The sequence below is a fragment of the Euprymna scolopes genome, chromosome 36, assembly GCF_053919585.1.
Source record: "Euprymna scolopes isolate OS-2025 chromosome 36, ASM5391958v1, whole genome shotgun sequence".
NCBI lineage: Eukaryota > Metazoa > Mollusca > Cephalopoda > Sepiida > Sepiolidae > Euprymna > Euprymna scolopes.
In genome coordinates this window covers 18,555,818-18,615,402 of record NC_136517.1, presented here as the reverse complement: position 1 = coordinate 18,615,402, position 59,585 = coordinate 18,555,818, and the positions used below count along the sequence as shown (strand labels likewise).

At 33.8% G+C, this 59,585-nt stretch overlaps 2 protein-coding genes and 1 pseudogene across 3 annotated transcripts; 1 reads left to right on the top strand and 2 right to left on the bottom strand.

Annotated features, from left to right (window-relative positions):
• Window positions 1-1,292: 1,292 nt before the first annotated feature.
• On the bottom strand, window positions 1,293-23,716 carry LOC145260378 (uncharacterized). 2 transcript variants are annotated; one of them, XM_080118324.1, is made up of 2 exons: window positions 22,679-23,716; window positions 1,293-1,655 (listed from the first exon to the last, which is right to left on the bottom strand). In XM_080118324.1, the coding sequence occupies exons 1-2, from the start codon at window positions 22,757-22,759 to the stop codon at window positions 1,308-1,310; spliced, it is 429 nt and encodes a 142-aa protein (XP_079974450.1). In that variant the 5' UTR covers window positions 22,760-23,716; the 3' UTR covers window positions 1,293-1,307. The 2 variants fall into 2 exon arrangements, with proteins under 2 accessions (XP_079974450.1, XP_079974451.1); XM_080118325.1 differs by lacking the exon at window positions 22,679-23,716 and adding an exon at window positions 14,278-14,392.
• Window positions 23,659-52,674, top strand: LOC145260377 (NADH dehydrogenase [ubiquinone] 1 alpha subcomplex assembly factor 3-like). The gene is made up of 6 exons (XM_080118323.1): window positions 23,659-23,768; window positions 24,041-24,181; window positions 39,518-39,701; window positions 44,618-44,684; window positions 45,570-45,670; window positions 52,311-52,674. The coding sequence occupies exons 2-6, from the start codon at window positions 24,126-24,128 to the stop codon at window positions 52,656-52,658; spliced, it is 756 nt and encodes a 251-aa protein (XP_079974449.1). The 5' UTR covers window positions 23,659-23,768; window positions 24,041-24,125; the 3' UTR covers window positions 52,659-52,674.
• A 1,761-nt stretch (window positions 52,675-54,435) lies between these two features.
• LOC145260911 (5S ribosomal RNA) lies at window positions 54,436-54,552 on the bottom strand (annotated as a pseudogene).
• Between the last annotated feature and the right edge of the window lie 5,033 nt (window positions 54,553-59,585).

Genomic DNA, 59,585 nt, shown 5'->3' with positions numbered 1-59,585 from the left:
ATAGGAAGCATCCGTATCAGAAATTGCCTAAACTAACGGATCGGATTGAAGAAAAGAAAATGAAATATCTAAATGACCGGGAACGTTGAATTAGAATCTTTTCTGCGTTTATGAAATTCACTTTTATAATTGCAGATGGAATCAAATCTCATAAAACTAGCTATGTCTGTCTATATTTTTCAAACTTTATCCCTTACCCCAATCATGACATGAGGTCGCAGAGCAGTGCAAGCTGAGTCAAATAATTACATTTTTTTTTTGACCATTTTTTTTTTTTTTTACTTTATTTTTTTTTTTTTTTATGGGTCTTTACCCGGAGGGAGGGGGGAATAGCTACTAAGAGGTCAAAATTGTAAGAAATTGGAACTTTACAGGTGTAAGTCGACTTGAAGTTCCCTTGTATGCATGCGCACATATATATATATATGCACACACATTAACATTGGTTCATTTTTAGCTATTTCATATCCAACTGACAATAGCTCAAATGGTAATAACTAAAGGCTGGAGCGCTATATGTTTTTGTTCCAGTTTTAATTGATGGTACCCAAGTCATCTTTTTTTAATATTTTTATTTATTTATTTTACTTTAGAAATCACTACTATATATTGAGTACAATATAATAATAAATATGAAATCTGCATAGATTAAAATTTATTTAAGCATATTTTACGACCGGGCAACACTAAATGCCCTGCTAGTACTCTATAAAACTTTATATCTTCTGAATATAAGCTCAATTCATACCATCAGTGACAATCATGTTAAAAAGATGAAGGGAACGCTTAAGAAGTATGTTAACACGGGTATTACTACTTAGCATAATATAAAAAAAAAAAAAAAAAAAAAAAATTAACAAGATATAGACTTAGACACCATTGCCATAATTTTAGGATTATTTTGTACCTGTGTAACCCACTGAGTCACAGCTATTACATTTACTATTTTGATTTCATTTGAAAATTTAGAAACTGATTTATCTGTTCAAAGATTTTCCGGTTGTAGTCAACTAATGTACTTCGTAACTTTTTTTTTTGTAAATATCAAAAATTATTAAAAACATTTAAACAATTTCTAAATCTGACGTTTCTGAATTTTTGAGATGAAGATTGGTTATTTGTATTATTAGTCATCAGACTACTGTTCTCATCTACACCTCATCAGATACACCTGAAAAAGGTCGGAGGTTATATCGACCGAAACGTGAAAATCACACTCAAGATGAGAACAGCAGTCCGACAATGAATAATTATACAATTTCTAAATCCAAGAAAAAAAAAAAAAATGGCCGTTTTATTTTTAGTTTTTATTTATTCTGATCTGACGGCGGTTTTTCTTTTTGCCGAAGATATTCATTCGGATCATGTTTATCGCTTTCATCATGAATGACACGACGTTTATTTGAATACCACTGTTTCCACAGATTTTCATTGTTCTCTCCGTACAATTTCTCAGTAAGTCTTTTCTCTTCTTCCGTGTCCTTCTCAACGTCAAAAATTCCCAATTGAAATTCCATCATGTCTTTTGTCACAATGCCATCTGTTCTCGTAGCTCCCCGGCTGCCTTGTATGCTGGCATATTCTGGTGGGATCAGTGCAGCAGCTACACAGCGGTGTTCAGCATTCAAAAAGTTGAATGTGGAACAGGCATGTTCCTAAAAAGACAAAATGAGGCAAAGAAAAAAAAAAAAAAGAAAGATTAATGCTTTTAAGAACAAGCCAAGCATGTAGGTCTCCCACCACAAGTTTACTTTCACCATGACTAATGTTTGTGCAAAATTTTTAAAAAACCCATTATTGAGAAAAGGGCACACAAATGAATGGACAAACGATTTTGGGGTAATTTTACCCCCATAGTACTCCTCTAGGTGGGGAGGTAACCAAAGTTATCCCTGAAAAATTGTTCTGGCAAAAATTTACTTTCACCATGACTAATGATTGTGCAAAATTTAAAAAAAAAAAAAAAAAAAAAAAACCCAAGACGTGGTTATTGAGAAAAGTGCAAAACTAGGCCCAATCCTTCTTTTGTGAAAGCGACAAAAAAAAAAAAAAAAATCAACTTTCAGATAAATTATTCATCTGAATAATTGTCCAGAATTAACCCTATATTGAAAACCAAAATAAAGAAAAGTGAGTTATAGTCAGCTAACATACTTTCTAACTTCCGGTGTGGCTGCTACTGAAAAAAAGTGACAAGGCAAATCAGTGGTTCCTTCACTTTTATTGTTCTTCAGTATTTTTCATTGTAAAACAATTTATTGAAATAAAATACAAGAAAAGGACATTATTGAAAACTATACAATAAAAATTAACAAAATTATAGATAAAAATAACACAATTAGTCTTTATTTGAACTTTAAATAACAAAATTTAAAAAATAAGTTTTTATTTTAAATTTTATAAGAAATACAGGGAGAAACACGTGTTTGTACAACACAAAAATGTTTATTTTTCAACAATTTAGTACAAATGATATCAAACAAAATAATAAAATAAAATTTTCACATTAAAAAAATTTAGTTTCTCTCATTTTTATGTATTTTAGTAAAGAAAATAAACAGTTATTAAACATTTCCTAAAATAGATAGCGAAACAATTATTTGGACAGCCTTCTTTTTTCATTATTAAACATTAAATTTTCATTTTTTTACATTCCAGATCATTCTAGAAGGTACTAGTTTGATTTTCAGTGAACTTCTAGTCATTTTCTGCTCAAATCTCTCTCAGAAAACATTGCAACATGGCCAAGCAAAAGGAATTCGAACAGTCCACAAAGGACCGTATTATTTCAGCACATAAAGAGAATAAACGCTACTGATGTATAGCACAAACTTTGAATGTTCCTGTTAGTACTGTAGGCAGTGGCGGCTCATGCCTGAAATTAGTGGGGGTGCTGCTTCAAAAATTTTACGTATTTTTTTAATATCGTGTAAAGGAATTCGAATATATAAATAAATATTTAATCAAATAATAAACAAGCATTCAAATAAATATTCAATTATATAACAAAGACAAATAATCAATCAGAAATGGATAATACGCAAAAACTTTTTATTAAAAGGATTTTTTTTTAATTATGTACACTTTACAGAATAAAAATAATATATATATTTATTCCTTTTAAACTTTTCAGATTAAATAAAAGTTTGCGTTTTTTTTTTCAAACAAACGAAAAACATTTTAAAAAATAACTTACTTTTTATAAAAACAAAAAAGAAAAACTTTGAAATTTTCCTGCCTCCCTACGAGGGTTAATTTAGGAGTTTACTATTTGAAAATAGCGTTTTATTTAATAGTTTTATTTACAAAATTTATTTTTAAAGATGTATTTATAACAAAACGTATTTGTAAATAAAATGGAAAATAAAAAAGTTTACATTTCTATATAGTGAGCAAACAAACAAAAATATTTAAAGATACAAAATTTTATTTACAAATCTTTTAACAACTTGCTTTTTATATAAAAAGAACAGACTTGGCTATTTACTGACCTTCCCATGCCGGTAAAGATCGACATAAAGTTGAGATTCATTATAAGAAAATAGGATGTCATATATAAGCATTATAAAACATCGAATTTTAATGTAGCTTTCTTCCCAAAAAAAACAAAAAAATTAAAATTGTCTCAGTCCAGAAGGATTTCTAATTACTTTTTTTAATGCGTATTATCTGACCCATCTACTAACAAATCCAATGTAAAGTTTAAAAATGCATAATTATAAAAAACTGTTTTGTTTTTTTACTTACAAACACATTTTAATTAAAAAATCTTGTGTAAAAAATCCATTTTTCAAAGTGTAAAACTTCTAACATTGTCCTTGTCGGAGGCAAATAAATGCTAATTTTTTTATATCTAAAACATACACGTTAAAAAGATTTCTAACTAAAATGTATTTTCAACATAAACTGTTTCTTCGCGTTTTTGCTTCTAGAAAAAAATATAAACAGTTTTTTTTTGTAAAGTTTAGTTGTTGCAAAATAAATAGCATTTAAAGAAACAAACAAAAAGGCAGGTAGATGGAAAAGTAACTTTATTTTTATGGTAAGATTTATTTATTGTATATTTGGTTTTTACCCTTGGCCGCGTGTTAGCTTCACTGCTAAATTCCCGAATACTTTTAATAAATAAAAATAAACAGTTTCTGCATATTATATATTTCCGTCTGCTACCGACTTAAATCGCAACGCTAAAAGTGTGCGTATTTAAAAAAAAATAAAATAGCACAATATTTTATGTACAAGAACACGTTATGGGCAGATTTTAATAATAATTTTTAAAAATATAAGTAAACCTACTTTTTTTTTTTCAATAACAATGTTATCATATCTATACAGGCGCAGGCGCACACTCTCAGCAAACCACGAATTTCACGACACGGAACTGCGCTGATCGACAGTTCTTCAAAGAGGCTTTCATCGGCTGCCTAAAGCGTCTAATCCGCGCATGCGTACAAGAGAATTTCATTAAGAAAGTGTAACTGTGGATTTCACAGCGCCAAGCAAGTTTTATTTTTGTTATTATATGCATTTGGAGATACCGACATTAAAGTTAATGATTTTATAATGTACACATAGAAAAAAAAAATAAATAAATAAAATAATAAACAAACGTATTATTTTTAATTTTATCATTAATATTGTGTAGAAATAACTTGGGGGTGCTGCTGCAGTGCTACACTGCAGTCCCACAGCCCCATGCACGAGCCGCCACTGACTGTAGGGTACATTGTAAAGAAGTGGAAAGAGTCAGGTACAACAAAAATAAAACATGCTAAGGTTGGGAGCTCCTCAGAAAATTTCAGAAAGGTGCCAGCAAAAAATCTTCTGAATTGTTTGAAATGATCCTTTTGTGACCCATGAAGAGCTGCAAAAAAAAAAAAAATCTCAGCAGCATGGGCACCAGTGTCTGCAAGATGACCACAAGTAACGAACTGCACAGAGAAAGTCTCAAGCCTCGCAGACCTCACAAGACTCGTTTATTGACGAGAGTTCGCTTTAGACTAGAATCTGCCAAAAAGTATATCAATGAGGATACAACTTTTTTTGATAATGTGATACAATCAGGTGAGACCAAAATTGAGCTATTTGGCAATAATGATGCAAGTCATATCTGATATGTAGACGGTTCTGCATACGACATGAAGAACACTATCTCTAATATACAAAGAGGTTCGGGTTTACTATAACCTTTATATGCAAGCATAAATCATGTAGAATTTCTGCATGAATATAATTACACATAATAGGTAACTAAAGATGATCACCCCATAAGAAAACCGAAAAAACTAATAGGGAATTAATTAAAATGAATGTTTAAAAGAATATGCAAATTAGCTAGATCTTTTGCAGATGAATGCAATTCCACGATCCATATATAAGAAAGTTTTCTTTTCTAGAAGTTTTTTTGATATGAATATCAATATCCCAAATTTTAAGTACAGTTTGTCGATTTTTAGATCGAAAAAAAAAAAAAGAAAAGAAAAAGTGTTCCTACTATTCAACTAGTTTGCAAAGATGGAGTGTGATTTTATTAAACAACAACAAAATAAAATATATGCCATCCAAGAAAATTGCATATGTACGGCACAATCACGTTGGCATACCGGTTCTCGCCAGATCACCGAAGTTAAACAACGTTGAGCCTGGCCAGTGTACCAGATGGGTGACAATTTGGGAAGGCTAGGCGCAGTATGTATCTTCTGAGAAGGTTGGGCGTGGGGCCAGCACCCTCACCCTGTAAAAAAAGAAATTCTCGCTACAAAAACATCTACAAAAGTTGTAGATGGCATATGCCCCACCCCAGGGGCTAAAGGGCTATGGATGAATGGATGGAGAAAATAGTCGACCTATTAAAAAGTCTAGTATCAATAAAAAAGGGGGGGGGGACACAGGAAAAACAAAAACAAAAAAGCAAAAATGGATTAAAAAAAATCACCAATCAACTTATCGAATTGGTGATTTTATATTCCTCTCTCTTCATTGTTAACGGATACTTCATTTATATATTTACAAAATATCGATTAGATATTCAATATCGATTAGACATGAAGAGACTTTAATTTAAAAAAGAAATTCCATGTTTTTGATGTTGCACCTTTTTCCACTTTCTTTCATCGTTGAATGTTTGCGTTAAAGAAAAAGAATGGTTTTCAGATCGCAAAGTTCACCGCATAAGCACACGTAACAAAAACCTGTCCTGTTCCCCTTTTCGACGCTATCACAAACAAGCTTTCTGCAACCAACACCCGATTGCAAAGTGCACGGTACTGACGTCGAGCAGACAAAAAAAAAAAAAATAAAATCGTTATCTAACTGAAGAAATGCTGGCTTTTCACATTGTCAAACCCGATTATGTTTCAATTTGCATAAAACACGTTTTTGTCTCGTGTCGGTGAGGTTTCGAGTTCAAGACTTTCTTTTAAGCGAACGACACCCGCGTTAATCATGCGCACAACTATTTTCTCTACACTACCCTCTGATCTCATGCAAGGCAGGGAGGTAGTATCTGACTTTATCGGGTATTCCTTAGCAATAGTGGGGCAACACACAGCCAGCCCAGGCTACACAGCCAGCACTCGCTTAACAGTGACGACACTTTATATAATACAACCGAATCGCATTTCTTGTTCTTTATTTAAAAGTAAAGACTTTTACGAGGAAAAAAAAAAAAAAACGAATGGTATTTTAATGCGACAACCTTTTCTAGAAAATCCAACCAAATTCCATTTTAACTTCATTCAAAGGTGGCATTTTTTTTTGTTCTTTTTTTAGAAAATCCAACCAAATCGAATTTTTAATTTTTTTATTTAAGAACGACAACATTTTTTTTTCCAGTAAATACAACCGAATTTATTGTCTTGTGTCGGTCAGGTTTCGAGTTTAAGACTTTCTCTTTCTTTTCTTAAGCGAAATGACACCCACGCTAATCATGCACGCAACAATTTTCCCTACAGATTGCAGCACTGAAACAAGAACAAGAACTAACGGAAGCCTTGGTAAACACCGTTAGCGAATTACCAGTTACGCTGGAAGAAATTTAAAAAGCAGCTAAAACCGACGAGTACGCAACCAACATAATAAAACAAGTAAAAGGAAACGAGACGCATAAAAAAAGTATCACCATTTCAATTTGTGACGAGATATTAATGTATGCACAGAGAGAAGTAATACCATTCAACGAAAGAAAGTTTTAAAAGAATTTCATTTAGGTCATCCGGGTATATCCAAAATGAAATCACTAATGAGAAGTTTTGCCTACACGCCGTAAATGGATAAAGACATTCGGGATTTGGTAAGGCGTTGTAAAGGGTGTCAATTATCACCACCAGTAAAAACTCAGTCCTTGCCAAAGACGGATATCCCTTTGGTTATGCATTGATATGGACTACGGCATAATCATCTTGACACATGGGTTCCCACTGGATCACCGAAGTTAAGCAACGTTGAACCTGGTCAGCACTAAATGGGTGACCATTTGGGACTTCCAGGTGCTGTATGTGCTCTCCGCTTATCTCGGCATTGTTTCCAGTCGTCCTGGTCTTCTCCTTGCCACTGAACTCAAACAGTGCTGATTCAGGAGAGGTGTGGTTGGCGATTGCGCAACCCTTGCCTCACAATTACACACACTACTGCCCCTAAGGGGTATCCTTTGTCTTTCAAGACTGACCGGAAGCATGTGGGATATGGACTACGCAGAACCATTAAATTGGTATCATTATTTAGTGATCGTGGATAGCAACTCTAAATGGCCGGAGATTTTCCAATATAAACACCCAGCAGCTGCAAATACGACAAGAGCGCTAAACGAAGTATTTAATCGACTGAGAATACAGAATATCATAGTAAGTGACAATGGAACGATGTTCACCGGGAGTGAATTTAAAGTTTATTGTGATTCCGTAGCGATCGAACTTGTAAAACCGACGTATAACGGACAGAAAGGTTTGTCGATAGATTCAAATTTAGAATTTAGAATTGCACGCCTGTGGAACTGTCTTCCGTTTTCATGCTTTCCAACTGACTACAATCTGATTGTTTTCAAGTCCAACGTAAACAAGTTCTTGATGAGCCATTCCACTTAAGTTAACAAATTTCCCGAATTTCCATTACTAACGATTACTATATTGTCCAATTAACTACTGTACACTCTTAACCCTTATCCTCGAGTGGTTTCTGGGCCTTGATGTGAACTTATCGCCTGTCGAGATCATGTATGCAAGGAAAATACGTTCAATATTCTACAGGTGGTTGCCGAATAGAAGAAATATACGAAAATGAAGACTAACGACAAATCGTATAAAGAAGGGGATGAAGTCGTCTTTAAGGCTGGAAAAATGGTTTTGGTAAGATGGTATTGTAACTATAAGTGAATTGAAAGTTTATTATGATTCGTTAGCGATCGAACACATAACCACACTGATGTACAACCCTCGATCTGACGGACAGGCAGAGAGGGTTGTTGATACATTTAAACGAGCATTAAAAAAAGCGAACAGATTTGATACTGAACAGAAAAATATACAAGCTTTTCTGATGGCTTACAGAATAATGCCAAATCAGACTATCAAGAGAAATTCATCGCCTACCGACATCATGTATGCAAGGAAAACACGTTCAATATTTGCCAAATAGAAAGAAGACCTATACGAAAAGAAAGATGAACTATAAATCGTATAAAGAAGGGATAAAGTCTTTTTTAAGAAGTATCAGACTGGAAAATGTTTTTGGGAGGATGGTATTGTAACTAGAGGAATCGGGAGAGCAAAGTGTAGTATCTGTTCTTCAGATGCTGCACTTCAATTTCTTGTTCTCTTTTGGTGGAGGAGAAATCCTTCACGACTGAGACAATTTTTATTTTTGTACCTTTTCTCCACGTTAAAAAACGACCCTGGTGTCTAACTCTGTAGTAAATAGGTACATAATTCGAGGAGCAAAGTTTGTTTGTAAGAAACATAGTGATCAATTGAGAACCTGATACAGAGAAATTGTTCACAGTGATAAAGAAATACCAACGGAGGTATTGTATGAATCTTTTCAAATAAAATCACCCATGAACACGGTGATACCGATGAAGGAAAAAAAAAAAAAAAACGAAACAAACAATCCGAGCATGCGTCCTCCCTTCACGAGTAAAAACAATTACTTTCACTAGAACTAATGTTTGTGAAAGATTTAAAAAAAATCCAAGGTGTGATTATTGAGAAAAATGCAGACAGATGAACGGAGGTGAATGACTAGGTCCAATCCCTCCTTCGTCGCAGGGACCAAGAAACTACTGTTCTTCTAAATGTGAAAGTACACGGACTGAGGAGAGAAATAGTAGAATAAAAAGGAAGAAGGCTAAACGCCTACGTCTTGATCCCACAAGACACAAATACTGAAAGCAAAATTGGGTGAAGAATTTAGCTCGGGGGAGGGGGTGATATAGTGGGAGATCCTGACACCCCCTTAGAATGAATTACTCAGACTATAAAAGACGCTAAAAAGCGGTAATCAAGCGGGGAGCAAGTAAGTATTGATACAACGGCATTCAAGATACGGTCGAGTGGCAATGTCTTGTTACATTGTATCTTTGTACAATAAACTTGTTATAACTTAACTCTGTGTGTTGAGTTTCATTTCATATTAATTATATTCCTCCAGAGATATAGTTACATTCCAAGATCCAAGGTTTTGCTTATTTTACAAATCAGTTCTTTCAAAACTTCAGTATATTTTACATTTTTATCTTACATATACTCATCAGGAAAAAACGGAAATTTTCCCAAAAAGAAATAAACACAACCATTGGAGGAGGGGGATTTAAAACTGATGAGTGCAAATAAATATGCAGTTTGTTATACAAATTAGTGTTTGCTGTATTGCTCTCGGTTGACATTGTTTGCAAGTGTGTCCGCAAATTCGAAGAGACAAATACGAGATGCATTCAATAAGTTTCCAGACTTTTTTCGTACGGGCACTCTTATTTATAGTACACACATGAAACTCTAGTCTCTTTCGAAGTAATCTCCTCCAGCTGCAATGCACTTGTACCGTTTCAACAACTTCTGGAAAGCCCCATGGAAGTTCTCTTGTGTGAGCATGTCAATGACCCTCATCACAACCTCGTTCATCTCCTCAATTTTCTCATAACGACAACCTCTAAGGTTTTTCTTGAGCTTAGGTCATAACCAAAAGTCACAGGGAGCAAGGTCTGGACTATAGGGAGGGTGAGGAATTGTCTTGATGCCCATCTTGCTTAAATAGTCTGTGACAAAGATGAAGTTGTAGACTGGTGTATTTGCACAACACTGCCACATCTTCAGTTCCTCGTGAATAATTGTGTGTACAGTTCCCACACTGACATCATAACAGTGCACTTATTGTCTATATAGACACACGACGGTCCTTATCCATGAAATTCTTTATTTGGCCAATCAACTCTGCTGTTCTGACTTTCTTACTCCTCCCACACCTCTCATCATCCCTCATAGACTCCCTGCCTTCTTTGAATCTTTTATGCTACTCAAAAACTGATGCTCGATTCATGCAAGACGGTCCAAAAGCAACCTGAAGCATTCCATACGCTTCTGTCGCATTTTTTCCAAGTTTAAAACAGAATTTTATTGCACATCGTTCTTCTAAAGTATCCCCACGTCCAGATATTCATCAGCTGTAACAATCAGGCTTTAGTAGGATGCATTCCAATTCCTGCTGTAGAGTTGTTATTTGAACGTGAAATCAAAAATTGGTCAGTCATATTATAAGATGTATAGCATAACATACTGAATTTTCAAGAGTCTACGTCAATTTTAAATGCCTGTACAAAAAAAAAGTCTGGAAACTTATTGAAGGCACCTTGTATAAGTGTATGTATTGTTGTTCGTTAAGCTGTTCCTCAATTTTTTAGGCCAATGGTGCACTATGGTTGAAGCCAAATGTGCGAATGAGTCTGCACGGCTGTTAAAACGCAATATCTATAAGTAGGACTGCATATTAAAGAGGCCAGTTGAAATGAGTATGTGCTGTCGCCGGAGCGGAGCATCATTTGAGATGAGTCTCTTAGTGGAGTTAATCAACACTTTCCGAATAATTAATACGTATAAATGTAGTTATACTGGTTTGAACTGGCGCAACATCTTTCGGCGCTTGTCCAAAATCCCCACTCTGTATGAAAAAAAAGAAAGAAAGAAAGCAAGAACAATATGTATCATGCACACATCCGTGATGGAAAAATATCGTACACCAAAAATCACGTAAATTGATCAAGTAGTTTTATTTTTTATAACGAACACCATTCTTAAGCTAATTTGAGTTTTTTCAACGCTCCTTCCCCATGTTAAGAAAGGCTTTCTAAAATGTCCGTTTTTGGAGTTATCTCCCTTGTTCCTGCAGATTGTTTTCAAGGTGAGATCGCAAGATCGTTGCTCGTAGTTTAGCCATAAAAGTTAATTTTTTTAAAACTACTTGATTAATCAACTTTTCTTAGCTGAAATCGAGGCTAGAATTTGGGACCCATCTTTAAACTTACCCCGACGGATTGTTTTATCATGTTTATAATTAACTTTCTTTCTTTTGGGAACCTTTTAATATTTCCAGAAGAAGGACAATTTTTTGAGGGAGGAGGGCATTTTCTTCCAAATTCACGTCAAATTATACCGTTAATACTACAAGGAAGTGTGTAAAATTTTAAACTTTTTTTTGTGTGCTTTTTCGCTATAAGGACAAAATTCTAAAATCGAAATTTTGAATTTCAAGTGAAACCAATGGTATTTACTTAATTGTATGGCCTGGGTATTTATAAGAGAAGGATTAGGGGAGGAAAGGCTGCCATAGAGGCCACAACCAAGAATACCTGAAATGAATAACGTTGGAAGCGTGTAGATTCTGACTCCATATAAAGACAGACGAATATTGAAGGTTGAGAACCGATTTTATTTACTACCAACAATTTGTATTAGGAGAGGTAAAGTGTTCGTAGGATGGAATGTGATTTAACAAAGGAGATGAATGTTCGTAAAATGTTTGTAGGTATGTATGAATTGACAGGAATGAATGTTTGTAAACTGTTTGTAGGTATGTATGAATTGACAAGGAATGAATGTTCGTAAAATGTTTGTGGGTATGTATGAATTGACAAGGAATGAATGTTCGTAAACTGTTTGTAGGTATGTATGAATTGACAGGAATGAATGTTTGTAAACTGTTTGTAGGTATGTATGAATTGACAAGGAATGAATGTTCGTAAACTGTTTGTAGGTATGTATGAATTGACAGGAATGAATGTTTGTAAACTGTTTGTAGGTATGTATGAATTGACAAGGAATGAATGTTCGTAAAATGTTTGTGGGTATGTATGAATTGACAAGGAATGAATGTTCGTAAAATGTAACTTATCTTTTAGACGATGGAGAGGGTCAGGGTAGGCCGGTCATCCTGCTGTCGGTGATGCATGTCCTGGCTTGTAACTGGAAAGCGAGGGACTTCTTTCATCAGCTCTAGCAGCCCAGCGTCTTCGTCGTCTTTCTCCTCCTCTCCCTTCTTTGGTTTGTGTGAATTAGGCATCGTTTCGAATTGAAGGCGTTTGGCCCATAACATGAGAGCGTAGTCGGCTTCAGTTCACGGGTGCCTTATTTCTTTTTCTTCTTTTTCTCTTTAGGTCGGGTGGGAGAATGTCCGTGCGTTCACTTACGCAGCAGGGCGAAAATCTTCTGTTCCCCCCTCCTGGTTCCCTCAAATACCTCGTTTTTATAGTGGCAAACTGGCTCCCAGCGACTGTGATATTTGAGGTGTTTATTTTAGGCGCGGAGCTCTGCCATTGGTTGATAATTATTTTGTGGTTATCTTATTTTTTCTTCCCAAGCGGAAGCGATGCGTGGAGCCATGTGCAAACGACGATATTTTATTTTGTCTCTCATGGTGGATGCGTTAACATCTGGTTGCCAATTCTCATCATGTTCCCACAATTCTTATGTCGCAATAATGAACATATCCAAAAATTACAACAAAAAAACAAACAAAAAAAAGACAAAAAAAACGAAGGTAGAAAATTACTAATGGAAACAGTTTTTAAAGAAAATTAGCAAAAAGTGGAAGTAGACTACCAAACTCCTCCGCCAGTTTCGGCTTTCACTGAAAGTTTTGCTAGAAAAATAATCAGAATAATTTGTAGCGTAACAAGGGAGGTAATTATTTTCTGAAAACTTAAAATCCTTGGTCAAGGATTAGAGTGTAGTATCCGTTCTGATGCTAAACTCAAGCTAATTTGTCCTTAGTCAACGGAGGGGGGAACCTTTGCATACTAAGACAATTTTATTTTTGCCTACTTGCAGAGTGCATCTTTTTTTAGGGGGGGGGGAGATGATTTCTCCCCACATTAAAAACGACATTGTGTCACATTTAGTTTTTGTAGGGAAGCAAATAAATACCTACTTCCTTTGTTTTTTACGTCACATATAACAAACAAATATGGCGGAGTTTGTTTTTTTTGGATAAAGCTTAAAAATCTTGTTTTATTTAATAATACAGTAATATTTTACTGTTTGCAATGACAAGTAGATAACATTGCTTTTAGTTGAAATTGACACAAGAAGATACCATCGTTTTTTTCTAACGAAAATTAATTTTCGCAACTGCAGAATTTCGCTCTGAAAACAAAGAAGCATCTCATCGATTACAAACGTAACTTGTAGATTTAAAAAAAAAAAAAAAAAATTGAAAAAAATTATCTTTTATGACTTTTATCGTCGCGGATCAATTTTCAATGATAACTTTCTACTAAATTGAACACCCACTTTGTGGCCATCTCTCTCACGTGACCAGTGAATATTCCCGTCTAAAAAGGGGTTACGGTAAATTTTTACTTTCTTTCCAAAAACATTAAAAAAAGAAAAAAAGTGCAACAAAATAAATAAATAATTTTTCGTTTCATTTCGTTTTCGAGTCTTCGGTTCGTTTTTTAAGTTTGATGAGCACGATTTTTTTAGTGGTGATTTGGCCAGGGTATTCCGATAGCAGTATCAGAATTTTGGGGGAATTTTCAGCCGAGTCGCCATTTTGAATAGACACCTATCTTTCTTTCAGATTTTAATAATATGAAAACGTAATTTAAACCCGTAAATTTTATTTCAATAAAACGAGCAAAGACCAAATTTTAATATCATAAAAGCTTTAATAGAGAAATAAACAATTTTATTTATTTTTCCTTCGATTTCTTCACTTAACATTACACGGATTGTCGAACAATAACATTACTTGAATCTTACGATAATTATTTTAACGGCAAAATAAAGAACTTACCTGGTTAATGAGTAAGATATGCTTTCTTTTAATCTTCCTGTATGAGAATTTATTCATATTTATGTATTATAATCCATGTATTTTTTTAATGGAAGGATTTTTCCAACACATATCGCGACACCGCGTGTCTTTCAAGAAAGTTGTAAAGACACCGGATGTTAAAAATTATCACTTTCTTATCTACGGAAGCCTATAAGTGTAAAAAAACACTATCTCGATATTGGATTATATTCCTTCAAATTTTCCACTTTTAAAGGTTTTCGGAGGCGCTGAAAACAGAAATAACCATTTATATATACGGCAAACGAAACTAGTAGTTTCCAAGATAAAAAATTTTACAAATGGTCACAAAGTGGGGGTCACTTTTCTATAATGATGTGACGTCAAATGGGCACCCACTTTATGGCCACATTGTAATGAACAGATTTGGCCGTAATTTTAAAGGAATTTTCGAGGGTGGCTTCATATTGACCCTATATGAATAAAGGGTGGAATTCTTCATATTTACCCTATATGATTAAACAAATATTTAATGTAATAATAACAATAATAACAAACCAAAACACGTCTTCCTTATAATATAAGTTTTTTATTCCGTTTTGTATAAAATAAACGAAGGTTTATGTATATATCAAAAACATAAACAGAACACTTTAGGATTGACATTTCCTATTTTCCAATGTAAGTAAGATTTTAATCAAATAATTTCTTATAAATTCTTCAAAGATGTGAGAAATTAAGCAGAAAGACAAAGAAATTCGATTTGAATTTATTGAAATAAAAAAGAAATTGAGTTTATTTTAAATTCAGGGGAAAAAAATTAAGATAAGTTTGCAAATGTCTTTAAAACAAGAAAATAAATAAAATTTTCCAGCGTACATTTTGAAATCAGAATAAAAGTTTATATAATTTTATTTAAAACAAAATAAGAAAATATAAATTCTCTTTAGACAGATTTAAATTCCAGAATAAAAAGTTTTTCAATATTTTTTTTTTTTTTTTTACAAGAAAATAAATTTTTCCAGCAGACACTTTGAATTCAGAATAAAAGGTTTGGATTCAATTTTTTTTTAAACAATAAAAAAAGAAAATCTAAATTTCCTTGGACAGATTTATAAAACATGATAGAAATTTTGCAATAATTTTTTTTTTTACAAGAAAATAAATTTTTCCAGCAGACAGTTTGACTTGTAAAGGGAGATAACTTGTCCTTTTTTTTATTTTGGCGCCTTTACGCTATCGTACATGAAAACTGGGATTTTTCATTTTTGGATTTACACGGATTACGAAATGACGAAGATATGCAATGTTATTTTTTTTTTTTAATATCTTAAAGAAATACCTGAATTTTTTATTTATTATACTATAAATCTGCATTATCGGGTTTCGTCTTTTTTTTTTTTTATATCGAAAAAAAGGAAACCAGGAATTAAATATAAAAATATACACTGACCGAACATTAATGACTGGAAAATTCTAAACAAAACTTAAGCTTCCACGTAAAAAAAAAAACCAAAAAAAAACACATGGTTATCGAAAAAGAAGGATTTACATTTTGGACTTTACCGGTAAATTTACAGATAAGTGATATTTTTTTGCTGTTTTAAATTTGAGTATTTTATTTATTCATGTTTTATCTTCAATTTGTGATATATAAAACGTGTCGACCAAAATTAATTATTAAAATTCTCATAGACATTTCAAAATGGGGGGGGGGTAAATTTATAAAACAACGTTTGTCTAAAATATTATATTCAGTTTATCGGAAAGAGCATAAAATTTTACATCCACCCTGAAAAAAACGTAACAATTGAACGAATAGGAAAATTTGATAGATTTTTAAAGTTTAAAAATTGAAAAATATTCATCTCATAAAAATCAATTGATTTCATTACGTAACAAAATGGCTCCCAGAGCGCATGCACGCACTTTGTAAACACTGTTTTTTAAACAATGAAAAATAATATTTCTATTATTTTTTAAACAACTTAAATAGTTTATTTTGGAAGCATATTCTATAAAGAAAATAAATAACCCACTTTAGAAAGAGAAATTACGAGTTTTCTATATTTTATTCGCAGTTTTCTGTTAGGGGTGTCAAAAATTCCCCCAAAATTCTGATACTGCTAGTATTCCGATAGTTACATTTACCCATTTTCGATCCAAATAAATAAACAGGGGTAATGTTGACCGAAATCATAATTCGTTCTTTCTAAAATAATATCGGGGGGAAATACGTATTTTCTGGTAAATGCGTACCTGAACTAAAACTAACTAAATAAAAAAATAATAGGTCAATGTCAAGTTTCTTTCCAACTCCCCCAAAAACTTTAAAATGACGACTTTTCTGGGTTTTCGGTGGTGCTGTAAACGAATATCACATTTAAATTTGGGGCAGATAAGTAGTTTTCATGATATGAAGAAATTACTTTTTTAAAAAGTGGTGTATCACTTTCCTATATAAATTTAACGTACAATGAGAACCTATGGCCTCTGCATTTATAAAAAAAAAATAGGGGTAGGAAAGGATGCCATAGAGGTCACAACAAAGAATACATGAAATGAACAACGTTGGAAGTGTGTAGATTCTGACTCCATATAATTAAAGACGGACAAATATTGAAGGTTGAGAAACGATTTTATTTACTACTAACCGTTTGTATTAGAAGAGGCAAAGTGTTTGTAGGATGGAATGTGATTTAACGAAGAATGGATTGTCCGATGAAGATATTTGACAGTTTGTATGACGGTGAAATGTTTGTAGAATGTTTGCAGGTATGTAAGATTTAACAAGGAATGAATGTTCGTAAAATGTTTGTAGGTATGTATGAATTGACAAAGAATGAATGTTCGTAAACTGTTTGTAGGTATGTATGAATTGACAAGGAATGAATGTTCATAAAATGTAACTTATCTTTTAGATGATAGAGATGGTTAGGGTAGGCCGGTCATCCTGCTGTCGGTGATGCGTGTCCTGGCTTGTAACTGGAAAGCAGGTGACTTTTTCATCAGCAGCTAGCAGCCCGTTTGTATGAATTAGGCAGTGTTTAGAATTGAAGGCGTTTGGCCCATAACATGAGAGCGTAATCGGCTTCAGTTCACTGGTGCCTATTTCTTTTTCTTCTTCATTATGTCTCTTCAGGTTTGGTGACAGAATCCGTCCATACGTTCACTGACGCAGTGGGGCGAGTTCTCTTCTCTTCATCTCTTTAGGTCGGGTGGGAGAATCTGTCCGTGCATTCACTGACGCAGCAGGGCGAATCTCCTCTTCCCTCCTGGTTCCCTAAAAACCCTCGTTTTATAGTGGCAAACTGGCTCCCAGTGACTGTGATATTTGAAGTGTTTATTTTAGGCGTGGAGCTCTGCCATTGGTCGATAATTATTTTGTGGTTATCTTATTTTTTTCTTCCCAAGCAGAAGCGATGCGTGGAGCCATGTGCAAAAGACGATTTTTCATTTTGTCTCTCATGGTGGATGCATTAACATCCGGTTCGCTGCTAATTCTCATCATATTCCCACAAACCCACTTTCTAACCACCTAGTAATTTCTTCATATCATAAAACAAATTTAACTGTGATATTCGTTTTCAGCACTCCCAAAAACCGGCACTGTTTTTTTTTACTAAGAGATTCGTTCATTTTTTACAAGTTAGGACGCTAATAATGCTGTCAGTAAGCTTACACGAGCGGTTTACAAAAATATACTTTTGTTTTTAGTTCCGTTTTTTTTTTTGTTTTTTTTTTTTTTGTTTTTTGTTTTTTTGAGAAGGGTATTCAATTATAGAATTTGTATAGTTTTTAGCAAGTGCTTCCATAGTTTAATTAACCGTTTTTCCGTAAATAACATGCCGACACTAACCATTAAAGCAGAAGAATCGTTTAATATTTCACAAAAATTCTCTTTACATTGGGGGCGGTGGAGAGGCGGGTGGTTTTGTGCTGTTCGAGAGGGTAGGTGTATCAGAATTTGGGGGAAATTTTTGACACCCCTAACACAAAACTGCGAATAAAATATTTAAAAACATCGTAATTTCTCTGCTTAAAGTCGGTTATTTATTTTCTTTATGGAATATACTTCCAAAATAATTATTTAAAGTTGTTTAAAAAATAATAGAAATATTATTTTTTATTTTATTTAAAAAAAAAAACAGTGTTTACAAAATGCCGGCACGCCTTCGTGCAGCCATTTTTTTACGTAATGAAATCAATTGAATTTTACGAGTTAAATATTTTCAATTTTTAAACTTTAAAAATCTATCAAAATTTTCCTATAGGTTCGATTTTTACGATATTTTTAGGGTCAATATGAAATTTTATGCTCTTTCCAATAAACCGAATATAATATTTTAGATAAACGTTTTTTTTTTATTCACCCCCCCCCCATTTTGAAATGTCTATTAAAATTTAAATAATTAATTTACGCACCAAAGTTTTATATATCACAAATTGAAGATAAAAGATCAACAAATAAAATAAATAAAATATTCTAATTTAAAACAAAACAAAAAAAAAAGAAGTGTTTTTTGGAAATTTACCTGTAAAGTCCAAAGTGTAAAACCCTTTTCTTTTTTTAAGCCACGTTGATTTTTTTTAAGTGGAAGCTTATGTTCTGCTTACATTGTAAAATAAATATTGGACGCTGATGACATGTTTTCTATCTCATTCAGTGTTTTCTTTTTTTAGATTTAAAAAAAACTTCACTCGTTAAAGTAGAATTAAAATATATTAAATCAAAAATTCATGTATTTATTTGAGAAAAGGAGAAAAAAAAATTCATCGACTGGTTTGTTTTTTTTTAAGGCAAAAACTTATAAGTAAGACTTGACTAGTTTTTAACTATGGGGACACATATTTCTTCACGCACAAGGCTAGACGGCTAACTCAAACGTGTGACTTTTATGTCATTCTGTCCATCCGTATTTAAAAACAAGAACAAGCACTACTTCCGGCATTTTGCTAACACATAACAATGCTTATGTAAGGGCGGCCTTTTCAAATAGTTTTAAAAAAATTCTTTTATTTAAAAAATAATTGGAATTTAAAATATAAATATGGATAAATTCTTAACAATGAAGAATGGAAGTACTCATTGAATAGTATTTTTTATAGGTAAGTGATTTTTTTAATTTATATATACATATATTTATCGAAGCAAGTTAAAATTCGTTGATTTTCTTTAAATATTTTTTTAAAGAAAACCGATTTAAAAAAACAAATATTGCATAATTTGCTATCAACCCTGTTATTTTTTTTTTAATTTGGTCTTTGCTTCTTTAATTGAAAAGAATTAGGGTTTGAATTACATTTTTCAAGTAGTTATAAGCTGGGAAAGATAGGAGGTCGAATTATTCAATTTAGTAGTTATAAGCTGGGAAAGATAGGAGGTCGAATTATTCAATTTTTTTACCACGCATTTTTAATGTTGTTTTCTGACACATCTATCGGGAGGGTTACTAAAAAAATAGATAAGTTAACAGAGAATATAATTATATTCTGTTTCTTACGTCACATAATGAACGTAATTTAAAATAGTGGACAAATTTTATTCCTCATCAAACTTTATCGAAAACTGCTTTTCATTAATAATTATTTTCCTACCTTGGTAATCTTCAAGATCAGTGCTCGGAAAAATATCAAGCTATCACAATCAACCGTATCCACTTCTGGTAGCTTGATTATTTTCCGAGCACTGATCTTGGAGATTACCCCTACGTTATCGTTTCCATAATTGTTGGATATTTTACTATTTGCGACATGGCAATTACGTAGAATCATTTGTTTCACTTGAAATTCAATATTTTATTCGTTTTTATAATATAGAAGCATCAAATTTTATTTTCGTCTCTACATTTATATCTCCGTCGATCATAAAGGTACCCGTATATATGTTCCGCAACGTAGGACTCTTTTTCAGCTTTCTTCAACATTTACTCGTCCCTTAATATGAAAAGAGAAGCTTTTCTTTTTCATACATAGGTAATTAAAAACGTCCAACCTCTACTGACGTGACACGCGTTGCGACGAGGAGGGGCCACACTGGCCCTTTAGTCGGTCTTCTGTCTTGCTCCTGCCATTACTCAGCCTTTAAACCTTTCTCTTACCATTCCCCTGCCTCAGCCTCCCCCGCCTTCTTTCTCTCTGCCTCTTTTGACTGTAACCACTACAGCCTCCTCCTACCACGGTGTAATTTATACCTCGCACTATTCCCATCTACTACTATTCGGACTCAGATAAACGAGGAAAAAACCCAATGCTAATCCCTCCACACCAAACTTACGCATATCCAAGATAGCGATACAACGGAACTTACACTTATGACGGACACATCGGAAATAGCAGTAGGAGCTGTCATTCACCAAATTTCTGACAAAAAAATGACCCCTATTTTATTCTTCTCTGTCAAGTTAAACAAAGCGCAGATTAAATATAGCACTTTCTCGAGAGAGTTACTTGCAATTTACCTTGCAATTAAGCACTTTAAACATCTCCTCGAAGGCAGAAAATTTTCCATTTATACGGATCATAAACCTCTAACATTTGCCCTACACACACATGTCGATAAATATGGTCCACGAGAAATTCGACATCTGGACTTTATAGCCCAATATTCTACCGATATACGGTACGTAAAAGGACAAGAAAACGTTGTAGCTGACGCTTTATCTCACGCAACAATTGCTGCTTTAAATTCCACTCCACTAAGTATGGAATTAATAGCACAAGAGCAATTAACTGATACCCCGCTCCCAGCTATAATGGACAAAACTTCACTGAAGCTGAAAGAAATGCTGATACCATTCGGAACAACAAATTTCTATTGCGATGTTTCACAAAAACACCCTCGCCCTTATATTTCACCCAGCCTCAGACGACAAGATTTCCAGCACTTCCACAATTTGTCCCAACCCGGAAAACGTGCCACCGTGAAATTAATACGGGAACGTTTTGTTTGGCCAAATATGAATACGGACATCCGGAGTTGGACCAAAACTTGCATTCCTTGCCAAAAAAAACAAAGTTCACAGGCACACAAAATCACCTTCAGGAACTTTCAGTATACCAGATGCTAGGTTTACACATGTTCATATCGACTTGGTTGGACCCTTGCCCACTTCAAAAGGACATACCCACATCCTTACTATAGTCGATAGATTCAGCAGATGGCCGACAGCAATACAAGTGAAAGACATATTAGCTGCAACAATAGCCAGAGCGATTTTACAACATTGGATAGCGATTTTCGGAGTACCCTCCGTAATCACAACGGATAGGGGCTCACAGTTTCAATCAACTCTTTTTGCTGAATTCAACCATTTGTTGGGAACAAAGCACATTAAGACTACGGCTTACCATCCTTGCACAAGCAGTATGGCAGAATGATTTCATAGACAATTAAAAGCATCTTTGGCTATAAACGAAAACAAATCGGATTGGTCAGACAACTTGCCACTCATTCTCCTAGCAATTCGCAACACTGTGAAGGAAGATTTGCAGAGCACACCTGCAGAATTAGTTTTTGGATCAACACTGATTTTACCAGGACAATTCTGCAAAAACAATACAGACATTTCCCCAATGACAACTTTTGTGACGGACTTAAAACATAAAATGTCACGATTAAAATTTACTCCAACCAAAAAGCCAGACACAAACATTTTCGTCCCAGGCGATATTCACACCTGTAAATACGTTTTTATCAGGAACGACGCAGTAAAAAATCCACTATGTCCAAATTATTCCGGACCTTATTTAGTTCTCGACAGAAGTAAAAAGTATTGTACCATATTAAAAAGAGAAAAAAAAAAGACACTATTGCAATAGATAGACTTAAACCTGCATTCATAGACGAACAATTACACATTTCTCCTAGTCCAATAAAAGAACATACACACTCAGAAACGGACAAAGAAATTACAAAAAACAACACACCACAAACAACAACAAAAACTGGTCGAAAAGTTAATTGCCAAAACATTTCAAACAATACATAACTTATTTTAAAAAAAAAACAAAAAAAATATACATAAAAAAACAAAAACGAAATACGTTTCTCTTGTATATATATTTTTTTTTTTCTCCCCAGGAGGGGGAGTCTTGTTCAAACATGTTTTCCCTCACATATACACACCCACATGTACGCACGCACATATGCACATCCTCATACACACACCCACATGTACGCATGCATATACACACAGACACGTACTTATATTCACGTTTACGTATATACACTCACATTCACGTGCATACACACACACATGCTAACGTACACACATGTACGCACACATACACGCACATGTACGCACACATAGGAAACGTCATTTCCCCTTAAAGGAATTCTAAACATGCGCAGTCAGAACACTCACCCCGATATAAAAGTCAACATAACCATTCAACTTACCTCTTTCTTCCCTTTTTGCCTGGGTTCATCAACCAGGCAAGTTCGGCGTCCATAGCTCTTGGCTTGAAGACTTTTCCACATGGACGACTGCTATCATGAACGCACGGTTTTGCTGAGGCCAACACTCCCTTTTCTATTTCCCTTTCTACATGTTGACTGCCATTTCTTGTCCTCTACTTAATTCCTTTCTTTTCCACGCGCGTAGTCGTCAACGACTGAATGAACACGTATTTCACCTAAACCCCTTATTTTCGATAGAAAATAAACGACATGTTTATTTTATCCAGCAATTGAGTTTTGTTTTCTTCATTCAATTCGTTTCATTATTTTCTTTTGTAGCGAGTTAGGATATTTATATCCTGGTCCGCAACAAGGTGAATGATTCACGCCAAGTCATGTTGGGTGATATAACGTCTCACAATGACGGAGTCTCTTAGACACGTGTCAGGCTGGAGAAATCTGAAGAGAAACAGATTTGATTTTTGTGGGCGAATCATTATAGATGGGTGTTCTGAAATATTCCAGTCTGTTTGTTGTATCACTGCGCATGGAGCGCAACATAGTTCCTTTATCGCATGTGCACGAATGGGCAAATTACGACGTTGTAATCTTGCGCATTCTGATATCCATCGGTGTTGAAACAGTGATTTCTATGAAAATGTCTCTGCTGAAGATTTGTTTTATATGTAGCGATCTCTACAGAGTAAACACGAAAAGTATTGATATAGTCCCTTATAGATAAAAGGAAATATCATCAGTGGTAGTATATTATTTACATTGGAGAGAGAGAGAGAGAGGGGGGGGAGAGAGAGGGGAAGACTGGTGATAATGCCAGGATGAGAGAATTGGAAAGATTAGTTTTTTTTTCCTTCTCCTAGACTTGTTACACAATCAATGTCTGACTGAATATTATTTAATTCATAGCTGGATTATCAAGATGATGAGTGAAAGTGATATATTAGCCTCAACAGAACTCGAATCCGGGCACGTTAGTTTAAAATACTAGTTCCCAATTTCCTCATTCTGATCTTGACCTTCAATATTTACAAGGGCCGTAACTCTTCATGAATTTTTTTTTTCTCCTCACAAGGTGACATTCTAAATTCCATCGCAATTTTCGAGTGTTTATGTTTAATAAAAGCAATATTGTAGCTTGTTTCATTAATAAACGACGATTTTCGAGGCGATTATAATTCTTTAATTAATTAATAATTATTTTTTTATAGCTCAAACATTTCTTAATTTTTTTCTTCCGATATTTAACGGTTATGATAATTTTAAATCTTTACTTAATCTTTAATTCAATTTAAGCTAACTACGGCTTTTTTAAAAGGATATAATATCTCTTTCGTTTGCAAACAGTTTTCGACGTGATGTGCTTCCATAGATAAAACAAGTCAACCGTACAGAAAGGTCACATGGCGTTTTGAAGCTCGTACGAAGAGTAATGTTTCGTCGCACATTTTCTGCCCCTTTAAGGCGAGCTGCTAACTCGATTTATCGGTAAGTTGTTTTGGATTCATCTGATGGCACGAGTAGCTATTTTCTATATATTTTTCTCACAACTTTTTACTTTAAATTATTGTAAATGTTTTGTTTTGTTTGTTTTTTTATGAAAAGAAAACATGACGTATTTGAACGAGGAATTATAGTAAATCGACACCGGTTCTTATATACGCAAACGTCGCCTTTGGCGTTAAAATTTTAATTCAAACCCAAAATTACGTCCGAATCGGAATTTTGTGTTTAATAAAAAATTACGCTGCTTATTCGAATTGGCACTTAAAAGTAAAGAAAATACGCAAAAGTCTGTATATCTTCGTTCTGTAACAAGTACGTAGGTCTTTTTCATATTCCAAAAATTACATATGATAAAGTATTTTTATTGTTATTATTATTAAAGAAAATCAAATTTTACGATTTAGCAAGTTATATTGGGTGCCAATGCAGAGAGTGATCCGCGCTATTTTTTAAATCGTATTTCCACGTTTAATTAAAGTTTTATATGTTTTTTTTAATTCAATTGTAAAGTTAAAGTACAGAATAAGTACAAAACACCCTCCCCTCCCCATGTTAAGAATGGCTTTTTAAATAATAACGTTATTATTTCAGTACGGATTTCTCTCTGCGTGAGTACCTTATATTGTTTTCGTCGACCATGATGAAATCCGATGAAATAAATAAGGGAAAGATAGGCACCTCCAAAATTCACCACAGAATTACCCCCCCCTTATGTAATACGATGTAAGTTTATTATAAGTTAATATTATCAATATAACTTTTGTACCATTTAAAAGAAAGGCAAAATAAACTAGAAATATTGAAAAAAAAAAAAAAAAAAATTATCGTACGAAAATAATAAAATTGCGAGACGAATATCTTGTTTACACAAAATAACGTTCCCATTCCGAACGTGAAAACATACCCCTGTTTAATAAATCTAGCAAAAATCATTTTCGTGAAATTTTCGATACTTCTCCATTTTAGAATGACATATCATATAAAATGCAGTTTCCGTAAAATATATGAGGGTAAATATTTATATGTTTTTCGAGCTGAATAAACATGTTACATTAAATAAAAACACTAAAAACATCCAGTTAGGTAGAAAAGTAACTTATCTTGCCTTTGATAACATTTATTTGTCATATATTTGTTTTTTGACAACTTTTTCGAATCTATGTAATACAAACCCGTTTTTTGGGGTGTTTTTTTTTTTGTTTTTTGTTTTTTTTTTTATAGCGTTTCTTCTAATAAATATATATTATAATCAGTTGAATTGCCAAGAAAAAGAAACTTCTTAAAAATGAATTAATTTTTAAAAGATTAAAATGATTTTAAAATTTCATTATTTAAAAATGTTCCATTACAACATAGATTTTTGATAATTGTGTTTATTTTTTAATATTAAGTTATAATATAAACGTGACTTTTGCCAGCTATTTTATTGCCAGATTAAAACCGGTTGAAAAATATTATTGCACAAATAATAAACATTTTGTAGACCAGTGCACCATATCTATTTTGTATCTTTTTACTAAATATGGAAATCTGTAATTAACCAAATGAACAGTTTAGTAAAACCATATTTCATATTTAATATACAAATGTTTATGAAATACTAGCATTTCAGCCCGGCATTGCCCGGGTGTTTGGAGGTGTATGTTGAGCAACAAAAAAAAAAAAAGTGGTAGTAGGAAGGCAGGCTCGAACCCGTACCGTGAAGGAGGAAAAGAACGAGGGAAAAAAACGTGACGTCTTTGCTGTTACGATCACCGTCAAACCGGGAGTGACGTAGGTTTTAATCAAGGCTAAAAAATTGAAAAGAAGCGATGACTTTCGAAAATATTGGCAAAAAAAGTGACCCTTCCCTGTAAAAAAAGTGCCCAGTTGAGGGTGAAGAAATGTTTTTAACCAATTTTTCGGTATTTTTCATATGAATGGTCGAGCTTCAAACGATACTGATCTTCTGAAAATTCGTCACCTCTGTCAAAAGTTTTAGGCAGACATGCAAACATACATACATACATTTATATATTGACTAGCGGGGCTACCCGATATTGCTCGGGACTGTAGAAACAATGAGAAAATTGAATTTGATTTTGAATATATTTATTCTTAAAAGTGAAGAATTTTTAATGTCTATGTATCATTTGCTATTTCAAGCAAAAGAATATTTTACCTAGCTAGGACGGGTATTAGATGTATGAAATAATTGTATCTTACCTAGGGTAGGTAATTTACAGCATGTATATGAAATAATTTTACCTTTGCAAGGAGGGTGAATATACAACACATATTTAAAATAATTTTACCTACACTAAGACAGATAATTTAAATAGATATATGAAACAATTTCACATACTTTTTTTTACCCCCAAACGGACATTACTTTCTCCAACTTAACCCCCAAAAGAAAACTCAAGAGCACATTTAAAATTAACATAATCATATTTCTTTCTACCCACTACTACAACCATCACATCATTCCCGGATGAGTACATGAAACATTTTAACAAATATAGATCACTCCCTATAGAAACTGGCCTAGGAAACTTTCATAGAAAACCAACAATATATATGTATTAATCTAATTGTGAGATCATTAACTGTTTAATCCATATCTGGAATCAACTTCACAAATGAAGTAATTTTGAGATAGAAAATTGTTTAAGCCATTTCCGGTACAAACTTTGTATTTCACCACCCTCATTTAATCCAGAGCGACGCTGATTATTCTGCTAATATATATTTGCCCCTATCTCATTCAATTCCGGACAACGCCAGGAATTTTGCTAATATATATTTCCGTTAATCTCCTTCAATCCCCGGCGATGCTGGGGATATTGCAAATAAATTATCTCACGTATCTCATGCAAGCTTGAGTAATGCCAGATATTCTGCTTTTGTATAAGTGACGTCACCCGGGATTGTATTAGATAATACAATCCCGGGTGACGTCAAGTATTCGTCTATTCTGTATATGTACCTATATCATTTAATCCCAGGCGATGCCAGGTATTCTGTTAGCATTTATCTGCACCTGCATTATTAAATCCTATATATTTCCACCTATCTCATTCAATACGGGGCAATGCAGGGTATTCTGCTAATATATATTTCCACCTATCTCATCCAATCCCAAGCAACGCCAGGTATTTTGCTAATATATATTCTAACCTATTTCATTCAATCCCGGGAAATGCCGGATGTTCTGCTAGTATATATCTCAATCAATCCAATGAAATCCTGGGCGACGCAAGGTATTCTGTTCGTATATATTTCGATCAATCTAATTCAATCCAAGGCAACGCCAGGTATTTTGCTAATATATATTTGCATATATCTTATTGGATCCCAGGCGCCTGTGTATTCTGCTTGCATATATTTGCATGTATCGCATTCAATCCCGGAGGATTCCGGGTAATCTGTAAGTATATTTGTGGACGTATGTCGTTGAATACCATAATTATTGGATATGTTTCAAATTTCCACAATCATTTTTCATAATAAAACCCACATATATTCCCACTCTTACTAAAATAATAACTTTGATACATTTCACATGTAATCATTTTTCATAATTCTTGGATATGTTACTAATTTTGACAATTATTGTCATGATTGAACTCAGATTATCCTCCCTCTTACTAAAGTAATAACTTTGATACATTGTTTGGGCTGTTTATTTTATTACAAACACACCAATAAAATCACATTTCATCATTTTTCGTAATTCTTGGATATGTTACTAATTTCGACAATAATTTTTCTTGATTTAACCCAAAGTATAGCCCCGCTCTTACTAAAATTAGGTATCCCAAACCAAAATTTTATTTTTATCATATCTAAAAAAAAGTAATGTGGGCATGTAGAATTTTGTAAACCATTTACAAAAATACCAAATTTATTTTGGTAGGTCAATTAGCCATCAAGTTATGATCATTCAAAGTTTGTCGGAAAGTTGAAATTTGCTATCGTGGCCGAGAAGCCAAATTTCATAGTCTATAACTAAAAATGTAAGCTACTAACAAGTGAAAAATCCTTATAAATGTAATGATATCTTATAGTAGATGAAAATTAATACAAATTTAGGCAATAAATATTAGATGAAACCAACTTAAACACTAGGCAAAATCCCTCTATCAACGCGAAAACAGTGAAAATACGACACGGAAAGGCAACTTTAACTGTTCATATCAATTTCATTTTAATAGCTAATGTATTGAATCTTCTTAGTATGATTCAAAACACATTAGAGATCAAGATAATTCTTTCTTTTAATTATAAATTGATAAAACCACTCAATTGTGGACCATGTAAAAGCAGTCAAACAGGCAATTTTGTAAAAAGGGCAAAAAAGGTAAAAAAAAAATGAGTCAAAAGTATACGTTACTGAAATTGCTGTAAAAATGTAACCATTGAAGTTAGAAGCTTGAAACTTTGCAACTTTACTAATTTTGGAGTGAGGAATTCAAAAAATGGTTGCCTTGTTTCTAATAACAAAACTTTTTGCCACAGAAATACTTTTACTTTGGGAAATTTAAACTCGCCAAAAAAGCACTGACGACAATATTTAGAAATTTTTTAAACAAAAAAAAAGGCACAAATCATTTTTTTTTAAACATTGAAAAACTTTCAACTTAAAAAACAAGTAAGAAAGATATTTTAGGTCTTACTAAATTCCTTTCTTATCGATCTTCTCTCAGAATTCTTTCATAGGCTTCTGCTATGGTAGATATCTCAGGAACCCTCCAAATCCTACCATCACTTGAAACTGGCATTACCTCAAAATCCCATCTGTAGACAAATGCTGACTCTACTTGTGCAATGTCCTCTGATAAAGGCCATCGTAAATAATCTTTTCTACTTTTTGTTTGCATTAAAAATTTTACTACAGCGCTGGATGCAGATATAATATCAATGACTTGGCCAATGTAAAAGTTGGTGTCATAGTAGACAGCTACCCATTGTCCTTGATGTTCATAACTGAAGATATCCTGAGATGGATCTTCATCACAACTGCAGGAGTTATCTGAATGTTCAGCAGATTCACTTAGGGAAGACATTTTTTGTTTCTTTGGTGGAGGTGGAGATGAATCAATTGGATTTCTTTTCAAGTAGTCAAAGAGAGTAGCTTTCAGTTGAACTTTATTTCCACTGGTGTTGATTTTGACACCTAAAATAACCTTGAGGTATCTCAATTGGTCTTTGAGTGCTTCCAAACCACTTTCTGAAATTTTTTTTATCTGTTTAGACTTCACTGGACCACCATGCTTAATAACAGAGTTAATAATTCTCTCTTTCTCAGCAGCAGCTTGACGTTCTTTTTCCTTCTTTAATCGTCCATTTTGTGCAATTTTTTCTTGGACACGAAGTTTCACAAGGGCTTCTTGTTGTGCATGTTTTTGTCGCAAATGTTTTGCATGTTTTCTGGAGATGCTCAGAATGGATTGCCTCTTTGTTGATGGTATTACTTCCAACCAAGCTGTTGTCCGATTGCGCTTAAGCATATTTGAAGATGATCGATTATGTAGTGATGCATGTCGTTTTGTTTGCATGCTAAAATCTAAATCTCCAAAGGCATGCTCACCTGACAGATTTGTTAAAGGGCAGCTCTTCAAGGCATCTCTCGTCTCCTGATCTACATCTTTTCCCAAAGCACCTCCTTCTAAAAAGTCATGCAACTGGTGCTTAGTGACAATGAGGAACTGAGTATCTTGCGCAAACATTCTAAAACAAGTTCAGGGGCCGTGAGACTAATACAGAGAGACACATTGCCTTCTTCAAAGAATTCCCCATTAAATACACCTTTACAGTCAGATTTTAATAACAACTGGGGATTGTTGATCCAGCATTCTAAACTTAGAGCCATTTTCTTGATATAGTGATGGAAGTCAACATACTGAACAGTGCTGTTAACAAGTTTCCAGAAAGGTTTGGTCAAATTAATGTTCAGCAAACCAACTGCAGCAAGTAGGGAATGTAGTCTCTCATCAGAAATGTCAGCCAAAACACTCTGTAATTTCATATTGCAAGATGTTGCAAACACAGATAAAAATAATTTTATGTGCTCTTTATGGTGATATATTGCCAGGGCATTTTCAAATAGAGAATTAAACCTATTTGCCCGATAACTTGTGATTTGAGATTGGTACCCTTCTTTGCTGCAGAATGCCAGCCATTCTGTCCTGCAACCACTTTTATTGTTTATGAGTGTATGTACGGGTGACGACAAAAAAAAAAAAAAAATTAATATGCGTTCTGTCACAATTTCTGTTAATGCTGACATAAAAAGTTTTTATGTAATTATTTTCAAATTTTAGGACAAAATAATAATTTAATATATTTGCTAATATATAGCCTTGGAACTGAGTTTTTATATTTAGTCAGTTTTTTTCTACAAAGCATAAATGTTGACATGTTTTACGAATCCAAAACAAAGAAACAAAAAATTAGTAAATAAATAATGCTTATTTTAAGTAATTTATTTTAAATAATTTTTTTTTAATTCTCTTTTTTTTTTTCATAATTAAAAAAACTTATGTTTCTGAACAATAACAAAAATATACTTTATCGTCATAAGTCACTAGCCGAACGTTTTGTTTATGGAATTTAATTAAAATAATTTAACAATGCTAAAGTTTATCCAACCGAAAAAATTAAAAGTTTCCATCAGTCTCACACAACTAAAAATGTTTTGTACACGGTTTTATTAATTAATTTAATTAAAATAATTTAACAATGCTGAAGTTTATCTAACCGTAACCGAAGGAGAAAGCGATGAAAGATAATATGAAAGTTTGAAAAAAGCTATAGAAAATAAACTGGCATTATTTTTTAAATTGCAAATTTTCATTTTTTTAATGACATTCTAAATATATCAATTAAAAAAATATCTTTCTATAACTTTTAAATAATAAAGAAAAAACAAACTCACTTAAGAACTTTGGTAAGTCCATAGTTGTTTGTTTTTCCGTTCAGTCAGTCAGTACTTTGTGCTGCTGTGTGGCTACTGGCTAGCTGACAGTTGATAATTGGTCTCTCTGGCATTAAGTTGAAAATCTCTGTAGGTACCCCAACTTTTATTAGTGTGCGCTCCTTGATTTATGGGGCCATAAACATGACACCAACAGATTATTAAAGAAGAGATATTCCTCTACAAAACGATGCCTTGGAATTCTTACTATAAAATTTCTTTCATGTTTCTTTCACTGAAGTTTTCAAGTTGGATTTTTTTTTAGAAAAACCACTTATAACCTTTTAATAACCTCACCATGTTATTAAGTGACCTTTTTTCTTTAAAATGATACCATTTTTATATACTTAGAGACTCACAATATGAAGCGCAACAAATTTGAAAAACATCAACATTTTTTTTGTGTAAAAAATAAAGCGACATTTACCAAAATTAGAGGCATAACTTGAAAAATCCTGAAAAAAAAACTATTAAAGACACAAGAAAAAGAAGTATATATCTATAAAGACAAAAGATTAAATTTTATTTAAATCAAAACCATATCAAAATAACCCAAAAAACAAACGAGATATCGCAAGTTGAAGTTAAGGGAAATCTTACTTTATTTACTAGTTTTCGCACCTAAACTAGGCCAGTTTGGGATACCTACTAAAATAATAACTTTGATACATAATCTGTACTGTCTATTTCATTACGAACACACCAATCAAATAACACAAATTTCATAATTTTTCATAATTCTTGGATATGTTACTAATTTCGAACACCATTTTTCTCTTGATTTATCCCAAATAATCCCCTCCCTCTTACAAAAATCATAACTTTGAGACGTTGTGTGGCTGGTTATTTCATTACAAATACCCCAATCAAATAACTCGCATTTCATCATTTTTCATAATTATTGGATATGTTACTAATTCCAACAAGTATTTTTCTTGATTTAACCCACATAATCCCCATCCTCTTACTAAACTAATAATTTTGAGACACTGTCTTGGCTGGTTATTTCATTACAAACACACCAATAAAATAAATCACATTTCATGATTCTTGGATATATAAATTTCGACTATCATTTTTCATGATTTAACCCACATAATCCCCTTCCTCTTACTAAATTAATAACTTTGCTACATTGATCTACATAAAGCATTTTGTATTCCCAAGTAGTCACCCACTTGATAATGATCAGACTCCATGTTGCTTAACTTTAGTGATCTGCATAAATCATTTGGTAATCCCAAGTAGTCACCCATCTTAGAATGACCAATCTCATTGTTGCTTAACTTTGGTGATCTACATAAAGCATTTTGTATTCCCAAGTAGTCACCCATCTGATAATGACCAGACTCCATGTTGTTTAACTTTAGTGATCTGCATAAATCATTTGGTAATCCTAAGTAGTCACCCATCTTAGAATGACCAACCTTATTGTTGCTTAACTTTGCTTATCTACATGAAGCATTTTGGATTGCCAAGTAGTCACCCATTTGATAATGACCAGGCTCCATGTTGCTTAACTTCAGTGATCTGCATAAATCATATCTAGCTTTAGAGAAACAAATGTCACTTGAAAATAAGGAGGCATCATGCCTGGCATGCGTAGCTTTAGAGAAACAAACGTCACTCGAAAATAAGGAGGAAGTCAAGCGATTACATCCTGCCCTTCCATCTAAACAGAGGTCTGAGGTCATATTGGTACTAATACAAAAATAGAAAGTGTCTGTTCGGTTATGTTATTTGTAAACATAGCGACTGGTCCTGTCATCACTTTATATTTTTAAGCATAGTTTTTTTTTTTTGTACGCATCATTTTCACTTGTATTTTTTTGTGTAACTCACAGATTTTACTATTTTTAACCCGACAATTACTTTCTGTAAGTTAATATTTTAATTTGTATGATCCTCGCAAATTTACCGATAAGAATAGCTTATTATAGTCATTGTTTTACTTACAGACATCGCCATTACAGAGTGGTGACGTCACGTGACATGACTAAGCGTTTTTTTAATTACGTATAAATACCATTAGATCATTACATTATTACTACTTAAATACATAGGAAAAACGAAAAAAATGTCACTTTTTGGGCCCCTGCAGAAAAACGGTCAGCTGACATACTTAGAGGGGTCCTTTTGGGCCAAAATTTCGATATTTGTCGTCTGGAGTGTTGAGCTTTAATATGTTTGTTAATTTTTGTTCTGCCTGCCAAAAGTTCTTAGCGGACATACAAACACACACACACACACTCACACACATTTTGCCTTTTATATATATAGATAGATAGCTCAAATTTTTTACCCAAACCAATTAAAAAGCTTGTCCTATCTCTGGATACCCTTTATGTAAAATTTCAAATGTTTAGACCAGAAATTGTTTGAGTAATTTGGTAGAGACCACAGAGGTTAATTTTTTTTTTTTTTTTAACTTTGACTCCTATTATGACCTCTTAACATTTATTGCTTTGGGCTCAAATCAAGTTATTAAGTTAGATCCATGTCCAAGGAACTTATATCTAAAATTTCAATTATTTATACCCAAAATTGGCGGAGGAGTTTGGTAGAGTTCTCAAAGGTAAAATCATTGACTCCTTAACAGCCAAATTTCTGGCCGAAAACGGATTACAAAGATTTTCCCAAATCTCAATACCCTGTATATTAAATTTCGAGTCTGTAGACTTAAAATTGACAGAGTTATTGTGTAGGGAAATATACACAGATACAGACACGTTCACTTTTATAGATATATAGATTATTAATCATAAACTGTAAATCTTAAAACCTAACAAAATTATAACAAAGATTAATTATTAATTGCAGTTTGAAGAAGATAAACAAAGGTTTTAAAAAGTCATTAAGTCATGTCTGCTTTTTTCATACTTTGTATAGTTAACACAAGTGTGACATTACAGGATCGTGTGCTTTGTTCTTCACAATCGTTTGGCAGACCCTAAGGAGAGACAACTCAAGTCGACGTGTTAGCCTTATGTTCAATGCAGTTTAGAGTAGTAAAATCGCTAAAAAATTATAAATTTTTATTTTATTAGTTAAAACAAAAAAATATGACGCTGTTTTACAATTTGTCATTGTTTTGAGGGAGACAACTCTCTTTTAGTAAAAGATACGTTCATTTTTCATCTCGTAATTTAGGACGCTCAATCAACGATATTGTTCTTGAATCAAAACATTAAAAAAAGAAAACAGATTTTTTTTAATGTAACAAAGTTAACATTAATAATACAAAATGTCTTTACACGACTATTAAGGGAATCGTTTCTGTTTTCATATCATAATTTACGATGTTAAAACCAACGGAACAATAACAAATTGCAAAACAGAACCAGAACAGATTGGGTACTTATGCAGGGAAGGTACCGTGCATTGGTTCTGTATTTTCTTTAGTTTTCATTGCCTTCATAAGTGCCAATTTGAATCCGCACCAAAAATAATTTAAAATCAATTTTGAATTTCGTACGAAACGTGCTGAACATGTTAGTAATCCAACACTGACGGCCTAAACTGAATGCGATAAAAAAAAAAAAAAAGAAAAAAAGTGTATCGTCAATAAAAATAGTTTTATATTTTTATTGTTTTCCTTTTAATATTAGATATATGAGGACTCCTTTCGAGTTAAAATCTAGTTAATATTGCGCATGTAATTCAAAGAAAAACACGTTTTACATAATCAATATATTTACAAAATGGCGCCTTACTAGAACTATAGTGTTTGTGGAGTCATGATAGTGCTTGTTTGAAATAATAACGAAAATCGAAAAATTGAATTCCAACTAAAAGCTATCTCATGTACTTAATTGTCATGTCGAAATTAGAAACCTATAAAAAATTATGAGAAATTATGAAGTAGAAAACTAAGTATTAATGGAAATTGCTTTTGAAGAAAATGCAAGTTTTCTTTAAATAATAAACAGATTCTCCCTTGATTCATTCACATTCCAAACTATGAGTTACTTCCCTTGTATAAATCACATTTCAAAATAATAATGGCAGATTGCTGGATCGTAAAAGTGAATGTTTTATGCAATCTTATATATTAATACCTTTAGTAGTAGTACCTTTAACATGCGTACGTGTGTCACGGTTTCCGGATTATAGATTATTTGATTGAGAGATCCTATTTATTAAAAAAGAGGATTAAAAGATAGCATACTACGAACAATAAATTAGTATATAGATACGCTAATTTAATGTTTGTAGCATGTTATCACTTTCTATCTGCCTTTTTAATAAAGAGGATCTCCTGATCACCGAAGATGCAATGTAAATAAAAAAAATTAAAAAGGAAAAAATGTTGCTTTTGGGCCGTACGTGAAACAAAAAATATACCTTCTTGACCTTCTGACTAGGATTCAAGGGTAGTATCTGTTCTGTCTAAAGATGGTATAATGATATAGTGAGGTTTCTGTTAGTGCCGGGTGTCCATACAATGGAAATATGTCACAGACTCCTGTAAAGATATTGGAGATAAACCATAATAACCAGATATATTCTAACACTACATTAACCAGATTAATTAGATAAATACTTTTACAGTTTTAAGAAAATTATTACAATATCGTGGGGGGGGGGGTTCTCCATTTATGCAGAACATTCACAGAATGCCCAGCAGCAATATATTACATATGGAAAATACCACTGTGGAATTTCCACAGGTCCCACTAGTAATGTAGCAATAGGTTACCAACTTCAACATGACAATTAAGTAAATAATATTGTCTTTAGTAGAAATTCAATTTTTCGATTTTCGTTATTCTGAACAAGTACCACTGTAAATGTGTCACAGCTAAGAGTAGATATACTGAGGGGACCAAAAATCGCATTGGGTTACAAAAGTTAAGAACTCGCAATTTCTGGAAAAGGAGCATTGAACAATTCCTCCACTATTGCCTCTGAGATGGGTATATATGCTGATGACACTACACTCTATGACAGGCACGACAGGAAGACGAATGAACACATTTCTAAAGAAATGGCAGAAACACTAGAGGAAGACCTCCAATCTGTGGTGGAATGGAGACAAAAGTGGTTGGTTGCGTTCAATGCTGCCAAGACTAAACTAGTTTCATTCAATAATTACAAGAAACCCTCTCTACCAGCAACCTCTCTATAGCAATGGCCAACGACTCTTTATCTGAGAGTACATCTTTCAAACTCCTTGGCCTAACGTTCACGGGAAACATGAGTTGGAACAATTACATTGAAGGCATTGCCAGGGCCGCTGCAAGAAAGGTGGGCTCTCTCTACCGTGCTAGAAAACTACTAACACCCGAAAGTATCCTGTACCTCTATAAGGCCACCATTCGCCCATGTATGGAGTATTGCTGCCACATCTGGGCTGGTGCATCTGCTACTAGTCTCTCGCTCCTTGACAAGGTTCAAAAGAGAGTCGCAAACCTGATAGGCCCTGAACTGGCATCTAAGCTTCAGCCTCTGTCCCATCGACAAAATGTTGCATCCCTCTGCCTTTTCTACAAGTATTTTAGTGGTGAATGCTCTGACAAACTGCAATCACTTGTGCCCCCACGACGTGAGCACCCTCGACAAACCCGACAGGCTGCTAAATCCCACCCCCACACTGTAGAGATCCCTAGATGTAAAAGATCTTTTTACTCCAATAGTTTCTTCCCCAGAACCGCTAGATTCTGGAATTCCATTCCAGGTCCCTGCTTCCCCAACAGTACTGACATTCAGAAGTTCAAGTGTAATGTGAACCGACATCTTGCTGCCCAAATCCCTACATAGTACCCCAGCAGTTGTTGCCCCTGATAGTAGCCCCCTACACCAAAGTGGCAATTTGCCTTGTTTGGGGTGAAAATGTAATAAAAAAAAAATTTTTTTTTAAACTATATGCTATTTTGTCACTTGCACTGGAGCAGATAAGGCAGAACTGTTTGTCCAGCTATTCGCTTTGTATTCCACAAACAACTCCCTCTCAAATTTTTCACCATGGACAGAAACCACACTAAAAGATTTGATTATCACCCCTTCTCATGTCCAGAAAAAAAAAACAACCTTGATACTTTCAAAGCTTGTGGACCAGGTTTTATCCCAGTTGTAATAATAAAAAAAAATGCTCTGCTGAACTAGCTCTTGTCCTCTCTAAATGTTACGTAGTTGGTCTGGGCTGAACAATCATTATTGTGATCGTTATTGATGTTTGTAAAAATAGAAAAATGTATCAAGACGAAAGGTATTTTATAGGATAAAAGTATTTATGTTAGAAATGAAAAGAAATGTCAGTTTTCATAATTAGCACTAACAGGAATGTTAGCTAAATAAACACGTACGTAAATGTGACAAAGATGGATCATCCAATTTGTGTCCTTAGTCATGTGGAGTTAATAACGTAACAATATAGTTTGAAAGACATGCAGAAATGAGTTAAGAGTTGGCAGTCGAGTCAGAGAGAGAGAAAGATGGTCCATGGACCGAAATGGCTCCGAGCAGGGAAGACTGTCAAAAAATGTTGATAGTAAAAATGTAAGATAAGCATGCAGCTTTACAATGGGGAAACATTCGTAAATAAAGCTGCTGTAAATACAACCAACACTTCTGGTCATACAAATGTTTATTTGTAGTTTTCTCAGGGACCCGTCAAATCAAGATCAACCAAGATGGATAAGGTATGTTTCCCTATTGGCTGATGACTCCTCCACCTAAATTGAACTGTATTTGTCCCATATCATTGTAAAGACCATCTATCATAAATGTTATATGTGCTGTTTGTACACTCATCATTAGACGATCACATATACACTTCAAATATATATACACTCAACATCTTAGAGACAATGAAATATATCACACCTTAAACCTAAAATAGATACATTCATAAATACTTGCAAATATATAAACACTTTATATTGACTATATTACATAAACTTTATAACATAGTTATACAGGAATAAATTTTATTGTTAACTAGTGGCTGCGCTGCGTCGGCACAAACAATGTCGAGTCAAACATAAAATCGAGTACTCTTAACATCAAGCACACTCAACATCGTCTTACCATCAACACTTACCCTGTGAACTTGGAGTATGGGAAATTCCCATATGCACAAAACAAAATCACTGAAAAAAACAAAAAAATACCCTAAGGGTAAGGATAATGGGTAAACATTGGATAAAATGATGGTTAAAATTATTACGAACTTGCTAGGATTTGAATCTGGAATCTTCTGATCCGTAGTCAGACACGTTATCCATTGCAGAACAAGTTTAAAATTTGTTCAGAAAGTACTAGATGCATATTTCATATCATCAGATCTTTTGTAATAAAAAAAAAAAGGACCCAGGCTGTTCATGATTACCATACATCCAAACAAATCACATAAATGCAGGTGTGCCCCAGTGACCTCATGGAGATTATTTTCTAAGGATTATTATATAGATGCTGCATAGTGGACACGCGTAAGAAAGTTGAGAATTTTAAAATATAGAAGCGAGAAAAACGACAAAAAAAATGCTGTGTGCTGGGCACAAATGTGCAAAACTTAAGTTTGTAAGCAAAAATTCTATCAATTGGACTAAGACATCACTGATGTTATCACATTGCAAATTTATCTTTTTAAAATGAAACAACGAATCGACTGTTCGTACATGCGTGGTTAAAAAACAGTGTCAAAACCAAGGTTTTTACCTGACCCCCCCCCCCCCCCCCCCGCTTCAAATAAAACAGCATTTTTACATGAAATAATTGACGATTTTCTAATTTTTCGATATTCTATGTCTGAGAGATTGCTTTTTCTAACGGTATCTGGTTCATACCAGTTTGATGCAGATGACAAAAGTTTTTAGCAGACACACACAAAATGACTGAGATTTACGTAATGGTCTAGCATGGCTACCTGGCATTGCTTGGGTGGAGAGAGATGGTATACTAAGGATATTGAGCAACAACTTTTCTTCAATTAAAATAGCAGCTAGTGCCTGTGCGACCGTAAAAAAAAAAAAATAACTGCAGTAGCCAGGCTCGAACCTGTAATGCGAAAGAGGAAAAGGAGGTGAAAAAAATCTAACACACTAGTTGTCACGACTTATGATGTCACATGTCACAACGGGTTGAAATAATATTTTTTAAACGTACATTCAGATTGCTAGGTGTATGATTTGCAAAAATGTTGATACAAAAAGTGACCTCTTCTTGCAATAAACGGTCTAGGTGACCAGCACAGAATGAATCTTTTTGGACAATTTTTACACATTTTTCGTTTGAGAGATTAATCTTTCAAACGATTCCAATTTTGTCATGATCCGATGCGTCTGATAAAAGGTTATTTTGGTGGACATTCAAACACACACACATTTTCCCTTTTATATATTAGATTTTTTTCTCTTTAGGCAACAGGTACGTCATTTTGACGATGAATTTGCCAGCCAGAAATCAACCTTAAATTTATTAAGCAGAGAAGAAGATGCGGGAATTTTGATAGAAGCATACAGCCCCCTTGGCTTCCGTCTCAGTAACAACATCCGAATCTTTGGACCCTGTGCTATTTTTCCACGTTCTATACTTCATTGGAATGTAAGTGTCTGTTTTATTGTTTTGTTTTGTGTGTGTGTGTGTGTGTGTGTGTGTGTGTGTGTGTGTGTGTGTGTGTTATGTAGTCTCTATAAATGGTATCTGTAAATGTAATGTATGTATAAACTTCCATATTTATATTGTGTGTATCATCTATTTTATGTACTGTATATATAATTTCTATATATACATGCATGTTGCTTGTTGCCTCTGTAATGTAATATACCTTTTTGGGCCCCCGACAAAAGGAGAGTGGACCTGTAAATTCACTCTTGTCCGTTCGTCTGTCCGCACTTTTCTCAATAACTACGCCTTGGAATTTTTTTAAATTTTGCACGAACAGTAAACATGATATGAGTAAAAAAGTAACTGAACAGATTTTCCAGGAAAACTCTGGTTGACCTCCTAGGGGTGCCTTTCGGGTTAAAATGGCTAAAATTGACACTCTTGTGCTTATTAAAAAAAATTGATGCCTTAGATTTTTAAAACTTTCTGAAAAGTTGTAACTAACTGATTTTTATATAATTTTGTTTGGCTATCCTAGAGTAAAGTTTATCCTGTGCACACAGTTGTTCGCTATTTCTTTCCTACAGTTTAATAGATGTTGGGATTCTGTAAAGTATAGAATAGCAAATTTTTCATTCAGACATAATCTACATGGATGGTCTAGGTCCCTACATGTGCTTACTTGTCTTACTATTTTCCATTCGACAATCAGCGAAAGTCTGTTTTCTTTGAGTTTGCAACTGTACCTTTGTCCTAAAAATGTCCGCCCATTGGCTGATTAGAACGGGGATGGTGGAAACTAGGAAGCTGATTGGCTAACTAAAAATTCAATAGCATGTGCGTATATAAAAACGCAAGGTAACCACAACTCTGTGCATAAGCCTGATGAATTCTCATGAGAATGAAACACGGAATATTCTTTGTAGCTTAATTGCCATATATATCTTTATAACTTACTACCGTGCTCTACCTATGTATTGAGCACTGTTGAAGTAAATACTGAAAATTTACGCATAAAATTATATTTTCATATATTAATTTATGTGATTAAATGAAGTATTTGTATATATTTTTTCTTTCTAATATATAAAGACAAGTCAGGTTTAATTTGTATTATTTGAACTGTTTGGTTTGATTATTTTGTTTTATAGCATATCAACCCTTTTCGGGTTATTTAATGCTGAATCCAGTTATTTTGGAAATGATATTCATGTTGCATCCAGTTATTTTGCAGAAGCTTTTTGTATTTTCAATCGCTAGTTTGTAGTGTTTCGTTTTTGTTCCCTACCCTGCAGAACAGGAATGGGTTTTGCAATGGGAGAAGGAAAACGGTTACAGTATTAATGTTTGGTACATTTTAAGTTGGGAAACCAGTCAGGAAGTGGAGGAGATAGAAAGAGAAGGGGGGTAATGGGAAGGAGAAGATGGGTTGTTTGTTTTTGGTTTTTGTTTTGCAGAACATAATTAAGTTTTGCAAAAAGAAGTAGAAAAACAAAAAGCATCAATGTTAGGTGCATTTCGTCTCAGGAAGCCAATATCTTCAGATAGCCTGATCTGGTAGCACCAGGAATTCTTTGGACTATTGTTCTTATCTTGAGTATTATTCGCACAACGTTTTGGTTGATGTAACCTCTGACCTTCTTCAAGTGTATCTTGTTGAATTTTAAAATCTTTCTGTATTGAGCTTCAAACAAAACTCTTTATTTAATTCCATGAGTGTAGCATGTTCTTGTTCTATCAGCCATGACAGTAAAAGTTCTAAGTAATTCGCATTGTATCCTTAGGATCATCCACACTGAGGATTGAACCTTCAACCTCCAGAAGAGTGTCACTTATAATTGAATTTTACCAAGTACTTTATCCCTTGCTGACAAGGACCTGTGGCATAAAATTTGGTTGTAATAAACTGTTGAATCGTGGGATTTATATATAATGAGTGTATATAAAGTGTATCAAATTTATCATGTTGTTTTATCGGGGTTGCATATAAATGCACCTGTTTATACAATGAACGTGATTACATAATGTGTTGGATATATGATGAGTTTCTTTGCATCGTGTACATGTTTCATGATATACTTTGTAGCATGTGTGTATATAACTATAGCTGTTTATAAATATACATTACACATATATAATGTTCAACAGAAGATAACAGTTTATTAACAAATATCTTAACAACAAAGGGTCGGAACATCTGCGAAAAACATTACCTTCATTCATCTGGGGATCTTGGTTGATGAACAGGCCAAAGCTGAAATGAAATGACCAGAAGTCTTTGGTTATATTTTTGGACAGCTTTTATTTTAAATGTTTTTCTGTTGGAAGATTGCACGCATCTTTAGATTCTGCTTCCCACCCTCCGCATCCAGGGCCATTGCAGGCACTGTTTCCAACACTCCAACTCTCTCCGTCTGTCTCCTGTCTCTCTCTAACTCCTAACTCTGCTTGTATATATTCAAATTAATCTTTGCTATGATGTAATTCAACTCACATTTTTTAACACATGACTTTTGAATCACGTTTTTCTATCTGTTATTTTAAAACCTATCTTGTTTGAGTATTTTAACACTCAACTCTCAAGGCCACATTCCTGGTACTTTTATTCTATTGCTCTACTAAGCCATTCCAAATCTATAACATATTTGTCTTTGTTCATACCAACAAACAATAGTGTTCTGTTATCTAATATCTTTCATTTTTAATAATAGTCGATTTTCTTAAATCGACTATTATCAGCAAGGCTACTTGATGTTGCCCACAGCACAACTGTGATGAGCATCATTCATTTATTTTGTATGAATCAGATGATTATTGCTGGCATTTGTGTCTTTATTTTTTTTCTAGTCAGAATTCATTCTAGAAAGATATTGGGTACTTATGGAAGGAACCATGTGAAGGTTGCCAACATCCTCAAGTGAAAGTGTTTCTGTGGAACGAACTGGATTTGTACTTGGCACACCCAGGTTGCCAGTCCATGCTGTTAACAACGTAGTCACTCTCATCTCTCTGCTGTTGGGGTTGATGAAGCACCCATCTTGTTTTTAAAAGTGATGTAATTAGTTTTGTTTAACAAAAAAAGGAAACTGAACTCCAATCTATGGTCCCCCCCACTTGCTAAACTTTCATAAAAAACACTCGACTAGCTACAACCACTGTATACGATCCCCCCCACCTACTCTTTCTATCTGTGCTTAAATCTAAATGCAGATTCCATGAACAAAGCTTCTTTCCCAGAACTGCCCGGCTGTGGAACACTGTTCCACTGACCTGCTTCCCGGTTGAATACCACATGGCAACCTTCAAGTCTAATGTAAACAAGTTCTTGTTGAGCTGTCCTCATAAATAACTAAATTCTACCCATTTTACACCATTAACGATTACTAAACTACCACCTTACATTCATTAACCTTTATCCTTGAGTGGCTATCGGGCCTTGATAAGTGGTTACTCTCAAGTAGAATATATATATATATATATATATATATATATTTTTTTTTTTATTCTTTCTTTATTTTAAAAAAGAGTGACAAGTTAAAGACATCTTGTTATTTTTATTTAAAATTTTTTTTTTCTTTTAACAAACATAGAAATATCTTTGTAAGTGAACTTTAAACTCCAGACTGACTGACCTCCATATTTACACAAATCTAAGGCAATGGCAGAATTCTTAGAAAATGATATCCAGACCGAAGTGAAATGGAGCCATGAATGGATGGTAACATTTAATGCTAATAAAACTAAGTTGCTCTCTTTAAATAGTTACAAGAAGCCTGTCCAACCACCGATATCCATGACAAATAACATCCTACCTGAGAATTCTTCCTTAAAACTCCTCGGCTTAACATTCATAGGCAATATGAACTGGAACAAATACATTGAAGACATTGCAAAAGCAGCTGCAAAGAATGTGGGTTCCCTCTATTGTGCTAGAAGATTACTTGCACCTGAGAGTATTCTGTAACTCTATAAAGCCACCGTTCGCCCATGCATGGAGTATTGTTGCAACATCTGGGCTGGTGCATCTACTGCTAGTCTCTCCTCTTTTGATAGGGCCCAAAGAAGAGTCTCCAGTGTAATCGGTCCCACATTGTCAACTAAGCTCTAACCCCTGTCCCATCGCTGCAATGTTGCATCTCTGTGCCTTTTTTACAAGTATTTTAATGGAATGTGCTCTGATGAATGCATTGCACTTGTGCCACCTTGATGTATATACCCCTGACAAATCTGCTTAGCAACAAAATCACACCCCTTCACTGTTGCGATTTTTAAATGCCAGAAAGCCTTCTACTCTACTCTAATAGTTTCTTTCCTCTAACAGCTAGACATTGGAATTCCCTTCTTGCTTCCCTATCTGTATTGATATGCAGAAGTTTAAATGTAATGTAAACCAACATCTTGTTAATCTTTACTAGGTATGGCCCCAAATAGTAGCCCCTTATGTCCAAGTGGTGATATGCATTGTTAGGGGTGAACATGAGTAAAAAAAAAAAAAAAAAAAAAAAAAAAATAGGATTGTGACTGCCTATTTTTTTTATTTATTTTTCCAAATTGTTAGTTTGACATATTCTTCTGAGATTGCTGTTGTGACCTTGTAATCAAGACAAATGCGATAGTATGATTAATAAAAAGTTATGTTACATAAGTACACATCATGATTCAGGGGCCATAACTGCCACAATTGCAGAAAAAAACTGTTACTCGAGGTGGGGAGAGTCAAGCCAGTACCTTTTAAAGGAGGAATACTCTAGTCTATTAAAAATTACATGCTCAGAGTTTTCCCCAGTCAGGGCGCCTGATCAATAAATGATCAAATATTTCTGTGATCGTTAAAAAAAAAAATGTGGATTTGACTGAAATAACTCATTTTCTTTTTATGAAATTTCAAATTAATTTTAATTCTTCCTTTTCAGGTGACATCTGTTGAAGACATCAACGAAGATTCCTTATCTTTGTTCGGATTGCTTGAACCAAAACTTGGTGAGCATTTTTCCTTTTTTTATTTTTTTTTTATTTTTTTTTTTTTCAAATCTTTTTTGTTTTAAAGATGATGTTTGTTTTTGTTTTTTTTATTTGTTAGCTGAAAAAAAACAAAAGATAACACCATAGTCAGTTTGAAAAATCTGATAAAAAGTTAACTCCAGTGCCTGCAAAAATAACTGACTCCGAACTCTTAACTTCAGCAGAGATCAAGGGTTCAGTTTTAAAAGAAGGCATCTAATTCGTGACTCAATTTTAAATATAATTAAACTTTTAGTTTATAGGAGGCAATACACTGCAGATGTGTAACGAATAGACACAAACTAAATAATATAATTGATCATTTTTAATTCAAGAGGGATGCTCATCCATCAGAATGAGAAAGACTTGGAGGGATATGGGATGACACATGCTGAATTGTGGAGCAAGGGTTACGCAATTTCTAACCGCTCCTTTCCTGAGTTGGCACTGATTGATTTCAATGGCAAGAAGTCCAGGACGACCGGAAACAATGCTGAGATAAGCAGAGAGTACATACAGTACTTTGTATTCCCAAATGGTCACCCATTTTAGTAATGACCAGGCTCGAGGTGATCTAATGGGAACTGGTGAGTCAATGTAATTATGCCATATATAGAGGTTATAATTGGAGAGTATGTAAAATCTTGAATCAGAAATGTAAGAAGCAAAATGAGTTTAAAAAAAAAAAAAAAAATGTTTTAACCCATAAACCATCTGCATTGATTAATTCCCAAACATTTTTTTAAACGCATAAACACCTGTATTGATTAACTCAAAAACATTTTTTTCCATTTTGCTTATTTGAATGAAATATACTTCCTCCCACCAGAACTTAGTAACGTGTCATTTCTTGCATCTTTTCAGACCTTCTTATTTTAGGACTTGGTAGTTCCACAGCAAATATCAACATGTCTGTTATACAATATCTTCGCTCAAGGAAGATTGGGGTAGAAATTTTGCCAACTGTAAGTAGTCACTGGTGTTTCATTTATCTCTCTATATCTAAAAGTGTGGGTCTGTCTGTTTGACTGTCTGTCTCTGTGTGTAAGTTCTTTCCCTATTGACTTTGATGTTTTTGAAATTTAATACAAATGCACTTTGTCTGAGAGTGTTCTTAGATAGGTTTTGTATCAGAATGCCTCAGATAAGTATCAATAATCGAAAAAATGCAATTAAAGAAAGAACAGTTTAATTTTGACCAAAGTTAGCACTCTTATACAGCCTAACATCATATTGCATTTTAGAAGTTTTATCCCTGCACAAGCAGCAAGACCTGGCTGTTTTACTTGGAATTCAAGATTTCTTTATTATAATATAGAAGCACTTAAAGCGGATGTTTTGACTGGAAGATAAAACCTTGAGATTTTCAGGCTGACATTCTACCAACTGAGCTATTTGGACTGTCTTTTAAATCAACAATAATTAACAGAATGATTATAGCTTTCACGTTTCACGTCATAGATTTATGATTTATGCGATGCTTCAAAACCTGAATGCAAACAAAGGCCAGCAATGACCAAGATCTTTCTGATTCTCTTTTGATCTTGAGAACAACGTGGTGTGGTGGGGAAAAAGGTGGCTGGTTAATTTTAATGCAGTGAAAACTAAGTTTCTCTTCTTTCATCATAAACGCTCTGATCTCCATCATGTCCCAATTGAAATCAATAGCTCTCGTCTTTGGGAAGCTCATTGCCTCACAAGTTTCTGGGATTGACCTTCACTCCTGATCTGAAATGGAGCATGTACATCAAATCTGTTGGCAAGATAGCTGGAAAAATGGTTGGATCATTTTACTGCTCTAGCAGGCATCTCACTGCCGATGCAATCCTCTATCTGTATAAAATGGTGTACTATTGCATCTAAAACCAAGCTCCTAACTTTACATCATCAACGCTCTGTTCCTCATCTAGCATCAATTGAAATGGATGGCTCTCGTCTTGGGGAGGCTTCATGTTTTGACAAGCTCCTGGGTTTGACCTTTACTCCTGATCTGAAATGGAACACGTATATAAAGTCTGTTGCCCGGGCCGCTGGGAAAATGGTAGGATCCTTCTACCGCTCCAGATGATATCTCACTACTGATGCAATTATAACCCTAACACCCTCTCTGTCCGAGGGCCGGGCCGCATCCGTCGCTATCCTGGTTCACGGGAGCATACTTGTGATGTACTTCTGGCCGTGTTCGTCGCTCCCAGCTCACAGGACCATAGATGCAACCCAGCAGGGCTACATTCTTACTTGTCTAGTGGTCGACCCCTCAAGGGTGACCAGACTCTCACTGGTCACTGGAAAATATCTTTCTGCTGCTCAGGGCACGCGAAATGTGCATGACCCTAAGTCTGCGTGGCAACATTGTCGATTTCAGCCGTCACTCTGGCTTCGTGCTGGATCCAGTCTATCTCTTTCATCATCTGGCTTCAGGGCATATCTGAAATAAACTGCATTTTCATTCAGGCCGGCAATCGAGAAAGAAAGAAAAACTCTGGAACATTTTTATATAACGAAACAAAATAATTATTCATAAATCGTTTTACACTTGTTTATAGTCGAGTTCTTTGATCCAAGCTTCATGATGCAGGTTGTATAACTTAAGTTCCTCTAATTAATTTCCCAGCTAAGAACAAGAGCCTTTCAACTTAGCTCTTATGAGGGTCCCCCCCCCCAGGCAGGGTGAGAGCGATGTGGACGCCTCGAATGCCAGCCAGTAAAAGGGACCCTAACTCTAAAAAGCCAATCGTTTTTATCAAATCAGAAATTCCCCTTCCACCTTTCTGGAGTTATTCTTTCTTTTCTCTTAGAGCTTATCTCTACCAGACCTCAACCCCCATCTGCACTGAGGTTTTTACTTATTACCAATTAGGCATGATTAGTCACCCTAGGTCGAACAATGCCTGGCGGCGACCCCTCACCCCAAGCTGTCTTTCATATCGCTCAACAGGGTTTTAAAAACAACCTTTTCGTTGTTAACAGATATATAACAGCAAATGAGACAAAACAAATTATTATTTGTTTTTTCTCTTTCTGACAAAATCCCATATACATTTGTTTTGTCCCAATCAGACATTAACACCCCCCCTCTTCTGCCCTCTCTTCCTCTATTTGAAAAACAAGACCATCTCTTTTGACATGTAGATAATTCCAAATCTGTCTCCCTTCTTCTCTTCCTCTATTTGAAAAGCAAGATCATCTGGTGTCGCCAGGGATCTCATCATACAATTCTCTATCTCTATAAAAGCCAAGTACGTCCAAAGATGGAGTACTGCTGCCACATCTGGGCTGGAGCTTCAAAAAACAGCCTATCCTGCCTTGACAAAGTACAAAATAGACTTAGTGGGGGATGCTCTCTTCTCTTCCCTGCAACCTCTTTCCACCAGAAGAGACGTTGCGAGCCTGTCTTTGTTTTATCATTATTTTCATGGCAAGTGCTCGTCCGAACTCCAATCTCTGGTCCCTCCTCGCCAATCCTTCTAAAACCACTGTCGGTAATTTCCCCCACTCTTTATCTGTGCCTAAATCAAAACGTAGATTCTATGAACATAGCTTTTTTCTGAGAAGTGCACGCCTGTGGAATTCTCTTCCGTTTGCCTGTTTCCCACCTGACTACAACTTGGACGTCTTCAAGTCCAACATAAACAAATTCCTGATTAATCGCCCCCTTAAGTAAGACACTTTATCAAATCTCCAATACCAACTATTACTACGATATTATCCCATTGATTATTGTACACAAAATAACCCTTATCTCCGAGTGGCTTACTTGATAAGTGGTGATCCCCCATGTAAAAAAAAAAACAAGGAAAACACCTGGGAAGGAGCTGCTCAGTGGGCCCTATTCAGCCTTGATTGAGTTCAAAACCGGCTTTGAAATCTAGTAGGTGATGCCCTTTTCTCTTCCATACAATTACTTTCCCGCAGAAGAGACATTGTGAGTCAGTCTCTGCTCTATCGTTATTTTCATGGCAAGTGCTCGATTGTACTTGAACCTGTGGTTCCCCCTTGCTAAACTTTCACAAAAAACACTCGACTAGTTACAACCACTATATACGATTTCCCCCACTCTCTCTGATACTGTAAAGTGGACCTGAGGTGGACTTGAGTCACTAAGTGCTGTGAGGAGGGGGGGTGGCAATAGACAAAGGAATAGAAAACAATAGATAGGAAGTAACAAACAATGAATCTCTAGGTATTTTTAGATCGAGCTTTTTAGAGTTGACATGACAATAGAAACCTACAGATAAAACAGGGAAGGGCAGCTTCCGGTAGCCAGGGGGAGGGGGGGGAGACCTCATATACTAATGTAGAGGAGACAGTTAGTTGACAACAAGATGCCTGTCGTGGCGGATGGAAGTTGGACAGTTTTAGAGTTGACTGTGAAACAGAAATAGAGACGAACGTAACATGGATAGAACAGAGAGAAGACACACACACACACACACACACACACACACACTCACAAGTCCAACAGTCAATTATATGTGAACATTGGCGTTTGTGTTTTTCCTTTCTTTGTTCCATGATTTATTATATTTCTACTTTTGTGAAACCACGTGTGTCCCCATCGACAGTCGCCAGCGAGAAAATGACGATCCGGCCATAAGAGGAATAGTCGAACAAAAAATCCACAATACACAATGTTGGGAGTCAGCGATCTGTCGGGGCCGCGCACATCTGGTCACGTTTGTGCCTTAATCTAAATGCAGATTCCATGAACAAAGCTACTTTCCCAGAACTGCCCGTCTGTGGAACACTGTTCCACTGACCTGCTTCCCAGTTGGATATAACATGGTAGCCTTCAAATCCAATGTAAACAACTTTTTGTTGAGCCATCCCCATAAATAATCAAATTTATATTATTAACGATTACTACACTACCACCTACTTTATCAATTTACATGATTTTTGGAATACAATGTTTTCTTTCCATCACGGGTATGTACATCATACAGACTTTTCAGTTATAGTCAGGTAACGTATTTCCTAATTTCCGGCATAGCGCTATCAGAAGCTGTTACAAGGCAAATCAGTTCCTTCACTCTTTTTCTCTCCCATGTGCATGCACTTTTTTTTTACATTGTTTTTCCAATCTTTTTATAATTTCATTAACATAGATCTTTTTTTTTATTTAATGATCACTGACTAGTTATTTTGGTCTTATATTTAATAAAATTAGGGGTGTTTTTTTTTTGGTTTTTTTTTAAGAATTATTGAAAATGCTTTTTAAAATATTTAAAAACTATTTTGGGAATATTATGTCTTAGGTACGTTTTTTTTATATAATGTTTGAAAATTTATTTTGATTTCAATAATTTTTATACTTTCATAAACATATTTATTATAAAAATTAAAATAAAAAAACAACTTTTATTCTTAGAATTAAAAAAAACAAAAAACATTTTTATAATTTCATAAACATATACAACGAGGTGAAACAAGTCTTTGGACAAAACAAAAATGCTTATATTATTTAATTAGAATTCATTGAGATGAGTATTATTTATTAATTTTATTTATTGCGGACAATTATCCTCTTCTTTTTAATTGTTGTTTCACTAACTATTCCTCTGGCCTTCGTCAGGTGGTAACCGCAACGGATAGGAACTCTGAATCTCCTGACTGCATTCACTGCAATTACTGCCTTCGAGCCCATGATGCAGTTGATAGACGTTGAATCTCTACGGTTCCAGGTGAGAATTGTCTGAAGATAGCGATTTCAATCCTACCCAAAGCCGACCAGAGGCTTACTTGGCCAAAACGTGGTGAGACGACAACAACTATGGAAGGCAGTAATTTCAGTGGATGCAGTCAGGAGATTCAGAGTTCCTATCCGTCGTGGTTACCACCTGACCTGACTTCGATTATTTCAATTTTGTGTGAAGAAAAGCAGTTCCAAATCATAATGTTTCTTCCTCCATGCTTCATGGTAGAGATAGTGTTTTTCATGTCTTATGCAGAACCGTCTACATATCAGATATGACTTGCATCATTATTGCCAAATAGCTCAATTTTGGTCTCACCCGATTGTATCACATTATCAAAAAAAGTTGTATCCTCATTGATATACTTTTTGGCAGATTCTAGTCTTGATTTAAAGCGAACTCTCGTCAATAAACGAGTCTTGTGAGGTCTGCGAGGCTTGAGACTTTCTCTGTGAATTCGTTACTGGTGGTCATCTTGCAGACACTGGTGCCCATGCTGCTGAGATTTTTTTTTTTTTTTTTTGCAGCTCTTCATGGGTCACAAAAGGATCATTTCAAACAATTCAGAAGATTTTTTTTGCTGGCACCTTTCTGAACTTTTCTGAGGAGCTCCCAACCATAGCATGTTTTATTTTTGTGGTACCTGACTCTTTCCACTTCTTTACAATGTACCCTACAGTACTAACAGGAACATTCAAAGTTTGTGCTATACATCAGTAGCGTTTATTCTCTTTATGTGCTAAAATAATACGGTCCTTTATGGACTGTTCGAATTCCTTTTGCTTTGCCGTGTTGCAATGTTTTCTGAGAGAGATTTGAGCAGAAAATGACTAGAAGTTAACTGAAGATCAAACTAGTACCTTCTAGAATGATCTGGAATGTAAAAAAATGAAAATTTAATGTTTAATAATGAAAAAAGAAGGCTGTCCAAATACTTGTTTCACTATCTATTTTAGGAAATGTTTAATAACTGTTTATTTTCTTTACTAAAATGCAAAAAAATGAGAGAAACTAAATTTTTTTAATGTGAAAATTTTATTTTATTATTTTGTTTGATATCATTTGTACTAAAATTGTTGAAAAATAAACATTTTTGTGTTGTCCAAACACGTGTTTCACTTCCCTGTATTTCTTATAAAATTTAAAATAAAAACTTATTTTTTAAATTTTGTTATTTAAAGTTCAAATAAAGACTAATTGTGTTATTTTTATCTATAATTTTGTTAATTTTTATTGTATAGTTTTCAATAATGTCCTTTTCTTATATTTTATTTCAATAAATTGTTTTACAATGAAAAATACTGAAGAACAATAAAAGTGAAGGAAGCACTGATTTGCCTTGTCACTTTTTTTCAGTAGCAGTCACACCGGAAGTTAGAAAGTATGTTAGCTGACTATAACTCACTTTTCTTTATTTTGGTTTTTCAATATAAGGTCAATTCTGGACAAGCATCAATTATTCAGATGAATAATTTATCTAAAAGTTGATTTTTTTTTTTTTTTTTTTTTTTTTTTTTTTGTCACTTTCACAAAAGAAGGATTGGGCCTAGTTTTGCACTTTTCTCAATAACCACGTCTTGGGTTTTTTTTTTTTTTTTTCTTTGGTTAAATTTTACACAATCATTAGTCATGGTGAAAGTAAATTTTTGCCAGAACGAATTTTCAGGAATAACTTTGGTTACCCCCCCCCCAGAGGAGTATTATGGGGGTAAAATTACCCCAAAATCGTTTGTCTGTTCATTTGTGTGCCCTTTTCTCAATAACCACACATTGGATTTTTTTTTAAATTTTGCACAAACATTAGTGATGGTAAAAGTAAACTTGTGGTGGGAGACCTGCATGCTTGGCTTGTTCTTAAAAGCATTAATCTTTCTTTTTTTTTTTTCTTTGCCTCATTTTGTCTTTTTAGGAACATGCCTGTTCCACATTCAACTTTTTGAATGCTGAACACCGCTGTGTAGCTGCTGCACTGATCCCACCAGAATATGCCAGCATACAAGGCAGCCGGGGAGCTACGAGAACAGATGGCATTGTGACAAAAGACATGATGGAATTTCAATTGGGAATTTTTGACGTTGAGAAGGACACGGAAGAAGAGAAAAGACTTACTGAGAAATTGTACGGAGAGAACAATGAAAATCTGTGGAAACAGTGGTATTCAAATAAACGTCGTGTTATTCATGATGAAAGCGATAAACATGATCCGAATGAATATCTTCGGCAAAATGAAAAACCGCCGTCAGATCAGAATAAATAAAAACTAAAAATAACAAGTCATTTTTTTTTTTTTCTTGGATTTAGAAATTTTATGATTATTCATCGTCGGACTACTGTTCTTATCTTGAGTGTGATTTTCATGTTTCGGTCGATATAACCTCCGACCTTCTTCAGGTGTATCTGATGAGGTGTAGATGAGAACAGTAGTCCGATGAATAATAATACAAATAACCAATCCTCATCTCAAAAATTTAGAAACGTCAGATTTAGAAATTGTTTGAATGTTTTTAATAATTTTTGGTATTTACAAAAAAAAAAAAAAAAATGCTCTCTCCAGTTGCACATTTTTGATAGCATGTATGATTAAGGAACATATCATACACTACCCCCTCCTCTCTCCCCGAAAATAGGAAAGCAATACCTGGAAGGATATCATCCTCATCCTCTGAAGATTCTATTGTTGGCATTGGTTTCCCTGATATTTTTTTAGTCAGAATTCTTTCTAGAAAGACATTGGGTACTTACGGGATGGACAATGAAAATATTGTCAACATTCTAAGTGAAATTGTGTTTTTTGTGGAAACAAACTGGATTCGATCTTGGGACATCCAGATTGTCAATCTGTCATTAACCACCGTCAACTCCCAGAAGGATATTATGGCAACAGAACAGATACTACACCACCCCCTCACCATATTGAGGAATAAAAGATAATAGTTCATTTCAAACAAACATTCAAAATTTCCATTTTTATATATATATATATAAATAAAATTACACACACACACACACACACACATATGAGAGAAAGATATGATGTTGGTTCTTCTTGGTGATTGATCAAGTTTTATTTTTAAATAAGAAAATTACATTTTATGGCTAACTAACGATTGACACTAATCTGAAGGAACAAGATAATTCTACAATAATTCAAACTTCTGCAAGATTTTAGAAAACCATTCTTAACAAAAAGGAGACAGAGGTGACATTGATAAAAACTCAAATTTGTTTTAAAATTATCTTCTTTATAATATATATATATATATATATATATATATATATATATATATATATATATATATAGAGAGAGAGAGAGAGAGAGTCTTAAAAACTCTTTAACCTTGAAAACTATATAAAAATATTTTATAAAGAATTAACTTTTAATTCTTTGTTGGAAAATTTTGTCAGACAATCATTTAATTTCCTGCAATCGCTGAACAACCTGCTTTCTCATACTAACAATAGTCCTGTTTTCAGGGATCATCAGTTGTTCACCATGAAACACTGTTTTGGGGATTTAAAAACAATATATATGAATTTATGATTTAATGTTAGTATATACATATATATATTAAAAGGAACTTTGTGTGTCAGTTTGTTCCCTATGGGCATGAAAACTTTTATTAAATTTAACACGAACGTAACTTATGTGCCTGGCAGTGTTCTTAGGTTTTTCATGGGAATGTCTTTGATAAATATTGACAATCGAAAGTATTCAATGAAAGTAGGAACAGGAGATTTTAACCAAAGTTAGCCTAATATCACAAGTGCATTTGAAAAGTTTTATTACAAGCTGAGAAGCTTAGCATCTAAAATCAACAGTAGATTCTTTGATATGACAGAGGTGCATTTGAAATGTTTCTGTTTCGAGCACAATTGAACCAGGATACTTAAATTTGTCATTTCAAACTTTAATTCAGCCCCCCCCCCCAACCCTTGGAGGGGCATAAGCCATCTACAACTTTTGTAGATGTTTTTGTAGTGAGTTCTTTTTACGGGGTGAGGATGCTGGCCCGACGCCCAACCTTCCCAGAAGGTACTTACAGCACCTAGGCTTCCCAAATGGTCACCCATCTGGTACTGGCTAGGCTCAACGTTGCTTAACTTTGGTGATCTGGCGAGAACCAGTGTGTCAACATGATTGTGCCGTAATTTAATTCAAGTTATTATATATAAAAAAAATAATTTTATAAAACTGCACAGTAGGTTCTCTACAGTGCAATGTAGACTACAATGTATTGTGAATTAAGTCACTGCGAGAGGTACATGAAGCTTCCTCCAGATGCACTGGATTGGGTTCCCAATGCAATCAATCGATTTGATTGAAAATTGGTCGATTTCACCCATTTCCATGGCAATAAAAATATGGGAGTGTGAAACATTGTGGGATTGAATGATCATTCAATCCCACAAAAGTCAAGTATTATACTTCAATTCTGCTCTAAACAAAAACATTCATTTCGAACGCACTCCATCATATAAAAGAACCTACTGTTGATTTTATATGTCTGGCCTTTCTGCTTGTGTGGTAATAAAACTTCTCAAATGCACTTGTGATGGTTAGGCTGTGTGAGGTTGGTCAAAATCACCTGTTCCTTCTCTCATCAAATTATTTCGATTATCAATATTTATCATCCAATACAAAACCTATCTAAGAACACTGCCAGGCACATGAAGTATAATAGTAGAGATGTTTTTTACTTGTGTCAATGTGATTTGATGGAAGTTCCATTTTAGGAACAGTACTCTTCAGATCTGGATTCAACTTAAATTCAAATGTGCATATAAAAGCCGTTAGTGAAAACTATTCAGCAGTAAATGAAATAGATTTGAAATTAAGTTAAATTCTTTTTTTTTTTTTAATTCACTTCAAATCCTTTTTTCTTTTTCTTTTTTTTAAATTGTAGGGGTCAGTATTAATATATTGTATTTATTTGCTTCCCCACCAAAGCAAATTAGGCACAAGGCCGTTTTTAATGTGGGGTAAAAACCAGCTCTCCCAAAAGTAGGCAAAAAGCGGGCACTCTGGTTACCAAAAATAATAATTATCCCATTATAGAGGGTTTCTCCTCCATTGACTGGTACAAATTACCTTAAGTGCAGCATCTGCAGAACAGATACTACACTTCAGTATTAATATAGTTATATTTTTTTATTATTCCTGTAGTGTCTGGGTAAATCAGTTGGTTTATTTATCTAGTCAAAGGGAGATAACTCTGCCAAGACGTTGTTGTGTGTATTATTTATCTTGCTCAACTTCACTCATTCCATCGTTTTATATCTTAGTTTGCTTCAGTTTATGTTCATTATACCTTTGCATTGTATTGCCTTCTATTAATTAGATTTTAATTCTGATTAGCTACAATTCACCTCTCTTGCTCAACTATGTATTTCTCTCACTCCTCAATCTATATTCAATCACTGATAGATTTTAACATCTGGCTTTTTTTTTTTAATAGCTAATTTGCAGTGTTTGTACATACCATAAATAACTATGTAAATTAGATAGCAAGATATTCATAAAGGTAATATAAAAGTAAAACAATTCATTGTTTTTAGTTATGAGAGGAAAATCGGATTATAGTCAGCTAACGTACTTCCTAATTTCCAGCGTGGCTGCTACTGGAAGTGGTTTTACTCTCCCCTGTGCGTTTACTTTTTTTTTTTTTTTTTTTTCAAATTTAATAATTATTCAAGTTTATTTTGGTCTTATTTTAATTAAAAATTACTGAAATTATTTTTTTTTTATTTTTTTAAAGAATTATTGAAAACACTTAAAATCTTAAACTATTTTGGGAATATTATTGAAATTTTGTTATTTTGATTTCAAAAATTTTCTTTTTATACTTTCATAAACGTATTTATTATATAAATTCGAATAAACTTTTTAAATTAAAACGCATTTTTATAATTTCATAAACATGTTTTTTTTTTTATTAAAAAGTGTAAAGAAAGACTAATCATGCTAATTTATATTGTATATTTTTTCAATAATGTCATTTTATTTCAATAAATCGCTTTACAATAGAAATATTAAAGAACAATAAAAGTGAAGAAACTCGCTTCCAGTAGCAGCCACACTGGAAGTTAGGAAGTACATTAGCTGACTATAACCGGAAAATCTTTGAACAGATAAATCAGTTTCTAAATTTTCAAATAAAATAAAAATGTGACTCAGTGGGTTACAGGTACAAAATGTGACTCAGTGGGTTACAGGTACAAAATGTGACTCAGTGGGTTACACAAGTACAAAATAATCTTAAAATTATGGCAATGGTGTCTAAGTCTATATCTTGTTAATTTTTTTTTTTTTTTTTATTATGCTAAGTAGTAATACCCGTGTTAACATACTTCTTAAGTGTTCCCTTCATCTTTTTAACATGATTGTCACTGATGGTATGAATTGAGCTTATATTCAGAAGATATAAAGTTTTATAGAGTACTAGCAGGGCATTTAGTGTTGCCCGGTCGTAAAATATACTTAAATATATTTTAATCTATGCAGATTTCATATTTATTATTATATTGTACTCAATATATAGTAGTGATTTCTAAAGTAAAATAAATAAATAAAAATATTTAAAAAAAAAATGACTTGGGTACCATCAATTAAAACTGGAACAAAAACATATAGCGCTCCAGCCTTTAGTTATTACCATTTGAGCTATTGTCAGTTGGATATGAAATAGCTAAAAATGAACCAATGTTAATGTGTGTGCATATATATATATGTGCGCATGCATACAAGGGAACTTCAAGTCGACTAACACCTGTAAAGTTCCAATTTCTTACAATTTTGACCTCTTAGTAGCTATTCCCCCCCCCCCGGGTAAATGGTCCACAAAAAATGCAATTATTTGACCCAGCTTGCACCGCTCTGCGACCTCATGTCATGATTGGGGTAAGGAATACAGTTTGAAAAATATAGACAGACATAGCTAGTTTTATAAGATTTGATTCCATCTTCTGCAATTATAAAAGTGAATTTCATAAACGCAGAAAAGATTCTAATTCAACGTTTCCAGTCATTTTGACATTTCATTTTCTTTTCTTCAATCCGATCTGATTAGTTTAGGCAATTTCTGATATGGATGCTTCCTATTAATGAATATTTCCAGCCATACAGTTTGAGCAAAACATGTCAAAAAGAACAGAAGTCACGAGATGCACACCTCTGCCTGACAACATAAGGATGAGCCAGTCTCATCTGAATCTTACTTCTCCATGTTGTATAAAGTATTCCCAAAGTTATGCCATGGAAATGTTGATAACTAGAAAACTATTTATCGGACTCGGCTGAAACTTTGCATGTTGGCTGCTGATGTCAAGCAGCATCAGCTGCATCTATCGAATTTTGAAAATATTAAAAGTTGAAATTCAGTCAAAATCTCAACCACGACAAAAGTCAAATAGTTAATGGAACTTCATTGGCTGTAAAGTTGGGTAAATCTACGATGAAGAGAACTGAAAGGTTATAGTCAGCTAACATACTTCCGTTATGTTCACATGACAGTTTCCTTATGTTAAGAATAAGCAGGTTTAAAAACACTTTTTAAAGATCATGGCAAGCTGGCCTAATGGTTACTGTACTTGACTCACTGTCTCACTGCTTTTGGTCTCGATCTCAGCTAGAGTGTATATATATATGTATTTTTTTTTTTTTACTTAGAAAAAGTGAACTGTTTAGAAAAAACATAATACTCGCATACACATATCTCAGTTTCCTTCTGTTTTTTTTTTACTTCATTTTTTTTAAAGGAATTTAATGTTACGTTTTATACTGGCAACGCCAGGTACATCTACTAGTATATGTGTATATATAGGTCACTTTCATATATATATATATATATATATACTAGTAGATGTACCTGGCGTTGCCAGTATAAACTATGAAAACTTTTTAAAGCAATATAAAAATAGAACTTTGTATAATTTGAAACTATGAAAAAGTTTAAGTTTAAATAATATAAATAGAACTTTTTATAATTTTACACAATGTAAAAAGTTTTATTTTTAATTCAAATTTGAATCACATGATTATTATTACATCACATGAATAGTTATAAACGATACAAATTGATATTAAGCACGTGTATTCAATTGCGACTTTTAATAATTTTATCGTGTATTCTCTTGCAATTATTTTGAAATTTATTAATTTTCACGTGTATTCTCTTTCACAAGTATGGCCACCACTTTTAACATAAAAATTATACCGTTTAATATTCGAAAAACTACTTATTTGCGGAAAATGAAAATATTTAATTTATAAAATATTCGTTTTCAGCATACCAGAAAATCAGTGAAAGTCGTCATTTTAAAAGAAAATGTTAAGGTGGAAACCAAGTAAAAATTTACTGTTAAAAATTATAAAAAGTTCGTTAGTTATGTATTTTATGTACCGTGTTGAAATAACATTGCTTCAAAAGCCATTCTTAACATGGGGAATGGGGAGTGTTTTGTAAGTATTCTCTGCTTCCACCTAACAATTTAATAAAAACAAAGATATCGTGAAACTATTATTTCAAGAAAAAGGAAGAAACTAGGAGAAAAAATTTAACCTAAAAAAACTATTTCAAAATAACGCAGTACCAAAAATACATAAGCGCCAAACTTCTAGTTGAATTGGATAAAATTAAAAATAAAAAAAATACAAAAAGTTCTGTTTATATTGTTTAAATTAAAAAAAGAAGATTTACATTGATTAAAATAATAAGAAAAAAAATTATGTTTAGGTGCGTGTGTGTGTATGTGCGTGTGTGTGTCGGTGTATGTTCTTTAGCATGACAAAGAATCTTTGTTAAGGTACCACTCATGGAAACAAATGAGAATTTGAAAGGTCGCCATGTTAGCTTGTAGTACTCACATTCTGCCAGGCGATGTCAACAAGGCAGCACAGCACTAAAAGGATTGAGAGTTTCAGATTTCGCCTTTTATATACTCTGTCATGTGATAGAGAGCTGGATTGTGATTGGCACTGTGGAGAAGCATGTGGAGCGTCCTTCTGGTGCACCGTGATGGGTCCCTAACTAGAGCAGGAAATCAATCGATTTAATTGAAAAATGAGCGATTTCACCGATTGTGATAACAATAAAAATTTGGGAGTGTGAAATATTCGTTGATCATCATTCAATCCTGGGCAATATCGGGTCTTCCTGCTAATGGTTGGTTAGTTGGATAAAGTTGA

Bases quoted from the DNA above. Each gene is read 5' to 3' on its own strand.
- LOC145260377 (XM_080118323.1), top strand. From the start codon at position 24,126: ATGTTTCGTCGCACATTTTCTGCCCCTTTAAGGCGAGCTGCTAACTCG. The intron at 24,182-39,517 runs GTAAGTTGTTTT...TTTTCTCTTTAG, and splicing joins GCTGCTAACTCGATTTATCG to GCAACAGGTACGTCATTTTG. The intron at 45,671-52,310 runs GTAAGTAGTCAC...TTGTCTTTTTAG, and splicing joins GGGTAGAAATTTTGCCAACT to GAACATGCCTGTTCCACATT.
- LOC145260378 (XM_080118324.1), bottom strand. From the start codon at position 22,759: ATGTGGAAAAGTCTTCAAGCCAAGAGCTATGGACGCCGAACTTGCCTG. The intron at 1,656-22,678 runs GTAAGTTGAATG...TTGTCTTTTTAG, and splicing joins GGCAAAAAGGGAAGAAAGAG to GAACATGCCTGTTCCACATT.